Source organism: Lytechinus pictus, chromosome 8, assembly GCF_037042905.1.
Source record: "Lytechinus pictus isolate F3 Inbred chromosome 8, Lp3.0, whole genome shotgun sequence".
In the NCBI taxonomy this organism is placed as follows: Eukaryota; Metazoa; Echinodermata; class Echinoidea; order Temnopleuroida; family Toxopneustidae; genus Lytechinus; species Lytechinus pictus.
Genome location: NC_087252.1, coordinates 857,615 through 920,652, shown reverse-complemented (window position 1 = coordinate 920,652; position 63,038 = coordinate 857,615). Strand labels below are relative to the sequence as shown.

Genomic DNA, 63,038 nt, shown 5'->3' with positions numbered 1-63,038 from the left:
GAAAAGCAAACTGGAGATATTGTGATATTCATGACAATAGATCTAGGCCTACATGTAGGTACTGTATTTCGTTCTAGCTCATATTTCAGTAGTCAGTTTATAGTATAATTTTGTACTACATGTACTTAGCTCATGATAACACACGTTGCCGCACAAAAGTTAGTAATCCTTTACCGTCAGGTATCAAATCAGAGAAAGGTATCATAAATCTTGATTTATTTTTGACAATTGGAAAGTGGTAGTCTGCGTGAAGCTTCACCCCTTTGAACACTATATCGCACATACACTTTGTACTTTACTGTGATTTATGAATCAGTGATTTTGAAGGCACCAAAGAACATACATGTAAGAATATGAGTCATCTGCATGTAGACTGATTCAGGCTAAAGCGCTATTCAGAGTTCAGACCAGTGTCTGCTAGATATTACAATTTTCACAGAAAATATGCAGCTGAACAAAAATTCAATAGCTCTCCATACATGTATAATACACTGTAGTACCATTTCACAAAATAATACTACTAGAGCGCAAATTACGATCCTTTTTATACCAAAGTCTTTTATAGAAAAGCTCTAAAGACTATCTTGATTGAATCTTCTATCAAGTATCATTGAATACTGTATAATACATTCCTTGTCGATTTTCAATCAAATTTTCACTAAAAAAGCAACCAACTTTAAAATACGTTGAGCTGCATACCTGTTTTCTGTCTATTTTGCACAAGAGAGCATTTGTACATGTACATGTAGGCCCAAATGTAAACTTTACATGTACATTCAGGAAAGATAACCTGCTGGGGCCTGTAACACAAAACTTAGCAATGATTGTCGAACATTTTTTTACGACTGATTCCATTGACTACAATGTACAATCAATCGTGAAAATCAAGTGTACGATCAATCGCTAACCTTTGTGTTACAGGACCCTGGACTTCCCCTAAAAACTATTCAACTATTATTAAAGGATAACGGGCTAATGGTAGGATTAACCTTTTACAAGCAGCCAAATTGCTTTTGACATTAAAATTTGTAACCAGTCACACAAGTTTCAAGGTCAAGTTCAAGGTCGAGATCAAGGATAATTTCATTAATTCCTCTATGGATAAAAAAAATGCCACTGCCTGTACTCTGGCAAAAGAATATGGAAAATTGGAATGGGAAAAGTGACATTTCCAATACAATAGAAAGATGTAGGCCAACGTGTACATGTAGCTGTCATTTACACTACTCCTGACACAAACATAATCTGTCTCCATCTATTCAAGGAGATTAAAATCTCCTTGATCTATTATAGGCAATTATCTGACTGAATAAAAAAAATACATAAATTCATTTCAGGCCCAATACACCTTCACTATACTTCATGAACAAATACATGTACGTCAAAATTTGATATTTTCTGAACTACACTGTACATGTACATTCTAGGCCATGTAACACAAAACTTTGATCGTACTCAAAGCATTTATTGAGGACTACAAGTACAGTACGTGCAATGAAGCACACAAATAAACTTTACAATCAATCACAAAGCTTTGTGATACTGTCAATCATATAAGACATTAAAAATTAAATCAACAGTCAAGTCAGATTTCAAAAGCTTATTTTTTAGACACTACAAGTAATTCTAGATCAGAAGGAGGAATGTAAGTATGTAAGGGGAGCATTTCATAAAACCTCTTGTCAGTGAATTTCAATGACAAATTGTTTTCAGCCAATCAGATGCCAGGATATCAGCAAACTTATGAATATTGTCAGGGAACATCGCTGATAAAATGTTTCATGAAAGCTCACCAGCTGTATGAAATGCGAACAAATAATTTTGCAAAGGAAGTGTCCTATGAAATTTCTTTGCTCTCAGCCAAGTGGTCGACACTACATGTAGACAGTAGAGTATTTTATTTCACACTTGAAGTCACTTTAGGTAAATGTAATTTGCAAGTCAATAATATGGAATGTGCTTTTGGCAACACAATAACCATCAAGTGGATCAGCTACATTTATACATACATGCTGTGTTTACACTGATTCTCAATATCGATTCAAAGTTTCAAACTCTTGTCTATTCCATTAAAATGTACGAGCAGTACATGTATGATCAAATACAAATTCCAAACATTGATTCAAACAATTGTCTATTACATACTAACATGTGTGGTATTCTTGTATAAAGTCACATTCACACAAATCCCCAAAATTGAAAACAGATGTCATGTAAACTACAAAACTGTGTTCACACAAATCCCCAATACTGAGTAAAACAATCTTCAATGTGGAAAACACACAGGGGTGTGTTCACATGTAGATCTCCAATGTCGATTTAAACTACATGTATGAATCTACATGAAAAGCAAGTACTTGTTCAGGACCCTACAATTGAGCACTCGAGAATGAAAGTGGAAAAGCACCTGCTGTAGAAGCCTAGCACAATTCAGAATGTTGCCACTGAAAGTGAAATGACCAAAACAGCCCCTTCCCTTTTATCAAATATTGATTTAAAAAAAGGTAAGGGTAAGGGTAATGTGCTAAAAATGACAACTTTTTTGTCTTTGCTGTTTTTATGTCCTTTTGTTTTTCCTGACTTTCTTTATCATTTGCAAAACAACCTTTGAAAGTTGCATATGTTGAAAAGGCCCCCCCTGCACAGATATATCAAATTACAAACATTCAAACACTGCACCAACTCAAATGAATAACAAGTGATTATGGGATGTTTTGTTCTAATAAAAATGTACAAAATTTTGGATACGAGTCTGATTCAAAAGGAAGCATTCATTTTGGAACGAACTGTAGAGTGTTGAGGTGAGTCAGAGTCATTAAAAAAAAAAAACCCTTGACATCCATTTCCTAACAGTCTTCCTCGCCCTGTTTACAGTTTAGTGAAGTTTCTCTTTGGCAAAACAGAAAATTATTTATTATCTTTTATAAAACAAATCTCTCTTGTTTTCTAAATCTGGATATGACATCACCAAGTCACATGATGGGAATAACTATAATCGGGCAATGATGTATGTTTTCTGAAAGTTAAGACATTAGCAAAAAATTAAAGGGAATTAAAAATTTTGAATAAGTGGGCTTGTGTGGAAACAGAAAAATCAAAGTCTAAGATCGAAGAAAGGTTGAGAAAAATCGGACGAATATTAATATTGCAAACACTATTAATGCCATGGACATCCTCCTAATGGCAATGCGACAAAGATGTGTGAAGTCACATGTGAACAACTTTCCCTGTAATGGACTATAAAATACCCTCAAAATGTCTCTTTTAGCTCTTTTTTTTTGGTGATACAAACTCTTTATCCATAATTCTTTGGTTACCTCTATTACTTGCCCTACTAGTACTATCGAAAGAATATATGATCTAATGATAGATCAGATAAACCAGGTAGTTTAAGGTAAATTATACAAAAGTAATGGGAAAGTTGTTCTCATGTGTCATCACACATCTTTGTCACATTGCCAATGGGATGATCTACATTTATACAATAATGATCTATTAATTTCAAATGCTCGTAACTTTATTTACTCAATTTTTCTTAATCTTTCGTTGTTCTGTTTCTCTGGTTCTTCTGTTTTCCCACAAGATATCTTGTTCCAAATGTTTCATTTTCCTTTAATCACGGAAAGCATTTACTCTGAGCAGCTGCATCTTCCTGCCCATTACATATTTTTTTTGGGGGGGGTTGGGCTCCTTTTCACAACTGTTTAAATCTGCAACATTTGATAACATTACGATAAATGGGGTTTTCCAGTGCTCTTTTGAGCATTTCAGGGGATAAATCGCCCCCAGACCCTTAGTGATTTCCCTGCCAGGCTACATGTACTATTAAAGGGGTTGATATGTAATTTATGCTAAAAAAAATCTTCCATCCCGTCCAAACATATATGAATCTCCAAACATATAGTGCCCTGAACCATGCACATATATGATAAACCTCTGTATTGATTGTAACGTGAGATACATATTTTGAAGAAAAAAAAAACAAAACATGTAACTGGTCCTTCCAAATGTATCCTCTGTACATACATGTACATTTCCCCAACAAAGGTAAAACAGCTTCCTATATATATGTACAATAATTTATAAATATCATTTGCTCAACCTATAAAATCTAAAAGACGTATCCGTGCCAAACAATTTGAAAACTGTGACACTACAAATATCATAGATAGGCAAGTGACAAATAATAACAAGTGCTATAATCCAATCAGAGCTCGAACTGAACAATACAGGAACTCGTTCTTCCCATCCACTATCATTGAGTGGAATCACCTGAGTGACGCCGTCATCAACTCAACAAGCACATTTAAGAAGGCCATTGACAGAACCTTCTAATCCTCACTCCGCCCTCTCTCACCCGATGCGTTTATGCCCAGGAGGGCCCTGCATCGTACACATCCAGATCCAGAAATAGCATGAGCCAAAAGTTTTGAGGGTGCCATGCCAGTCACATTATTTTATGGGCAAAATTGACCTTTTGAATAATAAAAAAAAATTGCATTTGGAATAGATTTCAATGAAAAAATATCAAGAGAAACATCATATTTCTATTTTCACTCTCTTAAAAAAAAATCATTTCTTGTTTATCTGTGTTAGCTTAGATACATGTAAACTCCTCCCAAAATACCCTAAGATCAGTTTTAAACAATGAGCAAAACTGTACAAGATAGACAAAATTTGCCATTTTCTAACCATTCAAAAAAATGTCGAGGGTTATTAAAAGAAAAATAAAAAGGGTTACAAAATGGCAAGTTGCTCACTGTGTATCATATGTTTTCTTCTTCTGAATTACAGTTCACCATCAGGTGTATTATCATACTACATGTATATTTGGCAGGTCTGATCTGGTGTGGAGTACATGTATGTACAGTGCCATTTTAAAAGATTCTAAAAAGTTACTAAGACGTGTAGCTGTACATGTAAAAAACCATGCCCCTCTATTAGCAAAGCAGGATGCTCTGTACCTCTTCCTTGAAGAGGCTAACAGTTTTCTCTTGTGTTGCTGTTTTCTTTCCCTGTGCTGTGTCATTGTGTGTGACTGTGAATTGTGATTTTTTTTCTCCCCCCCCCCCCCCCCCCCCCCCATTGCCATGGCATTGGGACAGCCGATGCAAGTAAATTTTTCCAGGGCAGACAAAAGTTACAAATAAACAATTCAAATACCCAGCCAGAAGTTTTTTACAAAGTCCAAGGAATGAAGGATCCACAGCGTCATGGAACTCTCGTTCTGTTGCTGTGTACCCGTGATGATGATGATGGATTATGCCATGCCATAGACCAAAAGCTTCGGTCTCTGTTATGTTGGTTGATCAGCTGAACTCCGTTGGCTCCACTCACCAAATACATAGACCGAAGTTAAACCGTCGTCTGTACAGGGGCTCAATGGCCACCGCTAATTTCTTGTTTTTCTCCTCGATACTGCGATATTTTCCACCAAAAGTTCATTCATATGCACCTATAGCTGAAAATGTATAAGTAACGACAGTTTCTTACCCTAAATTCCCGCTTTAAAACTGGCAATCAGGGGATTAACTCTGAAAGTTGACACTTGCAACTCGGACTAGTGGGCAGCCATCTTGGTAATGAATAATTCATGAAAAAGTGGCCGACGAAAGTCAAACTCCGCCCCATGACCTTTACGTCACACATTACAGAAGGGGAAAAGAAAGGAGCAGTTAAAGAAACAAAAGAAAAAAGGGGAAATAAAAAATAAAAAGAAAAGCAAAACAAAAAAGAGAGAAAACGAAAGAGAAAGAGATAAAGGAAAAGGGAAAAAAACGTCTAGAATTTTAGTATTCATAAACCAGACGTAAAAGAGATGATCTGATTGGCCAATGGTTTTGATACGCAGTTGACCCCGAAGTTCTTCCAACGGCAAATGTTTGTGTGTTATATCGACTTCGGATGAACGAGTGAACTAGGAGTAGGACTAGGAGCTACACGACAGCCGAGGTAAGTCGCTGTTTTTTTTCCTTTTAACTTTATTTTTTCCCTCGTTTTTGGCAATTAATTCCAAGAGGGAATATCAATTCGCATTTTTGTCCATTTATTTTCATATATCCTACCGGTATATTTATGAAATAAAGACAAAAATTGATGAGCCCCGTCGGGGGGAATTTGCATTGTACCTCCCATAACATGCCTAATGGCGGCGACACGCTAGCGAGCCGTCTGTGAACGAGGAGAAATTAAAAAAATTAAAAAAAGTTGAAAAACTCCTCGAAACAGACGGCTGCCAGCTGTGTAGCCATACCATGGCCATTTCATTGTTATGCCATGGAAACACTGGCCGCCGCGCCTTGGCCTTGCCTAGCAGCTCTCGGCCCGAGTGTTCAAGCGGACAAACCCCGGTGTCTGAGTCCCCCGTTCCCGCTCTCGTGCTTTTCTCCCAATCTGTCATTCACGGCATCACTAATCACCATGATCCCTATCATTCATTCACTTTACACAAATAAGAAACATTTCAATAAATCACTACACTCCTTATGATGGATAAATGCATCATTCACATGAACATAAGGAATTAAATCAGTCAACTTACCACGAAGATTGCAGCGTCTGCGTCTCTCTCTTGCCTCTTGGTGAAGCTCATCCAACGAGTTCCCCGAATATGATGACAAGATGACTCATAGCATAGTCTTAAAGTCCAGTCAATATAACATCTATACAAAACCAAAGTAATATTTATGTACATGATGATATCTTTATTTTCATATTAATTTGTTTATCTAAATTTCATACTTCTGAATCTCCTTAAATTTTCCAACTATTCTATGTAAAGCTTGTTTATTATTCTCCTTCACAATCAAATACTTATACGGGTCTGTACATGTAGACTAAATAAGACAAGAATATGGCATGCATACTACACAAAGATCTTCATTGTTTTTATTATATTTATGTTCTTGTTAAGTTATAAATTCATAAGAAATCAACAATAGATTGAAATGATAAAGTTATAGACCCAAAACAAAACTAGAGAAAGTATTAAAAATAAAAAAGGACAGAACGTATAAACCAGAGCCATAAAGGATGATGAAATAATTAAAAGATGAAAATATATTTTTTTTCCTGATTTTTTTTTTTTTTGGGGGGGGGGGTGCTTGGCTTCTTATATCTTTATTTTTTATAACTTTTCAGCCTAATCGCACTGCAGCAGGTCCAGACAGCCCGATTCACCCTGTCATCCGACCTTTTCTCGTGCTAACAATTAGGAAAGGCGAGAAGGAAGAAAGAAAGAAAGAAAGATAATTAAGAGAGAGGGGGAGCCTCGATAGAAAGGGGAAGAGAGAAGAAAAATATATCAACTTATCAAATGAAGAGTAGGGCCTAACCCTCCAAATAAGTTGATTTTAATAAAACTATAAAAATCCAACGAGCATACCACTGCAAATTTCCAAATTTGGATCAGTTAAGATAAAAAAAAAAGCTTAATGACATTTGTAAGTTCTGCTTAATTTCACAAAACACAGTGAGCAAACGAGGGGACGAATGACAGTCACTCACTCATTCTGTTATATGAAATATTTTAATTTTCTCCCCGTTTTCCTGTGAAACATTTATTGAGATGTGCATATAACTGTTTGGTGGAAAATAAGTCAAACTTTAAAATACTGTAACTTTCCTGTTATACATCCCATTTTGATGAAATTTTCAGCGTTATGCTCCATCTTTGTTTAATTTTTTCTCTATTGCTGGGGTTTTCTTGAAACCGCAACTCATGTAACCAAGGAAACATTAACGCAATATTTATTTTTATGACATTTTGACATAATCAAATAAAAGTGGTTTCGATAACTTGGCAAAGCGTGACTTCGGTTAATAAAAAGATTAAGTGGAATCGAAACTTCAGAAGTAGTCTCGAAACGTTGTTAGTGTATATTGGTTGGGCGCCCTCTGTGCTTCTAAGCAGAAAACAGAAATGCAAGACACCACTTCATTTTCAAAGAAATTGCCAAATCCCCCGCCCCCAGCTTACCGGGGAGGGGGGGGGGGGGGGCAGTCAAATATATTGCTGTACACATGCGTGACCAAAAAAAAAACGCGTTTAAGGACGTTCCACAGTTAAAAGGAATTAAAAGTCCATGTCATTTTCACCAAATTTTGCAGAGAGTAACTTTGGTATCTATGCATCATGAAAATGCAAAAAATAATATAGGTTCATGTGCTTATTTATTTTCTACGGGACTTCAAAGTCTCCGTATTTGAATAATATGAAATGTTGCGCAATCATGAGAATTATGCCTCTCTTAGACCTCACGAATTCACCAAATGAGTTTAAATCATCTTTACTCAGTGGATACCGCATCAAACTTAATCAAATTTTCAAGATATACAACAAAGTGTATACCAAAGTAAGAGAAAGTCTTTTAATTGGTAAAAATATATCTATTTGGAGTCAACAGCGCCCCCATTTGGCAAGAATGGTGCATAAACTCGGAAAAAACAAATCTTCAAAGACGTGAATCTACTCAAAAATTAAAAAAATTATTTTGTAAGCTGCACTTTTTTTCAAAATCCATGTCATTTTCATCAAATTCGGCTAAATTATAGAGGAATGTATATTATGGAAGATGTAGGGAAGTTAAAACTATAGGGTCCATGTGCTCGTTTTTTAATTATCTTGTGTCCAAAATATTGCGAGATGGCTTGAAACATGCGCCTTTTAAACCGGCACTTTAGTCTAATACACCGTCCAATTAATAATTATGTCTAAAATACGAATGGTTTACGTAGTTCTGCTCCCAAACACTAAAAATCCATGTCATTTTCATCTTACTCTTTAGATTTGTCGGGGAACTTTATTCTGAAGACGTTAAAATATTGAAAATATAGGGTCCATGTGCTCGTTCTTAAATTATCAGTGTCCAAAATATTGCGAGTTGGCTTGAAACAGCCCAAAATGCGCCGAAAACATGCAAGCAAAATTTTTATAATACCGTCTAAAAATAATGTCTAAAATACGAATGGTTCCGTAGTTCTGCTCTCAAACATTCGAAATCCATGTAATTCTCATCGTAATTTCCAGATGAATAAAGGAATATATTCTGAAGGCGTTGAAATAATAAAAATATGAGGGTCCATGTGCTCTTTTCTAAATTATCAGTGTCCAAAATATTGCGAGATGGCTTGTAACATGCGCCTATCAAAACCGGCACTAGTCTAATATACCGTCCAATTAATAATTATGTCTAAAATACGAATGGTTACGTAGTTCTGCTCCCAAACATTCAAAATCCATGTCATTTTCATCTTACTCTCTAGATTTGTAAAGGAACTTTATTCTGAAGACGTTAAAATATTGAAAATATAGGGTCCATGTGCTCGTTCTTAAATTATCAGTGTCCAAAATATTGCGAGTTGGCTTGAAACAGCCAAAAATGCGCCGAAAACATGCAAGCAAAAGTTTGATAATACCGTCTAAAATGCGAATGGTTCCGTGGTCTTGCTCTAAAACATAAAAAATCCATTGCATTTTCATCATACTTTGCACATACTTTAGCACCTGAATATTCCAAATATGCAAAAATTAGCATGGGTCTATGTGCTTCATTTTTTGCTATAGCTTCAAAGTTCACCCAAATAGATTGCGCATTCCAAAGACTTTGGCATTTTTTAGTCCTCACGAGATCACAACAAAAAGTTTAAAGCTCTCTTACTCAGTCAAATCCATGAAAATTTCATCAATTTTCGCATTATAATTAATAATAGTATCCTTATGATGGATAATCTATTTATTTTGGTATTTGCTCTTTTAAGTTTAACAGCATTCTCAATTCTCAGAGATTGCACGAAAGACAACAAAAACTCAACCTCAAAGAATATGAAAGTTGGTATAGAAGTAAAAGAAATGCTGCACTTTATTCAAAACCCACGTCATTTTCACCAATCTTTGCAAAGGTGTAGAGGAAGGTATAACTTAGAGGTGAAAACATTAAAAAATATGGGTTCATGTGCTTGTATTCAAACTATCAGCACTTTTATTAAAGCAAATGTGCTTACTAAACCCCCTAAAACGCGCCGAAAAGCTTTATATTATGAGGAAAAATATTTTCAAACCACTCTACATTAATTTTTATTCAAACTCGGGGTCTATTCGTCATACTTTGCAGCACTACAGAGTTAAGTATTTTGAAATTGTAGAGGAATTTAAAAATTGGTCATGCAATAATTCCAGTTTAAGTTAGCTTCATAATATAACACATCGGATCTGAAGTTAGTGCAGATAAGGAGAACAATCAGCTCATACCTACAGCTGTTAAAGGGGTGTTTTTTTTTTTCAATTTTGGACGAGGGCCGCGCGTGCACTCGTTTAGGATATCAAAAACACAAATTTTCAAGAAAAGGGGTGGTTTTGAAAGACTGGTCAATTGCCAATCGCGGGGTCAAACGTATTTAAGGTATGTTTTTTTTTTTACTTTTTTTTTAAGACTAGCCAAACGTGTTTAGGGTATATTTTCCCCCAAAGCTTTTTCCCCGGAGTCATATTCTGGCGACAACTTGTTTAGGGGCCAAAATGTGTAAATAAAGCCCGCAAAAACTTGTGTAGGGGGTTATTTTGCACACAGAGAAAAAACTCATTTAGGGGGTGTTTGGAAATAATTTGGTCACGCATGTGTACAGCAATACATTTGACTGCCCCCCCCCCCGTCCCAGTTCCTCTTTCCTTTTGCCCCTTTTTCTTTTGTTCTTCTTTCTCCCCCTTTCATCCGTTCTTCAGCTTCTCCTCCCCCTCTTCTATTCCTTCTTCTCCTCTTCCTCGATCCTTCTTCTAGTTCTTCCTCTTCTTCTTTTTCTTCTTCTCATTCTCCTTCTTCTTCTCCTTCCTCTTCTTTTTTTTTCTTCTTCTTCTTCTTTGCCTTCTTCTCCCCCTTCTTCTCTCTTTCTTTATCTCTTTATCTACACCATTGTATCCATAAGAAATGAAGACGGAAGTCATGACTTTTATCGTTTCCCACAGAATATCACAGAATATTCCGTCAAAAGCATTTATTTACCAGGAATAGAACCTCTTCCACATAATACAATGTCACATTTACACAACATAAAGACAGCTCTTCTTATATGAATTTAAATTGCACTTGTTTTTTATTTCAAAATATTTGATGATGATCACAGGAAACATGGTTATAAGTATTTGATCAAGAATTTACTAAGTGGTGGTGACAGTACATTCTAAGCATTCATTGGATGGGAGGGGCTTGCCACGATTAACTATCCAGAGTAATCTGGGCCCTGACTTACAAAGAGTTACCATTGATCCAATCAATCTCAACCGTATGGAAATCAATCCATACCATAATTCATTCTAAAAGAAATTTGCTCAATCTCCTTAGCTAAACAAAGAGAATCACACTGAATCTTCAAGAGAATGATGAATGTATGAATATACATCATATCTAGGAAATATTTTGAACAAATTTGCACTTTAGAAGTTGACGTTGCTGGCCGTCCATAGTTGTGGTCGATCGGATCGGATCAATCACAACTCTTTGTAAGATGGGGCACTGGGCCTCGTATCACAAGCAGATGTGAGATTTGAATCAAAGTCGAATTGTGTAGTTTAGACATTAGGGATAGGAATTCAAGATTGATAACAATTTTATTTTGCATCAAATTTCTTCACAGCTCTTATTCAGGCAGGGTAATGGTCAGATTGATCCGTTGCTGTTTGTAAAGTTACAAATGACTTACGCACAACTGGAACATGTTTTTATGTGCCAAGTCAGCTACATAGCAATAAGTCATTCAGTCCATGAAAGGATCACCAGTCTTGCGTAGATTCAGTCGTATTTTACAAATAGCTTCATGAAACATCCAACTGGTACCACTCCAATGCAAAATATTTGAGTAATCGTAAGTTGTAAATGAATTATATTGGAGAACCCACTCCAACTCATTTGAGATCACATAATTTCAGTGTTTAAACATGTGAAATACTACATTGATTTGCTTGTATGAATACACATAGAAACAAAGAGAATATATACGTCGCTTGATCATTATAACAAGAATATGAAATAAAAATGATAATGATAATATATTCAGATCTTAATTTAAGAGGTATCTGTTCTGTCATGGAAATTAATAAATTGTTTCATAGAAGCACTATACAAATTCATTTTTATCATCATTATTCATAACAATGTAAGAATATAATAATAGTAACGATAATAATAATAATAATAGTAATAATATTAATAAAAAAAATAATAATAAAAATAATAATAATAAGAATGATAATAATAATGATAATTCCAACAATAATAATGAGAATAATAACAATCATAATAATAGTAATATTAATAACAATAATAATAATAACAATGTAAACTGCCTTGCTATTATGTTATCATAACAATAATGATAAAAAATTTGCAATAATGATAATAATAATAACAAAAATTTAAAGTTAAACTGCGTTGTTTTGTTATTATTGTTACGATAACAAGAAGAATAAAATATTAACAATGATAATGATATCAAGAATTACGTTGAAACATGGACCTCTAGATATAATGTACCAAATCTGTCCACAGATTATGATATAATACAGGTACCTCAATAATCTCTAAGAATTACATTTCAACCTTGTTTTGCTTTTGTTGTTCCTTTGTGAAAGTAGCATCTCTATTTTTCGTTCAAAATTTTATAGATTTTAATGAAGTACTGTGATAAATGGCCTAAATTTTATGCTGTAAACATAATCAAGTGCATGTACATCACAAAATAGTTGACAGTGTTGCAAGCTTACAATACAGTATACACATGTGACAACATGACAAAATATCACTTTTGCCACTGAAAGCAAACAAATCACCACATGGCTAATGTATAAATCGACCCATAAATTATACAAATAGTGCATTGAAAATTTTTGAACATAATATACAGTGCATCCCAGAAAAAGGAAACCCGGACTCCCATGTCTTTTTTCTTCAAATGCAAATAAATTATATTTTATTTACATAATCATATGATTAAATTATTCCTCTTAATTTGATACCAAATATGAGACAAACATTTCATGCATTAATGAGAAAGACGGGTTTGAAATTTTAATGTCAATATCAGGTTGCGCAGAAAATTGGACAAGATTGGTTCGTGATACGATGACCGTGCTTGGCTCATTCGCGTTTTTTTTTGTATTCTTTGTTAAGTTTCCCTCACTGATCCTTAAAATGAGAGTGGATTTAGATTCACATGTGAGTTTCTGCTCAAAATGTGTCTGATATGTCTCTATATTTATAGTTGTAATCTGCCATGCGAGAACAATTTGCTAAGCTCTTGGTTTCAAATTAGAGATGAGATTCCACTCTTGCCATGAGTATCAAATTTATAGTAAAAACATATTTTGTGAAATCTTTCTCTGAAAATTTGTTTCCTTTTTTGTGGGACACACTGTATATATTTATTTCCGTTTTGAAGCAGTTTGCAAATAGAGTTTGATATCGCAAACAAATATCTATATAAGACTATGTAACACGTTGTCAGAAAAGTTGGCAATTCCAAAATATGCTATATTTGTATTCATATGTTGCTTTACATGGTGAGATAAGTGCTTAATAACAGTGTAATAGACTCTAGTGGGATTCCCACTTCAGTCTCATTCACACACATACATAATGTAACAATAGACTTGCCGATTTGAATTATTTCTTAAATAAAAAATCATGGAAATAAAATCACTGTGATGCTACGCTTATGAAGCATTGGACGGTCATGCTCATTATACAAAGTAAAGTGGTTTTGCTTCAGGGACCCACTGCATAAAAGTTACAATTATTGTAACTTTGCCATTCAATGGTAACTACCATGGTAACGCTGAAGAACAGCCAATCAAAATCAAGGATTCCATGCATTTACCATTGCATGGCAAAGCAGCGGGGCCTTGATACTCAATCTTCAATAATTATTTCAATCCATTTCAGCAAATTACTTGATTCCCATAGATTTTGAACAGTAATGGTTTAAACAAAAGAAAACATATTTAATTTTTAGATCAAACAGAAATATACAACTAACTACAGTGCAACTTTGTTTAAAATCATAAAAAAAATGTTCCTCATAACTAAAATGGAATATTTTCTCCAAGCAAAAAAAGATTCAAAAATCCAGTGTTCAAATAAAAAAGAAATTACAAGCTTCATTAGAGTTCTTAATAGAATTACTGTATAAATTTTTGCGCAAAAAAATACATGTATCTTATCACAAATATTCAAATCATCGCAGATATAGAAGTACATCTGAAAATACAAGTTGGATACTGTATATGTAAAAAACTTCTTTTGAAATGCCATTTACACATCATTACCATAGAGCAAATCAATTCAATATACATCAATTCTGACATACATGTACGTACAAGAGAACTACACACACACTCAAAATATTATCAAAACCGCAATTAAGTCAAATAACATGTAGACCGGGAAAAAGCAATTCCATATCATTTCATGATAAAAAAATATACAACCCTGTATAATCATTGTCACAATATTTAATTGAGAAAAAGACGATTACAATAATGAGCTCAGCGGTGTAACTTTTAGTATATTTTTTACGTATTTGTTTCAACAAACTTGATGAAAATGATTATGACAATTAAAACGTGTAAAAGGGCCCTACACTGCAAAAGCACCGGTGTTAATTTAACACCAGCCTGGTATCTATATCAGAAAACACCAAAGAAGTGTTGAAACAACACCACTTTAGAATTAGTTTAACACTAATTGGTGTAAGCCTAACACCAATCTGATGTTGTGTCAATGCCTCTCTGGTGTTTTCCAATATAGATTAGATACCAGGCAGGTGTAAAATTAACACCAGTGTTTATGCAGTGTAGGAGGTTTGAAGAGTGGGCAGTATCCTGAAACAAATACTCTAAACAAGGATTCAAGGGCAGGCCACTAGGACACCCCTAAAGCAGATTTTGCGCAGATGTCCTTGATTTGCACAGCCTATTTTTACTCAAAACCAACTTTGTGAATTCGGGCCATTTGGGGCGTTCTTAACATTCTCCTCACATTCCGTGCCTACCTGCGCGAACATAACATTTTCCATGTTTTCTTCTTGCGCATGCTATCCACTCCCCGGTAGTGGCAGTAAACCCCCCCTCCCCCCCACACACACCAACTGCCCGGAAAAGGGCCAACACTTGATCATTCTCATCAATTTTAAGGAATAACAGGAGATCAATTCAGACCTTTGGCAAAGTTTGTTATAAGCTACTAAAATTGTTGCCTCAGGTTGACTCAGCACAAAGTACCGGTTGTCTGTGAAAATCGCTAACTAGTTTGTTTTATTACAATGCTCGGCTATTAAAGTCTAAGTATAGAATCTGTGTTTTTGAGTTCACCTTCAAATTGGCAAGAACGCACGAGTTGGATTCTGAGAATATTTCCAGCTTTTGCCTGTTACAGTATATGGCAGCATTAAAAATTTTAAATGGACAGTTTTTGTGATTTTTCTTAAAGAAAAGGTATGAAGATGAACACAAATGCTGAAAATAAAGTGGCAGTTAAAAGGAATCTAAAGTCAGGAAAATAACTACTCTTGGTCCCATACCCACTTTCAGTCTAATCCTCATTTTAGTCTTTAATGCCAAGAGTCTATTATCCCCTCTTTCTACTATTTGCACTATGTTGAATAAGAATGTGGTTCATAAACAGTTCATCTAACAATACGGACTTGCAACATTTATACAGTATAGCGCTTATTACAATGTTTCTAAGCGCTGCATACTCTTACCCCAGTCTTAGCTTGGCTACCCTATTGGGCGCATCAAGCATTTAAGGAATTCCTCCCTTCCGGGTACCCATTTTACTACACCTGGGTGGAGAGTGGCAAATGTAGATAAACACCTTGCTAAAGGACGCAAGTGCTGTGGTGGGATTTGAACCCCGGACCTTGTGGTTCAAGGTCTAGAGACTGATCCACTGAGCCAAAGCACCTGCAAATGGTGTTAGACTAGGTGGATATTAGATCAGACAGGTATTTAGCCGAAACTGAGAATGAGAAAAAATAGTAAGTGTGCTAAATGGAAATAAGAACAAATGGATAGAACAATGTAAAGAATTGGTTGTAGATGAATAGGGATTATACCATGAGAGATGAGAAGCAATGAACTGATGAAGGAGGTATCGTGGTCTGTCTACGACTATCGTCTTTAATTCAGAGGGACGTGGGTTCGAATCCCAGCCATGGCGTATTTTCCTTCCTTCAACAAGAAATTTCCCCACATTGTCCTGCACTTGACCCAGGTGAGGTGAATGGGTACCTGGTAAGATTTCTTCCTTAACGCTTTAGCGCCCATATGGCGGCTCAGCTATGGCCAGGGTAGTAATGTGATACCAAATATCAATGCAAAGTTGAGTATAACTGCGCTTTATATAAATGGACATATTTTTATTATTATTAGGATTGAACCATGTAAGCTGGGACCAAACGGACTGATGATGTAGGATTAGACCCATTTCGATCAGGATATGCTCCGCTGAGGTTTCATCTGGTTTTACAGCATCCCCTCCCTCCATCCCAACCATGGTGTAATTTCCTTTCGGCAAGAAATTACCCACATTGTGCTGCACTCGACCCAGGTGAGGTGAATGGGACCCGGTAGGATTTATTCCTTGAACGGTTTTAGCGCCTATTAATATGGCGGCTTACACGTAAATACAGCCTGGGTAATAATATGATACCAAGTATCAGAGCGCAGTTGAGTGTATGCACATAGTAACTGCGCTATATAAATGGACATATTATTTATTCATTATTACAGACCATAGTTTCCCATACACATTGCAGTGGTGGTAGTAGAAATCATGCAATGATGGTAACATGAGCGTGATCGGCAGGTGCGTTGGTATGTTATAGTTGCATTACTAACTTGACCCTGTCTGCTTGGAATCGAAATTTTGGAACTGACATTGCATATTGTGAGAAACTGGTAAGCTGATTGTCTTCATAAAAAGGTAATTTTCATTCCAGCACTTTTTTTCTCCCATTAGAAGTGGGATTTAAGGAGAAATCACAGAGGGTGAGAGGGCGCACCATTTTCCCCAAAGATGCTGTAGTTGAGCATTGCGCGAACCGCAATTATGGGAGTCTTCCATCTGTATAGGAGGAGGACTGAGAAAAATAAGAAAATGTTTAAAAAACGCATCTGACACAGTAGATTTTTCAGCCTAGATTAGACCGAACGGAATATACATGTAGATGAATCACATGTAGATCATGTACATGTAGGATGAGACCAAACGGAAAATAGACCAAGCGAATGTAGACCAATTAGATGGTACAGTTCATCATCTCTTCCACTAGACCCGGGACCTGGATCTTCCCGGCAAGCTTCAGACCCATAAACTGTTCCATTGCCTTCGCACTAACCTTCCGCAGGGTCGGCAGTCTCATCAGGATCTTACCGTATCGCTTGGGCTGGTTCGGGAAGGCAGTGGCAATGTACTTTTGCAGACAGTCCAGGTAGGTCTTCTGGAGCGCTGTTACGCTGTCGACATCAACAAGACCAGGAGCATCTAGAACAATAATTTCGTTATTGATAATGTCATATAAATAATCAAGATAAGTCTTCTAAATTTTGTTACGTTGTTGACATTGACATTACCAGGGCCCTGTTGCATAAAAGTTACTATCATAGTAAACTATCCAATGGTAACTGCCCTGAAATCCTTTATTCTGATTGGCTGATTAGCATTATTACCATGGCAACAGGGCTCAGGAGCATCTAAAATAACAACTGAATTATTATTGAATTGAATTACAAATTATACAAATCTTGAAAGCATTAAGACTTTATTAAACACACCTTTGGATCACGGCCAGCTGAGGGCGTTTCGACTGGTATATTCACTGGTGTTAATTTTCAGGAGATATCACAAATATATTTAGTACCTTCAGTTGACCCATATTGCCCTCGTCATGACTTGGCAACTACTTTGGGAAATAAAGGTATATCCTTCAAATCTAAAGCCAATTAATACATCTACCCACCCTATCCATCTAAAGGGGGAACAGACAAACACTGTGTATCATCTCTCATCAGCTGTGTGTTATGAGGACTTTAGGTGGAGCCGGTGGGGTGCTGGTTCGATGTCCTTTTAATGAATCTTACCTTAATTTTGCTGGGTTTTTCCTATGACAATCTCAATAAATGTTACGATGCTTCTTAATTGTTCCTTAATTTATCATTGTATTTTTACTTTTCTCTCTCTTTCTTTCTTTCTTTCACTGCGCATTGGGCACTCTGCAGAGTGGATTTGGCGCATTACAAATCACATTTATTATCATTAATAATTTCACCAAACCTAATCATTTTTAGATGAGCTTGCGAAAGGTACTACATGTATGCTCAGACCTGCACTATTCTTTGTAAAGATTCATATATTTTGTAATGATTCAGAAATAGAAATAGAGAAAAAGCATTCATTATCAAAGAAGAATGTATACAGTGATATTAATGAGGAGGCCATATTAAACAAGAAACAACAAAGAGCAAGAAATGAATCAAGAGAGCGTAAAAGAGAGAGAGAGAGACAAGAAGAATGCCTTTGGCAGTCTCGCCTGCAGTATTTAATACAATCCAATAAAAGCAGCAGTGCTGATTTTCAAAACAAATTAAAGGTGAATAATATTTCAAAAAGTGAGGAAAAAACAAACATTTATTTGAAACTAAAATCCCTTGTTCGCTGGCTTGACATTACCTTTGACCTTTGCTCAGTGACCCACAATCACATTTGTTCATTTGCCTATACATAATAAACATTACATGATAGTTTTATGGAATAGGAACTTATACTTGCAAAATTATCTTAAAATTTCAAAATCCTAAACGGTCGATAAGTTTTTGATGATACCCGGAGAGCGTTTCATGAAAGGACTTGTCGGACGTTTTATCCGACAAGTCCCATTTTATCCGACAGTTACTATAGTAACAGTGCCTCTCAGCCAATCAGAATCAAGGAAAAATGTCAGATCTGACAACTTGTCAGACGAAAATGTTGATGAAACGGTCCCCTGGTCAGTTTGTTGACCCTGAATGACCTTTGACCTTGATCATGTGACTTGCAGTTTATGTCTGATGGTAAGTGATAATACCCTCATGACAGTCCAAGTTTCATATACATTCTGATGACATTTCAAAAACTAAACCTTGGTTAAGATTTCAATGTTGGCACGCCAGCCGCCATCAGTAAAGTGGCACCTATAGGCTATATAGTCTGCTATGCAATCAAGACAAATACAGGGGGGCAGATGTATGCATGGGTAAAAAGCCATATAAAGCGATACAAAGAAAAAGCAGAAGGCCGATAGCACAAGATGGAGGGATTTTGGAATAGAACAGACGATTAGGGAAGCCATAATAATACAAGAAATTGTGTAAGAAACAGAGAGAGAGAGAGGGGGGCGGGGTGGGTGAGATGGAAAATTCATGTACATTGGTGAAAGGACTAAACGAGGATTGCAAATGGAGAAACCATACAGGAGTGAAGAAAGAAATTAATAGAGAGAAAAGAAGAAATAGATAGAAAATAAGAGAGGGGGAACCATGACGCTACAGAAAATAAAGAGAGAGTGAGAAAGGAATTGATAGAGAGAAAATAAGAGAGAAAGGGGAAAAATAGATAGAAAAAAAAAGGAGAGGGAAAGGAAAATACTAAAGAAAAATAAGAGACCCTCCACCCCAGAACCAACAACAAGACGTTCATGATCTACTTTTCAAATGGAATAAAAATATGAAAAATAATTTTGGCACACTAGTATGCTTTTCACACTGCATTTCCTTAACCCAATACTATCCTGAACCCCGGACTATCCTTAACCCTAATTCTCCCGGGGGGGGCCATAATGGCCCCCCCCCTTGACAATTTTCGCGATATATCTGCTGCGCAAATTTTTTTGACCTCGCCGCTCACTGACTTTTTACTTTAAAGTCTCGCGCAAATTTTGAGACCAAATTTGTGACGCCCGGGTACACGGTTACGACATTACGCAACATTATGTAAGTGCATGTCAGACCCAAAATTGCTCATAAACGTGATTTCATGTACAAATCCAATGCAAATTGTGTATTTAGCCAAAATTCATAAATGTATCATTATTTCTACTTTTACTGAATAAACTGAATTAATTTTGCCTTGTTTATGATCAGAACTAAGTCTGGAATGATTTCCATTGAAAAAACAATAAAAAACAAAAAGTAAAAAAACAAAGAAATACATAAGAAATTCATAAAACAATAAAATACATAAGAAATTGATTTCCAAACCGAAGTTTTTTTAATTGTGATTGTTAAGATTGCTACAAAGAATTTTTTTACCAAAAATTAGCATTCTAGGAGCTTTATTTAGTGAATTATAGCAAAAAGTATGATTTATGCATAAATTAGCATAATTAATTCATATAAAATAAAATCTCATTATTTTGGAAAATTTTACCATACAGCCTTGTAGATTATATCGCACACTACCAGTGTACAAATTTTTGCGTCGCTCGCGCAATCGGCGGCCGAGATCTTAAGGGGGGGGGGCCATAATGGCCCCCCCCCCCGGGATTGACAAGAATCAAAATACCCCGGGAGATTGAGGGTTAAACCCCATACTATTTTTTTTTTGGTTTCACACTGTCTTTCTTAACCCCATACTATTTGCTTAGCCGAGATTAACACCTTAACCCTGGACTATCGCACAGCTCATGAATATTGAAGATTTTGCCATATAGAGCGTGATTAACGTGCAATTTTTACTTCTATGTTTGGCTAATGCTCAGCCTGGTTGTCTTTCACACTGCTATGCAATCAAGACAAATACAGGGGGGCAGATGTATGCATGGGTCTGCTATGCAATCAAGACAAATACAGGGGGGCAGATGTATGCATGGGTAAAAAGCCATATAAAGCGATACAAAGAAAAAGCAGAAGGCCGATAGCACAAGATGCAGGGATTTTGATATAGAACAGATGATTAGGGAAGCCATAATAATACAAGAAATTGTGTAAGAAACAGAGAGAGAGAGGGGGGCGGGGTGGGTGAGATGGAAAATTCATGTACATTGGTGAAAGGACTAAACGAGGATTGCAAATGGAGAAACCATACAGGAGTGAAGAAAGAAAATAATAGAGAGAAAAGAAGAAATAGATAGAAAATAAGAGAGGGGGAACCATGACGCTACAGAAAATAAAGAGAGAGTGAGAAAGGAATTGATAGAGAGAAAATAAGAGAGAAAGGGGAAAAATAGATAGTAAAAAAGGAGAGGGAAAGGAAAATACTAAAGAAAAATAAGAGACCCTCCACCCCAGAACCAACAACAAGACGTTCATGATCTACTTTTCAAATGGAATAAAAATATGAAAAATAATTTTGGCACACTAGTATGCTTTTCACACTGCATTTCCTTAACCCCATACTATCCTGAACCCCGGACTATCCTTAAACCCCATACTATTTTTTTTTTGGTTTCACACTGTCTTTCTTAACCCCGGACTATCGCACAGCTCATGAATATTGAAGATTTTGCCATATAGAGCGTGATTAACGTGCAATTTTTACTTCTATGTTTGGCTAATGCTCAGCCTGGTTGTCTTTCACACTGCATCTCTTAGCACCGCAATAAGCCGGCTAACACTGCTTTTTTGCAGGGCCAGATAGTACGGTACTGAGCGTGATCGGTTCATCACGGACGGACATTTGATAGATTTAGGAAATTTTGAAGGCTTGTAACAAATTAGGAATAAGATGAACAAGGTTCCTTTGTGTTTTATAGTGAAGGGTAGGACAAAGTCTACTGAATGATGAAAAAAGATTGTTGCCATGGTTACCTACAAACATAGGTATCCACTAAATGTGCCATATCACGGACGGACATGATAGAAATGTGGTTTTCAGAATTTTTGTACATTTTTATTGTTTCTATCTAAATAGCTTAACATTGACCAATATTTTTTAATGCAACTAATACTCAGGTACATGTATGTTAATAGCTTCTATGTTCAGCATATTGAATTCTTAACCAATATCAAACTTCTGAGAGAATTGCAAACATTTTCCATCACGGACGGACATCTCGGACGGACATCACGGACGGACACAATTAAAATACATTGAAAGTACCTTGTAAGAAGTTCTTATTACTTTTTTGGGGAACAACTGATATTGTATTGATGATTTGTACATTTTTAAATATGATTAAACAGTATTAGTTGCACAATCAAGTTGCTACAACTTGATAAGTTGTAGCAACTTGATTTCTATGCTAGACACACAGTATAATCTGCAGAAATGATTGCTTTAAACACATTTCTTGTCAAAATCAAATTTAAAGAATGTCCTAATGCACATTGTCTTCTTTTCGAATGATATAATACCGGTAGGTACCAAATCAACATCTAGTTGATCAATGATCATGTTGAATCTTGATACAAATATCTTATGATATATATCATGATGATACATGTTAATACATTTTTAGGAATTAATTTTCCAAGAGCAAAGATGTTTTTTAGGTCCAAGATTCACAGGTTGCTGATCCTTATGCTTGTTTGGTGGATCAAGTATGACCACAACACTTGTCAGAGGCTTTCTTCTAATTCATCTTTTGCCCATATGAAAGGGGAAACATCCCATAACATCAACAGCCCTCATTTATTTAGGCCCTGACAGAATCCAAAATTGAAATTGATAAATCATATATCAATCAAAAGCTTATTAAACTTCCTAAACAATGTAGTACAAGCTTTATAAATAGTATGCATTTTCAATTTACCAGATAAGCAATTTGCTTTAATAAAATTAGCTCCAAAATGGACTCTGAAAAAAGGTATTCTTGTACTTTTCACAAGCCTAAAGACTGTGGTGTCATGTTCTGTTAATTAAGCATTGTGAATCCATAGGTTTATACAAGGAAAAAAAATGATTTTTCTGCTTATCAGATTATGCATTCTACTTTCTTTTACATCACTTTCTGCAACCTTGTATTGATGAAATCTACAGTTTTGGACTTGTTCTTGCCATACTTTATTTCCTGCTTTTTTGGCATACATGTAGCTTTCCAAAGTATCTGCAATTCTGCTTTCCAATTGTGTTTAACAATTTTTCCTTACAACAATTTGGCCCCAATAACAGCCAAACAAAGATATCACAAAAAATTGTAAAGAGTTTTAGGTTTCCATCCATTTGAGTCCTGAATAATTCTCAATGCCATTTTTCACTGCAAATTGAAACTAAAATTAAATTTGTAATCTGCTCAGCAAAATTTCTCATTTTCCTGTATGGATCTTTCCACAGTATTAGCTTATATTGCTCACTTGTCCGTTAATGATGAAATTAATGTCCGTCCGTGATCATTTTTGATTGATTTAATGTATGGATTTTAGCTATGTTCAAATAAAATGATGAACAGTGTCTAGTGACATACTTCTATACACTTTTATTTTTGTTTCTATTCTAATAAAGAATAAAAAACTGAATCCATACATATTATCCATTCATGAACTCAATAAAAAATGATCACGGACGGACATTAATTTCATCACAGACGGAAATTTCAAAATGGAAATGTTAACATCTACCAGAAAAATTTACTTCCCATATTTTTTTCTTCTAATTTACGTTTGATGATAGATTAATGTTCAGAGTACAAGAAAATCCAAACCAAATTAGAGTAACTTTGAAAACAATAAAACTAGAGTGAATTGAATTTGAGTAAATTTACTTTTGTCCGTCCGTGATGAAATTAATGTCCGTCCGTGATCATTTTTTATTGAGTTTATGATATGGATAAAATGTATGGATTTCAGCTATGTTCAAATAAAATGATGTACAGTGTTTAGTGAGATACCTCTACACCTTTTTATTTTTTATTTCTATTCCGATAAAGAATAAAAAAACTTTTCATCTTTTTTTTTATCACGGACGGAAATTTCAAAATGGAAATGTTAAGACCTACCAAAAAAAATTACTTCCCAATATTTTTTTTCTACTAATTTATTTTTGATAATAGATTACTGTTCAGAGTGCAAGAACATCCAAACCAAATAAGAGTAACTTTAAAAACCATAAAACTAATTTAAGTAAAAATGTCCGTCCGTGATGAGAGGTAACAGCACCCCCATGAATAAAATGGACTATTCCAGTACACTTTCGGAATCATCAATCTTCATGAAACTAAGTTCTTTGAAACCTGAGATATCAAAGATTATTTTAAAAGCAATTTTGATAGAAAAAAAAAAAAAAAAAATTCACCCCAATGCTAACCCTTAACCGATCATGCTCTACTACATGTATTTACCGTGCTAGCCCACTTTGCTAAAACGTAGTGTGAAAACGAAGTGGTCTATAAAGCTTAACCCCGGGAAAATATGTGCAGTGTGAAAAGCATATTACAGGTATTCTGAGTAATGGGGTGGTGGGACGGACACACATGTAAATTGAGTTGTGAATTTGGATAAGGTTGAATTTTCCCTGCACCAGTTGTACACAGGGGCAGATCCAGGATTTTCCAAAGGGGGGGGGGGGGGGGGGGGGACAAGTAAAAAAACAAAAAAACAAGGTCCTCACTTTCAAAAGGGGGGGGGGCACACTTGTGTTTTAACGTCATTTCATTATTAATAATAATAATGATGATAATAATACGGTAATGATAATAATAATAATGATAATTATAATGATAATACAAATACATTACAAAGTTTAATTGTGCCTCTCAAAAGAGAGGTTGTACCTACCTGGAAAACACACCACTAGCCCATTCAGGATACAAAATTCAGTGACATCAAGACTTAAATCCCTGAGTGTGGCGCAAAACTCTACAGTTGCTTGTGTGAGTTCTCCCCAGCCTATCTCCTTACATTCTGATATTGTCAGCTTACATTTTGTTGTGAATTGTAGCATAGGTAGACAGTCTAATGATCTAAAAATCAAAGAAAGAAAGAAATAATTATAATTATGTTTTTTTTAATAATCATAATAATGACGATGATTATGACGATTATAATAATAACAATTATAATAGTAATAATAATAATAATAACAATAACAATAATATTAATAGTAATAATAATGATAATAATAATAATAATGATGATAATAATAATAATACTAACAGTAACAATAACAATTGTGATGAAGTAGTCCTTAGGCCTACAGTTAAATTATATTCTTTCTAAATTATAGGTGTGTACCTGAGATTAAAGTAGGCATGTGAAAGTCATAATATTATATACAGCAACCCATTTCACATGCCAGGATTTACGTTCATATGGCTTCAAGTCTTAAGGCCATGGCTCAAAATAGGCTAAAATCTTTTCTACAGGAGTCTTTGTTCTTGATACAAATGTCAAGGGAGGGATTAACATTCATTACGCCATCTGGAAAAACAAAGTTTATGTAAGAAAGTACTAAACAGTGATTGGTCAAAAAGAGTGTCTCTCGACAAGGAACAACTTTATAAGGAACTCCCATGATGTGATTGGTCCAAAGAAGTTTTTGTATGTATTTCTTTAAATGCACCTCCCGACGCTTATGTAAGGTGGTCCTGTGAGATGATTGGTTCCAAGTAGTTTCTCTATGTATCCCTTTATATCCATCCCAAGATAAGGAATAATATAACTTATGATATACATGTAAGTCAGTCCTGAGCCTTGATTGGCTAGAGTAGTTTATGTAATTTCGGACAAGGAGAAACATAGGGTAGAGAATTCTCTAAATGTTCCTTTACAGTATATATTTTTGAGTAACATTAGGTTATAAATAGTGGAAGGAAAGTGAATTTTAATCAGAAGATACACTGTAGTATAGCTACGAAAGAGAGGGAGACGTATGTCTCAGAGCTGGTATTTTATTGCACTTGTGATGAATATACACACGTGTGTTGAACTTGAAGATTCATTGTATAGTCTTGAACTTGTAATGAAATCAACTTCTTCTCGCAAGCTTTTAATCACTGGTATTTCTTTGCGTCAAGGTGAGAATATACTTCAGCTTTGTATAGTAATAATAATGATATTAATTAATATGCAACATAATATATAGCACTTAGAATGTTTCTAAGCGCTGCATATTATTATACTACATGTATGTGTAAATACATGTATTTACGGTAGTTTGTTTCTTTTTCTTTAAATTTTTGGACACCATTTTCAAGCTCTTGCAGCAAGTAATGATCCTCTCATGTTCTCTGGATGATAAACACCAATTGACAATGTTATGTAATGTTGACGTTGATAAATGACAAAATCAATCAATCAATGAACCATAAAGAAGGTATGTAGGCTTGAAGACAACTATTCCTTGCATTCCAAAAGATGCAATCTTTTTTTGTAAAATAGATTTAGGAGGACATCATATTATATGCATATCACACATCTCAAGATGTTAGATGGGTTACAAGACGCTCTCTGGAATAATCTGAGCCTTATCAGGCCTGCAGACATTTGAAATTGAATATACATGTAAGGAGTCCTCAAAGCGCGGCATGAATTTTTCTGCTCGATGTCGGGTGTGTCTCCCTCACTTTTTTTTTATCAAGACATACATTCTTATAAAAGCATTGAGAAATTACAAGTGTTGTAACACTATATTACTCTCACAAAAATACATACACGGACTGATCTATATTTCATAAATAAATGAAAAAACGGAGCGCTCCTGTCTGGTTGATGAAAAACCTTAAAAACAGGGTAACACCAGGGCCCCGTCTTACAAAGTGATGCAATTGATTTGATCAACCTCAACTATGGAAAGCCAGCAACATCCACATCTAAAATACATGTTTGTTAAAAGTGTTTTCACGATTATGAAGTATATTCATCAATTCTTTGTTTTCTTGACAATTTGATGTGTTCGCCTATGTTTACGAAGGACGTTTTGCAAATTTCCTGTAGAAAAAATTATGACACTGATGGAATTCCATACAGCTACGATTGATTGGATCAATCGTAATTCTTTGTAAGACGGGCCCCTGGAAAAAAGCAGTAGTTGGCAGGCCTGCCCTTTTTTGCAGCTTAGTACAAAAATAGTAAAGACAAATTAAAGAAACAAAACAGACTTTCCAACAATCTAAATATTATGTTAGATTTGCTACTAAGATCAATGTATGAGTTGCTGAGGAACAATTGAAATCAATAAAGGCACTCTCTTACCTATAAGCTAATCGAAGGACATTAAGATCCATGAACGAGGCTTTCAGGAGTGACATCTGGTCTTCTAGGTATAGCTGTTTGAACATAGGTATAGACTTGGCCCACTTGACCATCATATAGAGTTCTTGAAACCCTCCCTGCATCAGGTCTTGGATAGTGAAACCGCGGACAGAGTACGGGGGAGGTGAGAACTCATTGGGGGAGGGGGGCATGAAGTTTGGCATCCCGTCCATTGGGGGCATCATGCCTGGTGGGGGTCCTGAAATGAAAAAAAAATAAATGAAATATAAAGAAATTTCAAAGGCAGATTGACTGAGACTGACAATGTAAAAGATATTGAATAAACACCATGTACATTTGAAAAACAGCAAACTGTGCAATACATAAAAACATGCTGGATCTACAAATCCCTCATTCTTCCTATTACATTATACAGTGAAGAAACATGGATCCTGCGGAAAGTGGATCAAGATAGGCTTGCAGTCTTCAAAATTAGAAGCCTTTAGTACTGGACAAAGTCAGGAATGGGATCATTAGAAGACTACATATTGCAAACACAATCATTGGGGAAACTAGTAAGTCAATGAGCAATCATAATTTGAGTTTGATTTGACAACCCTTTCACATGGTAAAAAAATCGTAATTTGAATGATTATTCCAGTGAAAAGTAAGGCTAATGACAAATTTCTAATCACAATCACGAATTCATATTCTACTCCGCAGGTGAATTCCAGTTATGTTTCACTCAAATTACAGTACGAATATTACAAGTGAAAGGTTTGACCTCCAAAACACATTTTTGGGGGAAGAGCTTACGTCTCCTTTCAAGCACTTCCGTAGATAATACAATTGTCATGCACTCATCGTATCGATGCAGTGCTTTGATTGACAAGTCACCAAGGACACATACCGCCTTCGCTCGGGAATTCTAATTCAAATCAGTTTTTGAGTGAGCATGTGAAAGGTCCGATGATCCTAAAGACTACTTGGAATCATCAATACAATGATGATTCAAGATTCACGTGTGAAAAGGCCCTTAATCTATCATAACTCAGGAGTACCGTAACATTTAGTTGCCTCGCAGTGAGTGAAATAAGCTTGTCTGCAAGGTGGGTCTCTTAACCCTATCTAGGCCGGGGTATTTTGGGAGTTCATATGGCTGGGGGGGGGGGGGCCTCCCAGGCCCCCCCTTGAGATCTCAGCCGTTGGCCGCGCGATTGCGCCGAAAATTGGCACGCAGGTTGTCTGGGACATAATCTACAAAATTGTATAGTAATTTATTTCATGCAAATTGCTATTAAGTGATTATGCTAATTTATGCGTAATTAGTATGCGAAATCATACTTTTCCCTCTAACTCCCTAAATAAAGCTCCAAATGTTCTAATTTTTGGTTTAGAAACTCTTTGTGGTGTTCTTAGCAAATGTACATGAACAAAATTGCAATATCAGATCAATTTCTTATGTATTTCTTTGTTTTTTGGACCTTTTGTTTTTCATTGTTTTTTCCATGAAATTTGTTGGGGACTCTTCTGAAATCATAAATAGCATAAATTAAATACATTTGGACCAGCAAAACTAAAAATAATCATACATTTATGAGCTTTGGTTGAAAACACAATTTGCATTGACTTTGTACACAAAATCACGTTTTTGAGCAATTTTTGGTCTGACATGCACTTACATAATGTTGCGTAATTTCGAAACCGCGTACCCGGGTGACGCAAAACTGGTCTCAAATGTTCCGCAAGACTTGAAAGTAAAAAGTCAGTGAGCGGCGCGGTAAAAAAAAATTCGCGCGGCGAAAATATTGCGCGAATCGTTGAGGGGGGGCCTCTGAGCCCCCCCCCCCCCCCGGCCTGGATAGGGTTAAATACTGGAAGCTTCTTGGACCAAGGGTCTGCTTTCAAAAAACTTGTTAGAATAAGAAATAAGAATTTAAAACAAGTGAATCAAGTGAAATTATTTGATTGGCTGATGTCAAAGCCAGGGTAATAGTATGCAGCGCTTATAGAAACATTTGTATAATTTAGTAATATAAATGTTGCATATTATAATTATTATTACTATTATTCTTTAATATAAATATTATTATTAATATCATTATTATTATAAATCTGTAGTAGTGATTGCGCATTTTGTTTTAGTAAGGATTCTTTGTGAAACACGACACAGAGGGGGAAGTTAATCAGAAATAGGTTTTGTTTAAAAATCTCTGCTGCGTATTAAAGCAGAATAAACACTATGCATCTCTTCATAGCAGCTTTTCTGCAATCCTCATTATTTTGTAGCTGATGAAATATGAAGATAAGTAATGAAAAGCTGCTTGTGTTATGCCTGCAGACAAAAAAAAATATATGCAGCTCTGACTTTTCACAAGGTGCCTTGCCACTGAAAGCATCTGGAATCATATGGGGAAGTAAGTCAGAAATAAGGGTCATTTACTGCTGGACATATCTGGAACCAAATAGGGAAGTAAGTCAGAAATAAGGATCATTTACTGCTGGACATATCTGGAACCAAATAGGGAAGTAAGTCAGAAATAAGGATCACTTACCACTGGACGTATCTGGAACTAAATGGGGAAGTAAGTCATAAATAAGGGTCACTTACCACTGGACATGTCTGGAACTAAATGGGGAAGTCAGAAATAAGGATCACTTACCACTGGACATATCTGGAACTAAATGGGGAATTAAGTCATAAATAATGATCACTTACCACTGGAAGCATCTGGAACCAGATGGGGACTGGCATCACATAATGCCTTTAAGGTCAGTCTCCAAGGTTCGTTGTCACTACCAATCATGCCATCATAGACGGTCTGGGTGTTTTCGTTCGTTGGTGATTGAATGAACTCTGACCCAGCAGGAGAAGGAACTGTTCTGCTGTGATTGGAAGTTGTGGAATCACTGCGGAGTTTCTTGTTCTTTGGCTTGCCTCCTGGTAGTCGGTCTTCTCTAACAGCTGAAGGAAATAATGATAAAAATAATAACAATAATATTAAGTTCAGATATCATAGTGCAGGATGCAGATCATAATATTTTTAGCCACCTCTAAATTATAGTGCGCAAACATTTCAAAGAACTTGCCAGATGCTGATTTACCTCACCTGGGTTGACTGTAGTGCATGTTGATCATTTTTTTAAGGTTATGACTCCATGGCAAGGATTTAAACACTCGACCCTCTCCTCTGTTTCAAGTCTGGAGACTCCATTGTAATTCAGGGGCCACCAAACTCCATGTTCAATACAGGCTCTCAAGGATCAGTTCGTTATCCTCTTTACCCATTAACTCTTTGCCTGCTTTATAGTTTGACTATAATAATAATAATAATTGGCATTTATATAGCGCTTTATCAATCTACGACTGTTCAAAGCGCTTCACAATTATTATTACCCGGTCACTGGATTCATAGCATTCCAAGCAGCCTGTTAGGCGCAAAACTTGCTAAACCAACCACAATGACGGTTGTTTCCTACCGGTACCCAATTAGCACCTAGAGCGGCAAAGTGTGGATTGACGCCTTGCCAAAGGGCGCTAGGCCATGGTGGGATTCGAACACACGACCCTCTGATTACAAGGCGAGAGTCAGAACCGCTACACCACGGCGCTTCCAAACACTAGTCACACACAGCAGACTGCCAAGTTCGACTCAAGTCACACTCTATTCACAATACACACAGAGCGCTTTAAGTCTATTGTTCATAAACACATACACAATAGTGATGTGTGCATGCCATTGTACACAAAGCTTATCTTTATAATAAACAAATCAAATATGCAACATTTACGTAGGTCTATATTGCGCTTAATGGGTCATTTTGACTTTGCAGAATTCATGACATATTTCTTAAATTTTGTTACTGAAATTTCAAATTTTAAGGACAGGTTCTTTGATTCATTTCTCATTATTTTTCCCCCAGAATTAAAAGTGCTCTTGGTCTCAAGAAAGCAAACAAATAGCAATATGAATTATTTCTCCATCTTTGATATTGCAAATGCAACCAATTTAAAGTATTAGCCTAGACAGACTGCTGTAAAATTTGATGAAATACCATAATCTGACAGACAAAGTGAGAAACAGAAGTTTAAAGTGAACATTGTGATCTTGCGAGTTCTAAAAATGTCAAATTATTTTGATTGCATAATTTAGAGAACTTTCTCTGCCTAGGGTGAACTTCACTTCTCAGTTCAGGTGACAAAGTTTGAAAGCAAAAAATCAGATTAAAAAAGTGAACCAATATGTGATTAGTCTAGAACTAGACCAAAAACTTTGGTCTCTGTTATGTTGGTTATTCCGCTGAACTCTGATGGCTCCACTCACCAAATCCAAAATTCCAAATACAGACTACAGAGATCAAAGTTCTAAATCGATCTGTACAGGGACTCACTGGCCATGTTTTAAGTTTGGATAAACCAGGGAAGTGGGAGTTGCGTGACAGGCAAAGTAAGTCACTGTTTTTTTTCCTTTTGTCTGAGTTTATTTTTTCCTGTTTTGGTGCATTTCAGGCCAAGACGGAATAATTTTTATTTTGGTCCAGTTCCTTTTATATATTTTTATGAAATAAAGACAAAAATTGATGAGCCCCGTCAGGGGATTTTGCATTGTTAACCCCCTAATGGCGGGTGCACGATCGCGAGCCGTCTGTGTATGAGGAGAAATAAAAAGAAATTGAAAAAGTTAAAAAAACTCCTCCAAACAGACGGCCACCACCTATCTACTAACTACGTACTAGTATATAGTAGTACTGACAGTAGAGGCGCACGGCCAATATGGGAGACTCTCTCCAATAGGGGAGACAATCTCCCACATTGGAGACTTGCTTTGCAAAACGACAAAAGAAACAACACCAACAAAAGCATGATTTTTTCCACCCAAAATTTTGTCTCACTGAGGTCAGAAGCCCATTTGTTTTGTGTGTGATTGACAACAAAAATCCTTATCAAAACAAAAGTAGACGGTGAATTTTTAAAGTAGACGGTGAAAAGGGGTAATTTTTCATGAGGAATCTGCTTATCACATTTTTATTTGCCGCCAAGTTAATCCTTTTGCAGCAAATGTAAACAAAGGAAATTGGACCCCAAAACTGGAAACCAAAATATAAATGGGCCTAGGCCTAGCCCTAGATTTTTATTTCTGAAATCTGAATCCTCACCATCTGTTTTCATACCAGCTGTCAAACACTTCTGAAATCGACAAAACTGACAGCTATTCCGACTTGCTTTGTTGATTTCACAGGCGCCCTCCATGTTACTGGGTCCCCTGCATGAATACAAGAGCTGTTTCTGGACCGTTCGCTTGAAAAACCCTTTGCAACCTTCGCAAGAAAATACTGAATAGTGACACCCAGTGCCGCGGTCACCGCACACCAGGCACGGACGTTCTCGGTCGCGATCGCCTGTTCCACCTGCGTCGGGAATGCTGAATGATCCGATGGAGCTGCCCGACGAGCACTGGGACTGAGAGGGACTCTGATCTGAGGCATAATATATCGATGGACTGGACGAAGCGATAGTCGAAGGGCTGGTCGACATCGATACTTGGTCACTTTCATAGCATTCCATCTTTCTTTCTCTTGCTCCTGCCTTTATATTACAGTTCTTTGGGGGAAAGGAGAAGCCTCCGTCGATCGCTGCTTTTCTTTTTTTGACACGACACTCCTGCGCCTGAAGTTATCGACCGCATGTTGCACTCAGCTGTGGATATGGAATGTGAAATAAAAAATGTCGATAATTTCAGGTCAGGCGACGCAAATGAATGTACTTTATAGTAGATATATATCATAGAGATATATACTCTCTATGATATATATATATAGATCTAGGCCACGGGGGGGGGGGGGGGGCACTTCCATTGAATAATGACAAAGACATCCCTTTTACGTGTTTTTTGGTCGTGCATGGTATCCACTCGTCAATGTAAATGCCCCCCCCCCCGGGATCTAGGCCATATTTTTTTGTTGGAATTAATTAAAGGACAGAAAATTTATGTCATCCGACGTGGTATACTGACTGTTTTTTTTTTAGATTACGAGAGAAGAAGTTTCTGTTTTGTAAAATAACTTGTGTTTCGGTCCTCTACTCTGTCTGCATCGGGACTGTGCACATGGGCGGAAATCCCAGGGAGGACAGGGGGTCGCGTCCCCCTACCCAAAATAGTAGGACACAATATGAAATGTCCCCCTAGTATTTTTTGTCTTTTATGATGGAACAAAATCAATCATTTAAAATCGAAATAAAACATTCAAAACCATGTACAAAAACGTAAAAATTACCATATGATTGTGATTTTTTGCATGGTCAGCCCCCCCCCCCCACTTTTAAAACAGTTCTGCGGCCCCTGGCATGACCTTACTTTTTGGTTGATAACCTTTTTTTTGGTCAAATTTTCCAGCCCCTGGCCCCCCCCCCCTCCCTACCTATGGGGAGAGATTTCCGCCCTTGACTGTGTGATCCTGGCATAGAGGAAGCAAAAATAATATCGGTTAATGCTGACAAAAATGATGCATAATGGTTAGTCGCGTGCATGAGTGTCCAAAAGTCCCCACACACAGCTTCAACACAGGGAACAGTCGTTTTCACGAGCGTAATATTGCAAAAATCCGGGTATATCTTTATAATTATTAATAATCTCACACCAGATTGATAATAGTGTGAAAATTTTGTCCAATTCAATTAATTTGATGTGAATATTATTACAATTAATTCACTATTCACGTCTCGCTGTTCATTTGAAAGTGTCCATGTTCCCATGTTCACAACTCTTGCTATGGTAAACGGTCTAAAACCACCTATATTTTCGAGACGTTGGCACCTTTGTTTTCCCACTGAAATATCCCTAAAGGGATCCCTAAGGGTAAAAAATGTCAAGATTGATTGTCATCTCAATGTTAAATAGATTACCTACAGTTTGATGTATAGTACTTTATGACTGGTATAATGGTTACATCTTATTTTTCTCCCAAACTTTGAGATCGAGCAGGCAGAACATGGCATATTTCTGTGTACAACGTCACGTGACTAACGTATGATAGTTTTTGTTTCTAGACCCTTTCCATTTGAAACAATTAATACAGTCCAAACATACTTAATTAACGCATTTAATGTTGAAAGTATTGTTCTTGTATTATAAAACTTTGCCTACTGATATTTATGATATAGCTACAGTTTGAGCTAGGAAGCAAATATTGAGTCCGGAATTGATTTTGATTTGCAATAGGGTCTGCGTAAGTATACTATATACTCGCAGGCTAGCATCGTCTGCTACGTAAACCAAAATAATGAACGAATATGACCGAAACTAACCATTGTGGTATATGTTACTCCATGAGGCGCGATAGCTCAGTCGGTATAGAGCGGGGGTTTCGGATTCCGATGACCCGGGTTCGATTTCCAAGTGCCCTTTGGTAAGGCATTTATCCTCATTACCAGGTCCCTCGGAGAGGACCTTAAGCCGTTGGTCCCCTGGTTGCTTGCTCACAGGCATTCGTACTTTCTTAGCAGTCAGGTAAAAAAACCTCGGGATGATATTTGAAATCATTGCCTGCATGTTTGGTGATTAGTAATTTATAGTAGCTCGGTCACATTTGCACTCTCTAAGGTAGCCTATATCCAGGCGGAGGCTGCATTTATTGTCTTTGCTGTTATGCTGAACGCAAGAGATACGTCTGATCTGGCAAAGACTACACATTGTTGCAATGCGTAGTCTTTGCCAGATCAGACGTATCGCTTACGTTCAGCATAATAACAACAAAGACAATAACTGCACCCCGGGGGGGGGGGGGGGGCACTTACATTGACGAGTGGATACCATGCGCGACCAAAAAACACGTAAAAAGGATGTCTTTTTCAAGATAGGGCACGTACGTTACGTACGTAACGTGATAAGGGTGTCAAAAACACAAAAATAATGAAAAAAGGGTATCTATTTCGCTAGGAAAGCTACGTGTTTAGGGTCAAATTTGCGGGGATGATAAACAAAATTAAAATGTTTTATAAAGATATCCTCTTTGCCCCAACACTACGTGTTTAGAGTATGATTTGCGCGAGGTGTGGAAGGTGGGGCCCGTAGAGATATATACTAATAACGTAAAAGCGTTATTAGTATACATCTTTATTGTGGGGCCGTACTAAACCAAATGGTGTATAAAGGTAAAACCACGACGACGGACGGACCCGTGACATAAACATCGCTGTACTTGTTTAGGGGTTCATTTCAGGGAATACTTGCCAGGAGTATCGTTTTGTTTCCAATACTTGTTGTGGCTGCCTCACTTAACTCGAGATGCTAAGTAAGGAGTTTCGGTCGAGATCGAAGGTGGTTCGAAGAACAATGCACTCCAAAAGAAACTTATTCCGAACAGAGAGAATTACCGATGACGATTCGATTTTAATTGCAAAACTCTCGTGTAACATGAAGTAAAGTAGATGTAGATAGAATACTGCGAGAAAAAGAGAACAAATAGAACGAACATTTAGTATTCAAATTCACAAATGATATTACGAAAGAAAACAAATAACGCGACTTTATGCTATGACTATATACAAGAAAAGGTATGCTAAATTACTATTCTAACAGCTATAAGTGAAACAAATATGAATAAAGTAAACAAACTACACAAAACAATTGGATTATGTAACTAGCATTAAAAGGAGAAATAAGTTAATAAGTTAAGATAATAAGTTCATCAATTACATAGGTACAGACTAATTAATGTAACTAAATGGAATTTCCTTATAATATGAATAACAAAATATTCAAGAAAGTATTACTAACAAATATGTCTCATAAACTAATTAAAACAACACAGAAATTAATGAAGACATTAATAAACTCACTTAACAATTTGCGAATCAAAACATTTAAAGTGAAGATAAATATAGGTAATGTAGTTATTAATCATAAAGATGATCTCGAAATAAAGCTACAACTTTGCAATAAGAAATATCCTAAACTGAGTTCTAAAAATGCATATAAGTTTACTATATTGCTACTGCTTTAAAGAAATTAATATAGAGATATCTATAATAGTGAAGTATAAAACTATTCTTACCAATTGGAGGCTTTGAACTGTTGAAACTGAATCGAAGGTATCGAAAGATCGAACTTAATACTTGAGGTGTCTAAAATATGATGTTAACTCGCTGGCTTTCCGAAATGTAATGACTTGGCTTTCTCAAAAAGCTAAAACCCAAGCCAAGCTCTACCAGTACAAGTTGAAACTATAGAAAAGGGGGCTGCACAAACTGAAAGGGGGTCTTTGTTCTACAATTACTGTGGCCAAGTTTGTGTACTAAAGGTCTGAAGGTCCAGACAATTGCTCCTCTGGGAATGAATAGAACCTTCACAGAGAACATAGTTCTCTTTAATCAGGGTGTCTCGATCTTATAACACTGAAATATGTACAAGTATATATCTACTACATGCAAGCATATTGAATACTATATGAAAAGCTTTATGTACAAAAAAATGTTATATATGCCTACTAGATATACACCAATAAGACTAAATTCAATATCTAAACATAATCAAAATCAGAAGACTGAAAGCAAGTTAGAAGATATCATTATAGATAACCACTGAATTAATATCATTTAAAGAATGAAAAACTGAATTAATCAAAAACATGTACATTTAAAATCATAAACCTTCACTGCATACTGCTGCAGTGACATGGCTCCTTTAACTGCTTTAGGCAGTTACCAATCGAAAGCTAAACGAAAACAATTTTTCATAAATTTCGAAGCAAATTATTCACGAATATCAAAAGAATAAAACAGCTGGCGCTTTTAAAACAAAAGGCAACGATACAATAGTTAAAATCAACTGACTTGAGCGAAAATATGAAAGTAAATTAGGAGAGAAATAGAAAGGAGATAAAAGGTGAAAGTAGTTGAGAAAAAGAAAAGTAGAAATACAGAAACAAAGAATCAAAACACTTGAATTTTGACAAGTCTACTCGAGCGAACTATCAAGAGAAGATTGGAAAAAGAAATGGCAAAGAGGAAAGACAAGAACAAAAAAGTGGAAAACAAAGAGACAAAGAATTAAATTAAATTAAATGTTCATTGTGTTGTGTTGGCTCCTTGATGGGGAATCCCTTGGTCTTCTGTGTCACTAGTTTCCGAGGTCTCTTCTGGAGACAAGAGAAGCACCAATTTGTGTACAGGTCTTTCCAGCATGGTGGGTTGTTTTTTACGCTTGCCCTGGCTATCTAACGATGAATCTGCCATGACGAGTTGGACCTTGCGCACAAGCCCATCGTTGCTAGGATACACTTTCGACACTCTTCCAAGGGGCCACTGAGCACGGTTATCATCTGCTTCTTTGGAGATGACGATGTCGCCGACTTTAAGACTTTTCCTAGGACGAGCCCACTTCTTCCGAGTTTGCAGGTCGGTTAGATATTCTTTCCTCCACCTCGTCCAGAACTCGTTGGTAAGATGTTGGACTCTACGCCACCATTTTCTAGCATACATGTCTGCTTTCTGGAACTTGCCTGGCGGTGGGAGGACTACTTTGGCCTTCATAGTCAGGAGATGGTTAGGTGTCAATGGTTCTGGAGCATCAGACGAGCTCAGGTTCTGTGTTGTAAGAGGCCTTGAGTTGACGATCGACTCTGCTTCAGAAAGAAATGTTCTAAATGCCTCATCATCTAGTTGTTTTCCCGCAGACATCATAAGGGGTTCTAGAGCACGACGAACTGTCTGAATCTGGCGCTCCCATACTCCGCCCATGTGTGATGCATGAGGTGGATTCATTACGAAGGGAATCCAGTCAGTGTTATTTTCAACAAGATACTGCTGGATCTTGTCTTGGTCCATCTGTTTCAAGGCGTCTCGGAGCTCATTCCTAGCACCCACGAAAGCAGTTCCTCTGTCGGAGCGAATTTGTCGAACAGGTCCACGGCGATTAACAAATCTTCGAAGACAGTTGATGAAGGAACTGGTGTCGAGGCTGTTGGCTGATTCCAGATGAACAGCTCTGGATGCCATGCAGGTGAACAGTGCTACATATCGCTTCACTGTGCTTCGTTTCTCAGTGATCGAGAATGGCCCAAAGTAGTCGACAGCACAGTAAGAGAATGGAGGAGCCTGTTCAAGTCTGTCTTTCGGGAGGTCTGCCATCTTTTGCTTCTCCAGAGGTCCACGAAGTCGCTTGCAGGTCACACATTTGGTGATGATGGATGAGACAGCTGACGAACCACCTATCACCCAGTAACCAGCCTGACGAAGTTGATTGTGAGTCGATCCTCTGCCCATATGATTTACTTCTCCATGGTGATGCCGAATTAGAAGTGCTGTCAGATGAGCATCTCTGGGGACGATGACAGGGTGTTTCACATAGTCTGGGATATTTGCCCTCTGAATTCGACCTCCGACTCTAATTAGACCTTTGCTATCTAGAAATGGGTCTAATCGATATAATGAGCTTGTTGGCTTAATGTCATCATTTCTCCGTTTCGCAATCTGTCGATTGTTGTCAGCTGACACATCCAGGTTGGCGAGTACTTCTCGCTCGCGACCAAGGTGCCTTTTCTGGATTAAGCTGAGAATTTCCCACTCAGCTGCCTGGAGGTCAGCAACGCTCAGAGATATTCTGGGTATTGGTCTCTTCAAAGATGGCGATTTTTTGAGCTTGATCTCTCTCATCTTTAGACGCTGCTTGAGTCTCACGCACAAGGCTATTACTCTCTTGGCTTGGTTCCAGCTAGAGAGATGCAATAACCGACTGGTGTCGAAGGTGTTGTGAAGTTCAACTCTAGATGAGAGCGTTGTTGATTTCTTCACTTCTGGGTCAGTTTCTTCCACATTAATTGGAATGGGTTCAGGAGGATGAAACAGTCCTTTCTCATGCAGGAAGCCTGGACCTGCTTGCCAAGTGCTGCTCTCCAACAACTCTTTTGCCGTGAGTCCTCGAGAAGCATCATCTGCTGGATTGGTTGAAGTGTCTACGTAGTACCAAGACGCAGGGTCAGATACGTTGCGTATTTGTTGCACTCGATTGGCTACATAGACATGAAACCTTCTGGACTCGTTGCTGATGTACCCCAACACGATTTTGCTGTCAGTCCAGAAGTATTCACGAATCTCATGATATGTCAGTTCTTTGCGAAGAAATGCACTCATCTTGGTCGAGATAACAGCAGCAGCTAATTCGAGTCTTGGAATGGTTTGGTGTTTGAGAGGGGTCACTCTAGACTTAGCGATGACAAGAGAACACGATACTTCATCAGCTAGGCCCTTGGACATGTCGTCTGTTGCAAATTTTTGCAGAACTTCCTTCTTGTTCGACATGATTTTGTGAAGTCGAAGCCCTGCTTTTTCACAGATCCCTTGTGCTGACTTCAGGAGTGCAACAGCTTCTTCCGATGTCGATACCGACTTCAGTCCATCGTCTACGTAGAACTCCTTACGAATGTAGTTGGCAGCTTCACTCCCAAATTCCTCTTCACCGTCGTCTGCTGCCCTCTTGAGACCGAAGTTGGCACAGCCTGGTGAGCTTGTCGCTCCGAAGAGATGCACCTTCATCCGATATTCAACCACGTTGGAATTTGGATTGCCGTCTTCCCACCAGAGAAAGCGAAGAAGATCTCGATGCTTCTCAGTAACGTAGAATTGGTGGAACATGCTTTTGATGTCGGCCATGAATGCGACATCATCTTGCCTGAAGCGACATAGGACACCGAGGAGTCCATTAGTAAGGTCCGGGCCTTGAAGGAGATGGTCATTAAGGGAGATGCCATTACATTTTGCCGAGCAATCGAAAACGACACGAATCTTGCCCGGTTTTCGAGGATGGTACACTCCTGTGTGGGGAACATAGTTGACCATCCCTTCCACACTGTGAACTGGTGCCCTCTCTGCATAGGTCTTGATAACTTCATCCATGAAGGCTCGATAGTCATTCAGGAACTGAGGATTTTTCTTGAAACGAGCTGTAAGCTGTCTCCATCGTTTTTCAGCTACTAGTCGGTTTGATGGAAGGCTTACATTATCCGTCTTTAGTGGAAGTGGCATTTCATAATGCCCATCCTGTCTCTTCACTATTCCCTCCTCAAGGAGATGAAGGAATCTATGGTCTTCAATGGACATTGGTTCTTTCGAGTTGTCATGTTTGAAGTCAGTCTCCAGAGCTTTAATCACCTTGTCTTCGATGAGAAGTTCCTTGGCCTTGGTTGGGAATGCGAGGTTCTGGTACAATTCAGCAGCTATTTTGTGACAGCTAGCTGAACTTGATTCGATTGGATCCTTGCAGATTCGTCCGACAACTCCCCAACCAAGTAGAGATTTCTGCCCATATGGTTCCGCTTCTCCTCCAGCGACGATTTCTCGAGGTCGAATCGCACTTGGGCAGTCTGTTCCGATGAGAAGAGAAACTTCAACAGTCTGGTCATATGGCATCATCTCTTCTGCCACGCGGATGAGGTGAGGCCATCTTTCAGCGATCTGAGCCTTTGGGATTTGAGACCTTGTGGCAGGAATGTCATCCCTGGTAAAGGCAGCTGGTAGGCGAACGATGTTTTGCCTTTTGTGATCTTGCAACTCCAAGTCCTGCACCTTGAAAGTATCAATCATCGAAGTATCATGCAGCGTCGTCAGCTTGAGGCTGGTTTTTTGGCCTTGGAGGTTTAGCTTATTGTACAGTTTGCATGATATAAAGCTAACATTGGATTGTTCGTCCAATATCGCGTACTCTAAGAATGATTTTGATGGGTTATTGACACTCCTCACCCACACAGGAACAATCATCGAGTGGTCTTTTCCTTGAATTTCTTGGAGACTGCAGACCGAGGTGCAATTTGCGGTTGCTTCTTCCTGCTTGACTGGCTGTTTCTGCCACGAGTGGAAGCAGGATAGATGCCTTCCTTCGCAAACTGCACAAGAGCGCCTGGCCTTACACTGCTTGCTCCTGTGGTTGATGTGCAGCCCGCATCCAAAGCACAACTTCTTCTCAAAGAAGAATGCCCGCCGCTCTTCGAGGGTGATATTTTTAAACTTGGAGCATTCTTCGATGAGATGATTATCTTGACAATATGGACAGGTCTTGTCCTTGGACGGCTTGCCTGAAGGTTTGAAAGGTTTTCCTTCAGTTGCGAAAGTACGAGCGTGTTTTCCGCTTGACTTCGGGTTGACTGGCTTTATCTGCTCCCGCACAGAAGCACTGAGCTCTGGGATATTGGCCTTGTCCGCCGCTCTCCTCACAAAATCAGCGAAGGCGATGAAAGGAGGGTATTCTTGTCTCCCATGTCTTTCCTTGTAGCGATCGATTTCATCCCTCCACTTGCTTTCGAGGTATGAGGGGAGCTTTTCGACGAGTTTTGAATTCTCTTGAGGAAAATCCAAAATCCCCAGGCTCTTTATTGACTTCTTTGCAGCAACGACCTTTGCCAAGCAGTCTGAGAAATCTTGAAGTCCGGTTGCGTCACGGCTGTTGATGCGTCCCCACGAATTTAGCTTAGAAGTAAAGGCTGAGCTTACAACCGTCGGGTCGCCGTAACGTCTGGAAAGAGTCTCCCGAGCTTGTTCATACGCGTCCGGGGAGCCAATCAAAACAAAGTGCTGCACAATTTCTTTCGGCTTCCCAGCGACGCAGCTGTGAAGCAGATTCAATTTGGCTCCATCATCGAGTGGTTTTATATGTACAGTTGCATCGAACGAGTTTTTCCACAGAGGGTAGCATAGTGGGTCACCAGAAAACAAAGGGATATCGACTTTTGGTAGCTGGGATTGAATCAACATATGTCGATTTAACACCCCTTGCTCGAGAGATGACTGTGCTAGTTTCTCAAGTGAGGAGACGATCTTGTGAATATCGTCAGGTGAATTACTCACGGTTGTGGACGACTGTCCCAATTCTAGGTGTGTAACGACTGGAGTTTCCTCCTCTCCCTGGCGATTAAGAAAACGTGAAATCCTTTCTGCTTCGTTTTCCTCTTTAATGTCTTTGAGATCGTGGTTGTCTTCGGGTCCATGAGAAAACTCAGACTCGGCGTTCTCCTCCAGAACAGCTTGTTCGGCTTGAAGACAAGCTAGCTTTCTTTTTGTCCTTAAATTTCGAAGTGTCAACTCCAGCTTAGCCTCTTCTTCATCGAATGCCGAACTTGCTTTAATGGCAGCTTCCTGGCGACGTAGAATAAGGTGATCACTCCTACTGCTTGCTCGAGAAGATCTACTTGCTCTGCTCCGCGCTGACTTATGACTGACAACACTCACAGCATCTGTTTGATTCTCCATAGCGAAATCACGAAATCCAGTTTCATCGACGAATTTTCAGTCCCTTGTATTCTATTGTGGCTGCCTCACTTAACTCGAGATGCTAAGTAAGGAGTTTCGGTCGAGATCGAAGGTGGTTCGAAGAACAATGCACTCCAAAAGAAACTTATTCCGAACAGAGAGAATTACCGATGACGATTCGATTTTAATTGCAAAACTCTCGTGTAACATGAAGTAAAGTAGATGTAGATAGAATACTGCGAGAAAAAGAGAACAAATAGAACGAACATTTAGTATTCAAATTCACAAATGATATTACGAAAGAAAACAAATAACGCGACTTTATGCTATGACTATATACAAGAAAAGGTATGCTAAATTACTATTCTAACAGCTATAAGTGAAACAAATATGAATAAAGTAAACAAACTACACAAAACAATTGGATTATGTAACTAGCATTAAAAGGAGAAATAAGTTAATAAGTTAAGATAATAAGTTCATCAATTACATAGGTACAGACTAATTAATGTAACTAAATGGAATTTCCTTATAATATGAATAACAAAATATTCAAGAAAGTATTACTAACAAATATGTCTCATAAACTAATTAAAACAACACAGAAATTAATGAAGACATTAATAAACTCACTTAACAATTTGCGAATCAAAACATTTAAAGTGAAGATAAATATAGGTAATGTAGTTATTAATCATAAAGATGATCTCGAAATAAAGCTACAACTTTGCAATAAGAAATATCCTAAACTGAGTTCTAAAAATGCATATAAGTTTACTATATTGCTACTGCTTTAAAGAAATTAATATAGAGATATCTATAATAGTGAAGTATAAAACTATTCTTACCAATTGGAGGCTTTGAACTGTTGAAACTGAATCGAAGGTATCGAAAGATCGAACTTAATACTTGAGGTGTCTAAAATATGATGTTAACTCGCTGGCTTTCCGAAATGTAATGACTTGGCTTTCTCAAAAAGCTAAAACCCAAGCCAAGCTCTACCAGTACAAGTTGAAACTATAGAAAAGGGGGCTGCACAAACTGAAAGGGGGTCTTTGTTCTACAATTACTGTGGCCAAGTTTGTGTACTAAAGGTCTGAAGGTCCAGACAATTGCTCCTCTGGGAATGAATAGAACCTTCACAGAGAACATAGTTCTCTTTAATCAGGGTGTCTCGATCTTATAACACTGAAATATGTACAAGTATATATCTACTACATGCAAGCATATTGAATACTATATGAAAAGCTTTATGTACAAAAAAATGTTATATATGCCTACTAGATATACACCAATAAGACTAAATTCAATATCTAAACATAATCAAAATCAGAAGACTGAAAGCAAGTTAGAAGATATCATTATAGATAACCACTGAATTAATATCATTTAAAGAATGAAAAACTGAATTAATCAAAAACATGTACATTTAAAATCATAAACCTTCACTGCATACTGCTGCAGTGACACTTGTTAAGGGTAGGGTTTCACACGCCAATACTTGTTAAGGGGTGCATTTTCAGAATATGGAAAATACGTGTTTAGGGTGCTTTTCGAGACCCCATGGTCGCGCATGGTATCCACTTGTCAATGGAAGTGGCCCCCCGGGAACTGCACCCAGTCCGCCTATAGATTATAGGCTGTTTCTATATGTACAGTTCACACTCCAGTCCCTATATCAGTCCGAGAAGAGTGTGATAGGGACTAGAACAGCTTTTTGCTTTTAGATAGTATCATACACTTTAAAATGCTCTTTAAAAATGTAATCAGGCTGTTTAGACCAGTCACTCTAACAATAATTGTTTTAAATTTTATAAGCAGTTCTAACAAATTGTTTAAAAGTTTTAACAAATTTTTGTTAGAGTGACAGACTTGAAAAATGTGCTTACAATTTAAAAACTGCGTTTTTACAGTGAAATATAGGGCCTGTAATTACTCCGGATAGAAAAAAGCCAAAACATAGCTGATAACGACAGCAGATACTATCGAATTTTATGCAACCATGTGAAATAAGCCTATTGGAATCAAAAGTTTATAGGCCTACACTCTAAAAAATGGGTAAAAATGCTCCATGAAGGTAATATTATGTGTCCAACCAACATTGGGCATTTCTTTTGGGCATTTTTATTTATCCAATGTGGTGAAAATTTTGCCCATTCTAAAGTAATTGCTGCTAAGCTTATTTTTTTAACCTTACTGGATAATGTACTTCCCGCATTGGTTGGACACAATTACCCTCGTGCTGGTTAAAATTTTACCCAATATATTTTTTTACAGTGAATTGTACAAGACAATACTTTGTTGGTTGTCACTGCAGTCACATGGAAACTACTCGTTTGATGTAAATGGACCGTTTATCTGAAAGACTGAAGAGAGAGAGGGAGAGCTAGGGGGATGGGGAGAGAGAGAATGGGGGAGGGGAGGGCGGGGTTACATTTCCACAAAATGTAGGTTCGGTTCAGTTTATGTTTATGCAAAGTTAATTTTATGAATTATATTTTTGTCGTCTCTATAAAACAGACTTTGTCGGATAAAACATCTGTTTTAAACAAGGGGAATCCAACCGAAATCATAACTTGCTTTTAGAGGAAAAAGGAAAATCAGTCAAGTTGATCGGTGAAAGTTTGAACAATGTCGGACAAACAAAAAGAGTGTTGTGAATATTGGTAATCACTATACCCATGTGTTATTTATTTATTTATTTATTTACTATTTATTCATGTTTTATTTAACAAATATCGATAAAAAGAACAGTGGAGGGTAGTCCGGTTCAGTTACAAAAGCTATGTTATGTTAAGCCCCTTTCACAATTGACGTCCGACCTGTTTACGACCACCTGCAACATTTTTTTCTTGTTGTTGCACGATCGATCCCTTGGTGTCTTGCGAGCACTCGCAGTCGTTGTAGACGATCGCACAAACTCGATGTGGTCGTGACTGGTCGCATCTGAACTTTGAACATGTTCAAAATCCAAACGCGATCAAATACGATTGATTCACTCGCATCAGGCCGTACCCGGGGTCGTACCATCGCTCGGGCGATCATCGTGCGAGTGTTGTTCAACGTTGTACGACTTGGTGCGAGAGGTGGCACAACTAAGTAGTCGCATTTACTTGACTGGAGGTCGTACAACACTTGCACATGTGAAAGCGACCTACATGTACAGAGACCTGTCTTGCGACTGGTTGCGATAATAATATGGGCCATAAGACTGTTGCAAGACCGATCGCAACGGCTTACAACATTGCACTACCGTTTCATTCGCATGTATGCGACCGTTCCACTCGCAATCCCTCGTGCAACACTCGCATGTGATCGCACGAGCACAATAAGAGCATATGCGACTTACTCGTGCAACGGGGTTTACTGGTTGTTTTTGTTGTACGACAGCTGTTGCAACTGTGAAAGCATCTGTGCGATCTTATGAGATGACTAGCGATTGATCATGTTGATGCCTGTTGCAGCCTGACGCACGACCAAAAGGTCGCAAATGGTCGTACGTCAATTGTGAAAGGGGCTTTATGAAAGCTGTTTTGAGTACAAAATTTGTTAATTTTTCTAAAAAACCATCAACAGTTTAAAATGAATCTCCTTGGGTTTCAGGATCAGACTAATTGTATTTGATATGCTTGTTCTATGTAATGTGCTTGGGTGAGAACACACACCTTTGCATATATTGTACATAGTGCACACAGCACATGTTTAATGCATGTGATGTGTATGCCTTGCCTGAGGTTTCTATTGTTAGCGCCATCTCTTGGTCAACTGAGGTGATAGAGGTGATAAAATGGAATCAGTGCTGGAGATTTTGTTTTGGGAGTAAAATCTACATCAATCTGAAGCATCCTAAACGGGATTACTTTTTATAAGAAGATTTTTGGAGGCAAAGAGGTTAGTTAAAACATTGATTTATATGTATTTAAGAATTATGAATGTATATTACAAGAAAGACTGATTTATTTTGATTTGCATATTGACATGGCACAAGTAAGCTTAATGCATTAATGTATGTGAACGTACATAACCAGTTTACGCAGAAAGTATGTGTGTCAATTAATGCATATCACTTGAAAGGTAAACACCCGATAATGTTATAGAGTAATTTTAAATGATGATAAGACATGCATCTTATGAGCAACTTGTGTGTTGGTTTTAAATACATGAATGCCACATAATTATGTAATTTAGACTGAATGCCAATTGTCAAGGTTATTGAGCTGTATGCATTTGATGACAAATATCCTTTCATTGCTAAATAGGTCGTCTATGCCATTTGAGCTGGATTGTGATAATTTGCATTCAGAGTAAGATAGTTATTGTATCACAATGGTTAAAATCATAGATGATGTAAAGTATTTATGTTGCTCTTTGTACTTATGACTTTCTTGTACTCTGTTTCAACCTACAGTTTTCACGAAATTTAATTGTTCTCATGGAATTAAAGGAATGGAAAGGTTTCATGGAATGTCTCAAGCATTCAAGGAATTGAAAAGTCAATAAAGAATAAAGAAATGACATGAAACTTTAAATTCCCGTTGAGGCCTTTGTTTTATTTGAACTCTCAAACAAGTCTGCAGCTACACCATGGATACTTCAAATTGGCCAAAAATGTGATGTCATATATAATGATATAAGGCAAGGACTACTCTTCCATGTTTGTCGCCCAATATGCTAAAAATACATTTTTTCAAAAGTTTTACTTCACAAAGTTAAATTTTTCTTTCATGAGGACATAAAACAATATACTTACTTAGGTTTTATTCAGATTACAACCCCAGGGGAATGGGTACTTAGAATTAAACCACAAATAACTAATAATAAAGTACATGGCCTTTGGGGAAAGTTGTGCTTGTCCCTTGTCATAATTTACTTACCCAGTCGCCAATTTGAAATGTACATTGTCTTAGGGATCTCAATTTTTAAACAGCCATATTTTTTTGGTGCTTGTCCGATTTCTTTCAAGCTTCCACTAATCTGTTTTATTTATTTTCTCCTATCAAACACGACATCTTATGACCAAGGCTGGATTCCCCTTTCAGATCTTCAATGGACACCCCTAGCCTGTCAAAGTCTAACAATGGTTGACATCGATGGACATGGACCTAAAAATAGCTACATGGCTTGACAATGCTTGACAACCTTTCTTATAGCATATAGTATAAACCTATATAAGGGGCAGCTGAACGGTTCTGAAGGGGGGGGGGGGGGGGGGCTAAGCCGAAAGTGTGGGGGGGGGGGCTGACCATGCACAAAATCATAATCAGATGGTAATTTTTACGTTTTTGTGCACGGTTTGGGAAGCCCCCGCAGAACCCCCCCCCCCCGATCCGTTTCCGCGGCCCCTGTATAAAAGCTCTTATCGACGGAACACACCCTTCGGCTTATGTATATTTTCTGTTCTTTCTTTCTTTTGTTTTCTTTCTTTCTTTCTTCCTTTCTTTTTTCTTCTTTCTTTCTTTCTTTCTTTCTCTCTCCCCCTCTCTCTCTCATTCTTTCTATCATCCTCTTTCTTTCTTTCTCTCTTTCTTTTTTATTTCGTTCTTTCTCTCTTTCTTACTATACATCATTTATTTCTGTCTTTTTTTTCCTTCTCTCTCTGTCGCTCTTTCTCTCTCGAAATATTCTCGATATTCTGTCGAAGCCCCCGACCCCCTCTATCACACGTATCAGTTTTAACATAATGCAATTCTTCATGACTGATCATTATTTTTTTTCTTTGTCTTTAAGTCTTCTTATAGTCTCTTCATGATGACATGACATAACAAAGTTCATAACGAAACCTAATACATTTTTTTATTCGTTTATTCACAGTAAATCAATTCGATTACATAGAAATATACAGAAGCTTAAGCAATTATACACATATATTTTTACAACATAAATCAAGCAATCATCATCAACCAAGTTCACAAGGGCAGAAGGGGGTGCATGGGTCGAGGATTTCCAAATAAAGAGGCGCGAACTTTTCGACATGCCAAAAACAAAGAGAAAGGCTCTCGTTCTAAAGAGGATGCAGTATAGTGATCTTGACAAATATGGGGAAATTATTGACAAGGGGGGTGTATCTACAAAGGGGGTAAACTCTCACTAAAGACCATCAGAGGAAAACTATCAAGAGATATGGTGAGGGGTGAATCCTGAAAATAACATAACATCCATGTGAAAATGCACACTAATATAAAGTTGAACTGGGTATTACAGCTTTCATCCGGAATAGTTGTGGAAATGTTAAGTACCATGATTACTCGTTCTGACATTTCAACATTGTACAGCCTATAAAGCCCAATAGAGGCCTTTCTGTGAACAAAATAATAAGGAATTTCCTTCTTTCTCTTTCTTCTTTTTATGCACATCTTGGTTTGTATGCGAACGATTAAAGGAACCGATGATGTCGCCCACTCACTATTTCATCGTATGGAATATGGAAGATCTAATTTTTTGCTCTTTATAACTTGAAACAAAGTTTTTCATTCCTCCCTAAACAGGAAGTATTGGCCACTGATCTGTATTCACATCAGTGGTAAATTGATAGCTCAGTGGTACACTCTTAAAAATGTTGGGCAACATACGGTCCACACAACAATTGGTTAAAACTTTATCCAATTCTGGGTAGTTTTACACCAATAATGTGTGCTTTGGGTGAAAACTACACAGTATTGGTGTAAAACTACCCAGAATTGGATAAAGTTTTAACCAATTGTTGTGTGGACCGTATGTTGCCCAACATTTTTAAGAGTGTATGGTCTTCGAAATAAAACGAACACGACGGAGACAAAAGATGGCGCTAGTCCACAAATCAATGGCAAATGACTGGATGAAACTTTCTTATTACGTCCCAGACAATGCACTCCCCACGGAAATAATTATGTTTGTATTATAAATATTGAAATGATGGGGGTAGATTGATACTTCGTGTATGCACACTCTTAAAAAAAAACTAATCAGTCAAACTGACTAGATCAGAAGTCAGCTGGGTGTAACCGATGTCTATAGTCACAATCCTGACGCATATTCTAGTCAGAAATATTGACTATATTCTGGTAAAATACGACCAGAAAAATAATATTCAAATAAGATTTACAGTTGCATCCAGCTGACCCGATTAACTATCCATTTCTTTTTTATATACTGATTTTCTTTTAGAGTGCAGCTCTTAAATCTAAACAAGTTTTGTAGATGATGTTCTCCTCATGGACCATCTGTCTGGATCGTCCCATACCTCTTTTATAATGTTTTATTAGCGTTTGAACTACGATCTGCCAGGAGTGACTGGAAAACATTCGAACCCGATATCACCACGCGGTACACATGTGGTTAAGACCGCTACAGGTACTGTTGGATTCGTTGTCATTGGCGTAGTCGTTGTTGCAGTCGTCGTGGTAGATGGGGTGGTTGTGGGTGTTGTGGTCGGGGCAGTGGTGGTGGCTGATGTGGTGGGACTAGCCGTGGTGGTGGTGGTTGGCGGTGGTGTCTTGTTTTTAGCTGGTTTGTTGCTTTCTTCCGAGGAGTCACTGCTCCCGCCAGACTCGTCGCTGTCATCTGATTCAGCGGACCGATAGATTCGAGGTCTCCCTGTTGCGTGGAAATGATTCAATAAAAAAAAAAGAATTATCATATGAGAAACAGAATATGGAATTTGACCGTTAGAGTTTTCGATAATCATGCATCATTCGCAAAAGCCAAACGAGAATACACAGTAAAAAAAAAAATGATACAACGCTGTTTACTATATGAACCTTACAGTAATTGTTTAGATAGTTTAAATAATTGTTTAAATCTTAAGCAACAAAGTTTAATTTTCAATATCTAATTTTCAATAAATTAAACATGATTAGATGTTGTTTGAAGGTTTGCATGGTGGTATGTACAATCGCTGATGTGGTTTACGGTACACCATGTGAAGTGTTATAGAAACAGTGGATAGAAGAAGAGAAGAAATGGATAGGCGAGAAAGTGGAGATTTGAGAGTAGAGTATTCTTTCTTGAAAGTAGTCCTGAAAGTACTCCTGAAGACGGACAGTCAACCTGCCCGAAACGTCGAGTCTCTCTACTACTCATCATCTCTACTCGCCGACTCAAGCCAGCATCTTCTCATTAGCTCTACTACTCAAGCTGTTCTCAACTCATCAATCTTTCCTGGTTTACAGTCCTTTTCAGGACTACTTTCAAGAAAGAATACTCTACTCTCAAATCTCCACTTTCTCGCCTATCCATTTCTTCTCTTCTATCCACTGTTTCTATAACACTTCACATGGTGTACCGTAAACCACATCAGCGATTAAACATGATTGTTTGAACGGTTAAACAAATACTGTAAGGTTCATATAGTAAACAGCGTTGAATAAAATCTTAAACAGCGGTTTTACTGTGTATGATGTAGTTTCGATGATGATCAATCACTGTCGAAAAAACAAATCGGCAACTTCGCCAAAACTTCGTCAACATCGTCTTCAAAGAGTTTTGAAGAGCATTGGGACGCAGAACATGCAGAATGAATCCTACAACTTAGCAAATGTATTGAAAATACAAAAGTCAAATCAAAATGAAGTCTTTGTTGAGGATTGGTGGACTCGGATCAGAAGTTTCGTCCGTCGTGTCAGATCTGATGGCTCGATCCCAATTGTCGCGTGATCAGTTACCACGATTGGCCTTTCGTAACTGATCGCAAAAATATTTGAACCATTCCATATTTTACTACGATCAATACGATTGCCACGACTGATCTGATACGATCATTACGATTACAACACGATTAAGAGCACAGTTTGAATCGTGATGTGAATTTTGAAAGTGGGAACTAAATATAAAGAAAAATCGCCAATAATTATGTCGTTTGTCCAGGAGTCACCGACTAAACTGCTGTTCCAATTCACCGACCATATACAAAGACTTTATTGTGATTTGACCTGTATTTGCTATATACATGTACGTTTCAGGATTTATTCATCGTCGATGTGCGAAAACTTTCGAACTTGTTCGTGGGTATCGGGGCATGTTAGCAAAAATTGTTTGGACTTTTTTCTTTGACCGGTCGAAATAGAACGAACAATTTCGGCAATCCTTACGAGTTAACGCAAAGCTAATTATTTGTTTCTTTAAAAGGGAAGATGGGGAAAATATTGCAATAACATACTAGATCATACTACTTCAGGAAATTGTATTTGCTGATTTGCTCCCGATTTCTAGATTGTTGCCCACGTCTCGACGGTGAAGCAGCAGATCTTGTTCCACCGGCGGAATCCGCCGGCAGGTATCGTTTTAAACGGCAGATATCGTTCTTTACTCGAACCATATCTGCTGGGCTGCCGCGGTTTGATTTTCTTATTATTTATCTTCCTATTAAAATAGATAAACAAAAGTTGTAGGTCCTCTATAATTTTGAAGGAAATGAGTACCGTGCGGCTTGGAGATCGAGAAACGATAGCAATTAAGAACGAAATCTGCCGAACAGAAATTGGTTCTGAATCCGCCGGTCGATAGTGTTCCGAGAACCGGCTCTAATTCCTTCCTGACCAAATTTTCGGCCGCATTCTCCTGTACATGGTATACTGACACAGATGTCCGGTCATGGCCCCTCCTCTGGCCCCCCCCCCCTCTCTCTCTCTCTCTTAGGCTGCGTTTATGCGACCTCAAGCCAGAATCATGATTTGAATCATGATTTGAATCATGATTCAAAACACAAACATGAATCACAATATCACAGAATCAGCGTTTAGACGACCATCATTCCAATGCTGTTTCTCCTCAGATTCGGGCCAATCCAGTGCGCATCACTAGTGCGCAGTTTGACAGAGGAAGTTTTTCGCACGTGTTTTGGCTCTCGAAATACCCCCATTTTGTTTACTTCTATCATATAGGGTCCATATGCTTATATTCATCTTGTTAGTTTATCCAAAATGGTGTTCGGGAGTTAATTTCAGCGTAGATCCAATTTGATATTGGTGTACTCAACAACAACTGAGATCATTTTCTGTCCAGTTAATTCATTTACTAGAACTTGAAGACATGACCAAAAAAATGAAAAGTAGTGGATGATGCAATGACCAACACAGAATTTGAATATGACAAGAAATGCATGCGTAGTACATGATCATGTACATACAATGAGCAAAAAGAGCGCCTTGAGCTTGGTAAGAGTCAAACCAAAAGTAGCCCGACACAACAGTGAGGTCATATAATCATGATTCAAATCACGATATCGTTTATTCGAACATTTTCGTACGTGATTCTGCAGAAACGTCTTTCCAAACGCCCCTTTTTTCGTGTTTGTGATTCTAATCATGATTATATTCAATTTCGACTAAACGCAATCGTGATTCTGCAGAATCATGATTTGAATCATGATTCAGATCATGATTCTAGGTTAAAAAAGTGGCGGATAAACGCACCCTTAGCCTTTACATTTATATTTCCTTAATAATTTCTCAACTTTCACATACGCACATCACTAAAAACTCTTTCTCAATATTTCTGGTTTCGCCCTCACCCTTTTATTTCGTTCACCATCCCCAAACCCCCTCTTTCATCAAAATATATTCTCACATCGCCTACTTTCTAAGTAGGCCTATATTGTGTGATTTCAAGTTCAGTAATGACCTTTTGGTGTTGGTGTTAATTCATTTTTATAACGAGTATAACACCAAACATAAAATGAAGATGGTCCTGAAGAGTCACTCACTAGTCATGCTAGTTGTTGAGATGTCAATAATGTGATCTGGATCAGTTTAAAGGACAAGTCCACCCCAACATAAAGTTGTTTTGAATAAAAAGAGAAAAATCCAACAAGCATAACACTGAAAATTTTATCAAAATCGGATGTGAAATGAGAAAGTTATGACATTTTAAAGTTTTGCTTAATTTCACAAAACAGTTTTATTCACATCCTGCTGGATATGCAATTGAGGAGACTAATGAAGTCATCCACTCACTATTCATTTTGTATTTTATCATATGAAATATGAAATATTCTAATTTTCTACTCATTCTCAAGTGAAACAACGGGTATTTTCTCCATGAACATGTGGAATTAGGCATTGTTTAATACTATATGGTTCAGTCAAGTTAGTCCGTATTGTCAAATCTGTAAAAAATGAAATATTGTATAATTCAAACAATAGAAAACATAGGAAATAGTGAGTGGAGGACATCATCGACTGTCTCATTTGCATGTCACTGGAATGTGCATATCACTGTTTTGTGAAAAATAAGCGAAACTTTAAAATGTCATAACTTTCTTATTTCACATCAGATTTTGATAACATTTTCAGTGTTATGCTAGTTTGATTTTTATCTATTTTTACAAATCAACATATTTTTGGGTGGACTTGACCATTAACAAACTCAGGATAGGTTTTGGAGCTAGGGGAAGCAATCCAAATTTCAACACCAAAACCAACACCAACGCCAACACCGGACTTGAAATCATCCATTGCCTACCTATAGATTTCCGCACATCAGTTTCAAATGGCATAACCTCCACTCATTGGGAAATGAAGAAAACAAAATAGAATCCCGAAGATACACACTGCAAAAACTCCGGTGTTGATTTAAAACCAGCCCGGAATCTATGTCAACACCAGTTTCGTTTTGGTCTAACACCAGAAAGGTGTTTATAAACACCAATTAGTATTAAAACAGCATCGGTTTGACACCAAACTGGTGTTGTTTCAATACTTTTCTGGTGCGGACATATATATATTCCGGGCTGGTGTTAAATCAACACCAGAGTTTTTGCAGTGCAGCATCCATGATGACAAAACCAATTTGCATTATGTTATATTAATTTAATTAACAGTATAATGTCCACTATAAGTCATAGAGTTGCAGTTTTATACATATAATTATAAAAAAACCCAAAATATACAAATAGATACAGCTATGTTAAGATAAATCTCGCGCACTAAAAAAAGTTGGCACCCATTAAAGGCATCATAATTACTTCTTTTGGGTGCAATTTTTCAATAATAACGTTGCACAATTATAGAGGTACATGACCACGTAACTGTCCTTTCAATAAAATCAATAAAGGAAGATCAAAGAGAACAACAAATTAGTGATAATTTAAAGATATATTTAGGCCTAAGTCTTTGGAACACAACATCGCCGTGGACCGTGAATATTTGTTATTTTTCATCTGACTTTGAAAATTTTGTTGGTTCAGTCGATTTGATCTCGAAGTGGAGTGCTTAAGTAAAGTTCAGATATCAATATTGTAAAGTTATATAAGAACATGCAAGTGAAAACCCTTACGGATACAAACAAATATCTGACTAAGGGTCACCATATCGTATAAATCCAGATATTAAGCAACCATATTTACTCAATCTGTCATTGTGTCTGCTATATTTTAATAAGTTCCAGGACATTTGCTCCGGCGACAAATGCTCCGATGGAAATTCTGCTCGTTAAGCCAAACATAAAATCTAACCTCCAAAACTAAATGAACACTAATCATTATCTTTGCATTATTCCGGACAAAATAAACTCTATTGCAATCCTAACTTTAATCCGATGTCCAAAGATATTAAGACCGGAGCAAAATGTCGCAGGAGCATTATTAACACTATGAACACCATGGACCTAGGTCAATGATACAACACTAAAGTGCTGTACATGCTGTAAGCGCCATTCTTGTATTGACACAAAACAAACTTAGTACATGTATAAAGATATTTATTTGCCCCTTCCTGTCAAGCAATTGACAAAACTACACCTAAGCTCTATTTTTTGGTTCATAATTAGGTTGCTCATTATGTACTCAAATACATAGTGGCTTAAAAGGCTGATAAAGAAAATTTTTACAAAAATGTAAAAATTAAATTTTGGATAGATTTTTACATAATAACAAAAATGTTATAACATTGCACTCCACCCTTTCTTTACGTCATTGCTGAAATATATACTACACAAATAATGCAACTGCAAGCCTCGTGGATATGATTGTGATATAAATGAAATGGAAAAAAAACAACCCGAAAATACACCCAAATACTTTTAAAGAATGGGCAAAAGGCAAGGAAACTAAATTGTGATAAATCACCTTTCCATGCAGTGTATAAACAGAGAAATAAAGTTACTGGAATGGAAAAGAGAGTCATGTGGGATTATTGCACGGGCAGCATAACCGGGAAGTTGGGGGGGGGGTGGGTTGGGGAGGGGGCTGGATTACCCATTTCACTTTCACCAGTAACTATGCAACAACACCAACTAAAGAATAAACCCCAGTAACTGACCATCATAAAACTGTATTTCATGCGATTTCAGACCACCTCCTTTTCATAACGGTTCCGCGGTCCCTGCGTTGGTACATCCAAGGTTCATGGTATACCCGACAAGTGGGAACTTATCAAAATATGGTATTATAAATACTGGATTAGTTTACAGGAGATTTAGCGCAGAGTAAAAAGAGGCTAACTTATGTTAATATCATAAAATGAAATATTGCTAGTAGTACATTTACCCAATGAATATCACCTTGACATGGAATGATACTGTAGAAGAGTGAAGATATCTTAGGCCCGTTTCATAAAGACTCGTTATAATGTTAAATGCACACTTTCTACAAGTTTACCATCAGCCAATCAAATTGAAGGATTTCAGTAGCTTTAAACTGTTATTGCAAATTTGTTATTTTAGCATGTTTTATGGAACGGGGTCCCTGGGGGCCGTTCCATAAAGCCGTTCGTAACTTAAGAGTGACTTTATGAGAACGACTGGTTATCATTTCTTGTGGTAAATGATATTCACCATTACATGTTCATTGGTGATTATTTAGCACCAGTCGTGCTTAAGGGAACAGCTTTATAAAACACCCACCGGTTGGTTTCAGGACAGGGTGTCATTAGTGAATTAACTTTAACATTAATTTCAGGCCTAAATTCTGTCAAAGATGTTGTGTTAACTTTCAGGGTTTTTGTTATGTAAACCGTTCGTTTTATTTGGCTTATATCGGTTCAAGGTCAAATGCAATGTTCGGGTCTAGGGTCTAACGCAGAACAAGAACTTTCGCTTGAAACGCAGATGCCAAGCGGTCTTCTCTCAATTATTAAATTGTTTGTCATCTGTCTCCTCTTCAAAACGATGTTCATCCGATCTTCTTTAAAAATCCAGTGCTGTTATTTGGTCCAAAGAACGAACTAGGGAATGGCCGCCACTGGACGGCAGACTAGGATGCCGTCACCTCGAACGACGCATGTCGTCATGACTGGCATCGCGGTAGTAGGCGGTTGCGTGGTCGGGGCTGTGGTGGTCGTCGTAGTGGTGGTCGCAACAGTTGGTGGTCGGTTATCTATCTCCTCGGAGGAGCTACTGCTGCTACTACTGCTACTGCTGCTAGAATCACTACCGGATTCGGCTGATCTGTCCTCTCTCCTTGCTGGTCGTCCTGTTATACCAGAGACCAGACAAGACAATCCTGATTAGACCGCTATCTAACATTCTTTAAATTCTTTTTGACCTTGTTCTTTAAATCAACTTTTAGAATTAATATATATATATTCTATTCTTGACAGCTTTCAATCTTGCCAGAGGTCTATTCCTCGGGATACATGAAGAGTATTGAGACTTGTTAAAGTTATTATTTGAGTTACGTACATAATTTTTTATTTATATATAGGTTTCAATATTATCTTTATGCCTATGAAGTTGGATGACTGACTAAAAAATCATAATCAGAAAAGCAGTCACCTACCGCCTACGAACGTAACAGTGCAAAGTGTTGACGCCCTCTACTTTCGTTTTTTTTTTTTTTTTGGGGGGGGGGGGGGTCTTGGCATGTCTTACGTACTGCTCATTGTTTTCACTGAAATTCATGAAAATGATAACAAGAACTGTCATAATAATAATAATAATAATAATGATAATTGAATTATAATAATAATGATAATAATAATAATAATAATGATAATTGAATAATAATAATACTAGTAATAATAATGATAATAGCAATAATGACAATAACAATAATAATGATAATAGTGATAATAATAATAAAACTAATAGAAATGGTGAGGTTGATGATGTTGATGATGATGATGATCCTATGCTTTGTTACTACAATTCTACTCAACTAATATCACTTTTTAATTCTCATTTATTTATCGAATGTAAACCAACGATCACATATTGTCGGTTTATTCATTTCATTTTAGTTCTTTTTGGCGGGTGAGGGGGGGGGGGGGGGGGGGGAGTGTTCTTTAATTATTTGCTGTTTTTATCCTGCATTCAAAATTAATGAATGGAAATGCTATATAATAACTCGGTGTGCACTTGTTTTAAGAGAAGTTAACGTTAAAACGGAAATAAAATCTATAGATACAAATCTAAATCTTAAAAAATAAATAAATAAGAATAAAGAAAACACATGGAGAATGTTGCTCGTCTGAATGAGTGTGTCTGGAGAAGGGGCGTGAAGAGTAGGGAACAAGATACCATTCATGTAAATCAACGTCACTAATATAGGGCCTTCCAGTGGAAAGATGCACCTTCCCCGGTGGGTTAAGGTCGGTCTTAAGGCGACCGCACACCTTACGACTGGTCTGCGACCCGATTTTGGAACAAATCGCATTTTGCTCATTTTTTGAAGATGTGAATGGAACATATCATTTTATTTGAGGTTAAAATTAATTGAAATAATAATATTATAACCATTTTGAAAGATTGCAAGCCCTTATTTTGGAGTAAAGTCCAAATTAGTTTCAAATCGTAGCCAATCGTACGACTGCTATGACGTCATTGCGACTAGATATCAAATTCGCTTTTATTTTAAGAAGGATGATAGCATAGTCACAAATTTGATCATTGGTATTCGTAAGATGATTAAGAACATTACACAGTAAGATATTCCAAGTCTTAATATTAGCATCAAATACTACTACATTTTATTCTAAAATCGGGTCGCAGACCAGTCGTAAGGTGTGCGGTCGCCTTTATACTCAATGATACTCGAGGATCATTCCACATCTTCGATCAATAGTTCATAACAACACGATTGTATTATAGTGGTCTTTGGAAATTGGATGTTTATTCATACTTTAAAAAAAAATACGTTTGACATCTAGCGCCCTCTCTTGTTTGGGGACTACACCCTTTGAGTATTTACATGTACTTTGTAAATTTAGTCATTGGATATTAGAATGCTTGAAAAAAGAGATTATATCCTGAATTTTCAACCCATTTCTTGAGAAAGGTTTTTGTATAAACAAACAACAACAAAATACACAGATATCAATCACGCACCCGATCTTGTAGTGATGTAAAATGATAATGACTTAAAATAGTGACATGCACTTTTACTGGGGGGGGGGGGGGGGGGGGGGGGGGTCGGAGAATTACCTGTTCACTGTATCAAGAGCCTGACGACAATTTTTTTTTGCAATATCACATGAAAATGAATGACTTGAATTAAACAGAGGCTACAAACTCGCATACAAAATACTGGGGAAAATGACTGTAATAAAGGTAAACTTTTTGCGTCACAATTAGTCATTGTTCCAAAATTACAAAATAACATCTGTTGTTGTTCATCATCTGATCAACCCTCTATACCAAGGGCGTGCGAGGTCTGGTTTTTGGCGGAAATTCATTTAAACGATGAAGGTTGTTTTTTTCTGAAACAAAAGGAAATATCATATTTGATATGGAACAGAAAATCATTTGCCATGTTTACGACAGGTAAATTAAGTAGAGCGCAGCATGAAAAGATGATAATGCATTATTGATCAAACCGGTTATCAAACCTTGTCATTTGACTTTGAAAAGAAAAAAAGATAAAGTCAAATATTATGTTGACATTCTTGTCTGACAGGCATATGAGCAACATCCGATTGGGACGCTTTTTTTTGTTTAGTTTTGGGGCCCGGTTGAATTAATTTTTAAAGAACTGAGCACCATCAGCACCAATTTAATAATTTTGATATAAAACAACATAGCAGTTTATGTATAATATTTACACCTGATGATTTTTGACGACGCAGAAAATAAAAACCTTAACACCCAAGGCGTAACAGTGTTCAACACCGATTAGGAAAGTGACAAAAATATACATAACACCGACGTCTTTGAGAAATCAATTTCCTTTACAATCAAACGTCTTATTATCCCTTATCCGTAAACGACTATACATCAACATACTAATAAAATGAATTAAAATTTTCCCATCATGATTGTGTATTAGTCAATCAATATCATCTAAAAAATGATTATTACCGCTGAAAATGGGACACATTTTGAAAGATAAGATGTTGAACGTTCTGAAAAGCGTTTAATCGACATTTTATCTTTCCTCGGTTTGATTGGCTGAGAAGCACAGCTGTCGGATGGTTACTATGGTAACTGTCGGATAACTGTCAGTGCTGAGGTCGCTCTAACATGCCTAACATTTGAGTTATTTTTCTTCCGTTGAATTAGGGGCGGTGGCAGGTTAATTTTACTTTCATGAATCGAGGGGTGGGGGGGATAGACAACCACAAAGTGGGACCCACTTTGTGGTGACACGACATTTGCTCCTACGACATTTTCTCCTATGACATTTGCTCAGGTCTTATATCTCAGAGGGCATAGGGTTAGAGTTAGGATTGTAATAGAGATTTTGGTTGAGAATAATGTAAAGGTAATTATTAGGGTTTATTTAGTGATGGAGTTTATAGATTATTATGTTTGGCTTAACAAATGTCATGGAACCCATATAGAGTGTACAGTTCCGGGACAAATCTCCTTGCCGCATCCCCCCTCCCCCTCTCTCCACCTTCTCTCCCTTTTCCCCTTTTTCATATTTTTTCTCTTTCGTCATGTGGAAAATCACATGTAGCACATCCCCTTAAATATTTTTGTTTCTTCCAAATTTCAATTACAAACTTTTCAATTATGAACAAGAAGTGTGACAGGATAGCCATATACGGACAAACAACATGAGGAAGCCTTTAACTCTGATGACATCAAAGGAGGTTGCACTCAGAAAAGTTCATCACCTCAGATCGAATAAAATTTCCCCGGATTTCTGTTTTCTCCCGATATCGGAAATGCCAGCGATCAAACTGAATCAACATTAAATGTTTTTTTAAGATTCACATTTAATTGTGGTTAACGTCACGATTACGCTTCGGGATGAGTCAGTAAATACTGACTACAATATACATAGAAAAAAAAATGGGGAAAACAATAACCATGATAACTGAATAAGGGGGATTATGTGACGTGAGAAATTACATGACATTTCCACCGACACAGGATGTAATTAGTGCCTTAGTGGAACAAAAGATTCCAAATATTTGAGGTAAAAATTATTAATTGATATCTCTGAATTTGTTTTTATGGGTTACGATTTTATTGAAATCACAATTCATGCGGAAATACTTTCGTATTGTCTTTATTCTGTTGTTGTTTTTTGCTTTACTTATTTGGAGAGATTCAAGTATTATTTCCTTGACGAAGTTTAATATTGTTTCACCAGTTTGATATTACTTAATTATAGTAAGCCAACATGTTGGCTTAAAAAATAGCCGTATAAAGAGTCACATATCATTGTACTCTACTAGTTATTATTCTTATCCTTATTTCTTTTACTCGATTATATAGTAATCACCATATAAGGCTACAGACAAATGGAATGAGTGCTTAATTGGTAAATTAGCTAAATAACAATAACAATAAGAACAACAACAGCAATAATAATAATAATGATAATAATAATAATAAAAAATAACAACTTTAAGCTATTATACATGTGGCATATCTAGTCATTCTATCGCTTCTCTTACTTCTGATATCCCCCATCTCTGAAAATACAACCTGTCCTAAAAAATAAACTAAATATATCTTTTATTATCAAAAGAATTAATTTGGCAAAGGATTCGTATATATTCAGGTCTTTTTGTTTTATTACATTTGTTTAATTCTCATTTTGAGGAAAATGTAGGTTTCATTGAAATCATGACAACTCGGCCTACATTTCGTTAATAAATTTTAAGGATTTCGTCTGATGTAATCAAACCCATTGGGGGCATTTCCAGGGGGTGAACGCTGAAAGAATCCAACTCATCCAAGTAATAATGACATAAGAATTGGCATATCGACAATTCTGATTTTCTCAAGTTCTCTTCTTTATGAATGGAATGAACTTGATTGATTAGCTAAGCCAGACTTACGTGGTTAATTATCAGGACTATGAGTAATATCAAGGACGATAAAAAGAAGAAAATTATATTCAAGCAAAAAATAATTGTTCAGGGTGGGGTTGCTTTTGGCACCATGGGAAGGGGGGGCTGGTGCTTGTGCAAGGTGAACCTGAACTGAGTTTCATCCCCCCACATATGCCGTAGACGAGTGTGATCTCTCTATTCCCCTCTCTCATTCAGACCTTCCCCGCCCTCCTCGTCCGTTTCTCTCCTCCTCCTCCTTTTCTTCCACGCTCCACCATCTCTTGAATAGAAACCCCAACAACAGTCATTTGGGTAGCCGCGCTTCGCGCCACTCGTTTGCTGCTGAAATGTTTGAGATCCCCCTCTTTCTTTTTTCACTCCTCGCATTTTCTTTTCTACTCCCTTGATAAAAAATTGTGGTGTATTCGGACCTCTGCCACCTTCCCTATATTGCGTTCCTCATGATTGAGAACCTGTCCTCTCTCCTCCTTTTCCTCCTCGCTCCTCGTATTCTCTTTTCCAGTTCCCCTTGAAGAAAAAAGTGATGGTGTTTGGGAAGGGGGAGGGGGCTTTGCCCCTCTTTAGCCCGAGAGGCAATCTTTAAATCCGTAAGTTAAAAGTCAATCTATTATTGTGGCCAGGGACTAATCCAAAATTGGATCGAAAGTTTTAATCGAATAAGATTGAATTCTAAATGTATTAGATTGAACTGCTGATCGCAATCTATTTCTATCTAAATAAGTTAGAGAGTAGATGTTACGTGGAAAGGGGGGCAATGTTCTCCCGCAAACCAAAACACTGCATCGTAATTACTCTTTGCATACGTAATTTTGGCGGCAAGGGTTTCATACGGAACAGCTGTGAGACGAGAGACAAGGTCATGCCATCTTTTATAATTGTTTTACAGCATTGAAATCTAGAGCATGCGTCAAGTTCAAGAGCTATACTGTTTATCTACAATGGTAGCATATAAAGTAAGTGACATATGAATACTCCTAGTACATGCTAAGGGATTAGTGCGGGTGTCGGGTGGATGTACTGATGAAGGCATGGCCATGCTGGAGGGTTTTTTTTTTCATTATTTTATTTAGTCATCAAAATGTTTAGCACAATTACCTGAAATATCTTGCCAAATATGAATGATACAAAAACCGAATTCATCAAATACTTTTATTCATTTTTTTTAATTTATGCATTATTATTACTTTTTTTTTTTTGGGGGGGGGGTCTTCATCAATATAATGAATTGTTAGATTTGAACACTTCAGCGAAATGAGTTCAATGAGCTCAAAATTGTTATGATCTTAATCGATCGCAACTTCTGATTGATTTATTAATTGATTTTTTTGGTGGGGGCGGGTCTCATCAAGATAATGAATGGTTAGAGCTGAATACCTCAGTGAAAGGAGTTAAATGAGCTCAAAATTGTAATGATCTCGTCGATCGCAACTTCTTATTTGATGACAAATGTTTATTGTGATGTTACTCACCCTGTGCCGTTGATAGTAGAAGG

General features: G+C 37.2%; 3 protein-coding genes across 3 annotated transcripts; all 3 read right to left on the bottom strand.

Annotated features, from left to right (window-relative positions):
* Positions 1-10,942: 10,942 nt before the first annotated feature.
* LOC129266400 (COUP transcription factor 2-like) lies at positions 10,943-36,295 on the bottom strand. The gene is made up of 7 exons (XM_064103316.1): positions 36,206-36,295; positions 35,383-35,593; positions 32,309-32,849; positions 29,871-30,116; positions 27,152-27,410; positions 24,737-24,921; positions 10,943-17,534 (listed from the first exon to the last, which is right to left on the bottom strand). The coding sequence occupies exons 3-7, from the start codon at positions 32,715-32,717 to the stop codon at positions 17,290-17,292; spliced, it is 1,344 nt and encodes a 447-aa protein (XP_063959386.1). The 5' UTR covers positions 32,718-32,849; positions 35,383-35,593; positions 36,206-36,295; the 3' UTR covers positions 10,943-17,289.
* A 922-nt stretch (positions 36,296-37,217) lies between these two features.
* LOC135155012 (uncharacterized) lies at positions 37,218-43,853 on the bottom strand. Its single transcript, XM_064103315.1, has 2 exons — positions 43,238-43,853; positions 37,218-42,625 (listed from the first exon to the last, which is right to left on the bottom strand). Exon 2 carries the CDS (start codon positions 42,387-42,389, stop codon positions 37,218-37,220), a length of 5,172 nt encoding a protein of 1,723 aa, XP_063959385.1. The 5' UTR covers positions 42,390-42,625; positions 43,238-43,853.
* A 5,785-nt stretch (positions 43,854-49,638) lies between these two features.
* On the bottom strand, positions 49,639-61,160 carry LOC129267322 (salivary glue protein Sgs-3-like). Its single transcript, XM_064103213.1, has 3 exons — positions 61,145-61,160; positions 56,569-56,772; positions 49,639-49,961 (listed from the first exon to the last, which is right to left on the bottom strand). The coding sequence occupies exons 1-3, from the start codon at positions 61,158-61,160 to the stop codon at positions 49,639-49,641; spliced, it is 543 nt and encodes a 180-aa protein (XP_063959283.1).
* Positions 61,161-63,038: the final 1,878 nt, after the last annotated feature.

Coding starts and splice junctions, on each gene's coding strand:
- LOC129266400 (XM_064103316.1), bottom strand. CDS start 32,717: ATGGAATGCTATGAAAGTGACCAAGTATCGATGTCGACCAGCCCTTCG. Junction 27,411..29,870: donor GGTTCCAGATGCTTCCAGTG/GTAAGTGATCAT, acceptor TTTTCATTTCAG/GACCCCCACCAGGCATGATG. Junction 17,535..24,736: donor GCTAGTGGTGTGTTTTCCAG/GTAGGTACAACC, acceptor TTATTGTTCTAG/ATGCTCCTGGTCTTGTTGAT.
- LOC135155012 (XM_064103315.1), bottom strand. CDS start 42,389: ATGGAGAATCAAACAGATGCTGTGAGTGTTGTCAGTCATAAGTCAGCG.
- LOC129267322 (XM_064103213.1), bottom strand. Junction 49,962..56,568: donor GACGACATGCGTCGTTCGAG/GTGACGGCATCC, acceptor TCCACGCAACAG/GGAGACCTCGAATCTATCGG.